The 72089-nt window shown below is 46.3% G+C and overlaps 1 protein-coding gene across 1 annotated transcript; it reads left to right on the forward strand.

The window, feature by feature from the left end:
* Positions 1 to 18603: 18603 nt before the first annotated feature.
* On the forward strand, positions 18604 to 53563 carry LOC139277021 (protein-glutamine gamma-glutamyltransferase 2-like). Its single transcript, XM_070895027.1, has 13 exons — positions 18604 to 18653; positions 25664 to 25846; positions 33771 to 34013; positions 40538 to 40656; positions 43175 to 43303; positions 43951 to 44128; positions 45003 to 45138; positions 47329 to 47432; positions 47841 to 48083; positions 48488 to 48757; positions 49207 to 49367; positions 51180 to 51313; positions 52119 to 53563. The coding sequence occupies exons 1-13, from the start codon at positions 18644 to 18646 to the stop codon at positions 52273 to 52275; spliced, it is 2067 nt and encodes a 688-aa protein (XP_070751128.1). The 5' UTR covers positions 18604 to 18643; the 3' UTR covers positions 52276 to 53563.
* Positions 53564 to 72089: the final 18526 nt, after the last annotated feature.

Genomic DNA, 72089 nt, shown 5'->3' on the forward strand with positions numbered 1-72089 from the left:
CTCTTCTCACTACCAATAGGCTTGCCGTCCAAACCCCACCCTGACAGTTTTGAGCGATGAGGTTCATTAAGCGGTGATGGTTGAATTCCCTCCTGCAAGTCGGGTCTTGTCAGTGGCCCCGAGCAGAAGCTGAGCAATGCTGCAGTGGAACCACTGCTGTCGCAACTGCAGTAACGGCAGCCACAATAAAAGGGCAGAATAGCTGCGAAGACTATGACAAATCTCCCACTGAAGGCCAACTGAGACCTAGGCCTCCATCAGAAGACCTTGGGGCAGCCGCATTGCTAACCCATGGACTGCTGCTAGGCTTTGGTTGGCAATCCCAAAGACCAGCAGGAACAGAGGTGGACAGGAGGGAAATGGGCCAGGAATCGGGATCTGTCTCCCCTCCCCCGTCGGTGTTTGCATACGTCAGTCGGGGAAGGAGCAGCCAGTGACAGTGTTTCCTGGTGTCAGGAGAGAAATCCAGATCAAGCAGAGAGGCTGTAATTGTGCTCCCACTTCCACTGCTATTGCACTTCATTCAGGCAGGGTCGTGGAGGAAAATCCAGCTCACAATCATTTACCCCTTCACCTTAACACCTCATCATAGCACTGTGATAAATACATTCGAGGAAAGTATTATGGGCTAGACTTTCCTATGAGCCCCTCAACACCCGATTGCCCACTCAGAAAAACCGCTAACGTTTGGTGAGAATTTCCACTTTTATGTTTAAACTAATTAAAACTAATTGCCCAGCGAGAAAATGGGCGTTCACCTTTTTGTCGGCGGTTAAGGGGAAACTAAGTAAAATGGGAAGTTCTTACCGGAATGGATGGTAAGTATTTAAAATTTAGTCCGACGCTGCGGTTGGGCCTAGAGAGGGGGAAAAAAATGTTTAAATTTCAATAAAAAGCATTCCCAAGACACTTTTACACCGAATCACTGTTTACATTTTTTTTAATAAATAACCTGTAACTTACCTTTCTTTGCAGAGTACTCACCTACCGCCCTGTTTAAGCAGCTTTCACAGGGCAGTTCCTTCGGCGATCTGGAAGGCTTCCTTCCGTTGAGACTAAACTTACGCCTTGGTGATTTTCTCGGCATTTCACACCGGCGGTCTGGTCCTGGCGGGTGTGTTCAGATGTGGGCGATACCACTAAAAAACTAAGAGGGAAACTCTCGCCGGGTGGAAAACATAAGAACAGAACATAAGAATTAGGAACAGGAGTAGGCCATCTAGCCCCTCGAGCCTGCTCCGCCATTCAACAAGATCATGGCTGATCTGGCCGTGGACTCAGCTCCACTTACCCGCCTGCTCCGCGTAACCCTTAATTCCCTTATTGGTTAAAAATCTATCTATCTGTGATTTGAATACATTCAATGAGCTAGCCTCAACTGCTTCCTTGGGCAGAGAATTCCACAGATTCACAACCCTCTGGAAGAAGAAATTCCTTCTCAACTCGGTTGTAAATTGGTTCCCCCGTATTTTGAGGCTGTGCCTCCTAGTTCTAGTCACCCCGACCAGTGGAAATAACCTCTCTGCCTCTATCTTGTTTATCCCTTTCATTATTTTAAATGTTTCCATAAGATCAGCCCTCATCCTTCTGAACTCCAATGAGTAAAGACCCAGTCTACTCAATCTATCATCATAAGGTAACCCCCTCATCTCCGGAATCAGCCTAGTGAATCGTCTCTGTACCCCCTCCAAAGCTAGTATATCCTTCCTTAAGTAAGGTGACCAAAACTGCACGCAGTACTCCAGGTGTGGCCTCACCAATACCCTGTACAGTTGCAGCAGGACCTCCCTGCTTTTGTACTCCATCCCTCTCGCAATGAAGGCCAACATTCCATTCGCCTTCCTGATTACCTGCTGCACCTGCAAACTAACTTTTTGTGTTTCATGCACAAGGACCCCCAGGTCCCTCTGCACCGCAGCATGTTGTAATTTCTCCCCATTCAAATAATATTCCCTTTTATTGTTTTTTTTTCCAAGGTGGATGACCTCACATTTTCCAACATTGTATTCCATCTGCCAAACCTTAGCCCATTCGCTTAACCTATCTAAATCTCTTTGCAGCCTCTCTGTGTCCTCTACACAACCCGCTTTCCCACTAATCTTTGTTCATCTGCAAATTTTGTTATATTACACTCTGCTCCTCTTCCAGGCCATCTATGTATATTGTAAACAGTTGTGGTCCCAGCAGCGATCCCTGTGGCACACCACTAACCACTGATTGCCAACCTGAAAAGGACCCATTTATCCCGACTCTCTGCTTTCTGTTAGTTAGCCAATTCTCTATCCATGCTAATACATTTCCTCTGACTCCGCGTACCTTTATCTTCTGCAGTAACCTTTTGTGTAGCACCTTATCGAATGCCTTTTGGAAATCTAAATACACCACAAACAGCTGCACCGCCAGGAAAATCGCCGAGAACCCGCCGAAAATGATAGCAAAGTTTAGCCCTTTTAAAAGCTTTAATTTGGCTGACATAAAGCATTTTACTACAACTGGTCCAAATCATATTAATATTTATAGCATCAATGCCCTATTAGAACACATGCAGGTGATTCAGTGAATCACTTAACGTCTTGCCAAAATCATGAAAGAGGAAGTCAGTTCATGAAATCAATTCTTTATTGATGCTTATGAAAATACAAGTAGCAGTATCTTAATATAAACAGTAAGAGAGCTCAAGGCACTCAAATAGATATTGTTAACATATGGAATGAATGTCTGAGGTTACAAATGCAGTTCAAGTGTATCAACTTGGCTATACTTCGAATCATAGAATGGTTACAGCACGGAAGAGGGCCATTCGGCCCATCGAGCCCATGCTGACTCTCACCTAGTCCTACTCCCCTGCCCTTTTCCCGTAACCTTGCAATTTTTTTGGTTCACGTACTTATCCAACTACCTTTTGAAAGATAAATATGAGTCAACCTCCACCACCCTTTCAGGCAGTGCATTCCAGATCTTAACCACTCGCTGCGTAAAAAAGATTTTCTTACGTCGCCTTTGGTTCTTTTGCCAATCACCTTAAATCTGTGTCCTCTGGTTCTCGACCCTTCTGCTAATGGGAACAGTTTCTCTCTATCTACTCTGTCCAGACCCCTCATGACTTTGAACACCTCGATCAAATCTCCTCTCAATCATCGCTGCTCCAAGGAGAACAACCCCAGCTTTTCCAGTCTGTCAATGTAACTGAAGTCCCTCATTCTTGGAATCATCTTCGTAAATCTTTTCTGTACTTTCTCCCTAATTGGAGGAAGAGCATCCGAGAAGGCGCTGAACACCTTGAGTCTCGTCGCCGAGAGCATGCAGAAAACAAGCGCAGGCAGCGGAAGGAGCGTGTGGCAAACCAGTCCCACCCACCATTTCCTTCAATGACTGTCTGTCTCACCTGTAACAGAGACTCTAATTCCCATAATGGATTGTTCAGTCAACTGAGAACTCACTTTTAGAGTGGAAGCAAGTCTTCCTTGATTTCGAGAGACTGCCTATGATGATGATGATGATAGTACTTAAATGAAAAATCAATTTGAATTAAATAGATGGTACAGGTGATGTTTTAAATGATGGGATTACATGAAACTACTATCTTTCAGTTGGGTTGGGAATCCCAATGCTTAGCCTGCCACTGATTGGATGAAGGGGCCCTTGACTATGATGTTAATGATCTTGTAGATGTGGCAAATCTCTGACCTCAACAGAGAGATTTTCACTTTGTCTCAGTTTGACAGATTGCACCAACACAAGAATGATCTCGATTAGAATGTCGTGCATTTTCTATTGCCATGTTTTGCAAGAAGGCAACTCTGATTTGGAGCATGTTAATGTGGGTTCTGTGGCCAATCCTCTGAAGAAAAGACGTAATCAGAAAGTTTCAGGTTTACTTGACGTGAACAAATTGGCGTTTCATTTTCCAAATAGCTGTAGATATTTTAAGGAAATTCTAAAAGGGCACTTACATTATACTTTAAAAAAAACTGTAAACTGGGTTACATGCAGACTCATGCTGCAGTGCACCACTGCCATTCTTGGTTACTAAAATCCTCCTTTTGTTCTAGTTGAAGTATTGCAGTTTCAACCCAGTCCTATCTGTTTTGCTTCATTCAAATCTGCACAACTATTTTGACAGTGGTGGTAACTATGGTTTAGTACCAGTGTTAAAATGATGCCGATCAGATCAGTAAAGCAAACAGAGATTTGTTAGATAACACAACCTACACTGGTGATCTGCAAACACCCTTTGTACCCCACAACTGCTAATATCTCATTCTAATTGTTTTCCTTTTTTCCCCTCTTTATTCTTTTGTTTGAGTGTCTTTCTCTCTGTATTGCTCCCACAGACTTTCTCTGGCTATTGTTTCTGTATCTATCTGTCTCTGACATTTTTCTTTCACTGTTCTATCTTTCTTTCTTTCCCTTGGTATGATATGAGGCTGTGGGATTGTTACAAATTAGGGTCTGCTGTACATACCTTCTCCGGTTCTATAGTGTCAGTCACTTCTATAAATGGTCTGTCCACCTTGGGCTGGATTTTCCAGTCTTCTGCGCTCCGTTTTTTGCCCCGGAGTGGTGGTAATGGCAGCGGTGATGTCTCCTGGGCCCCGTAGCCATCCTCGGATCTGGTTTTACGGCGGTGCGGCGCAGCATCGCCCGGAGGAGCTGCTCCGGGTGTGCAACGGCCCTGGTTGTGACACCGGCACGAATTTGAACTCCTGCCCGACCTGTCCGCCCGGAAGTGCGCCCTGTAATGACTGCCTGGGAAATCAGAATGGTCCAGTGATCCTGTTGGTGAAGAGGTGAGTAATGGACTCCTAAGGTAAGTGTGATTGTTTTTTCTTTTACTGAAAACTGGGCACGTAAATGGAAGTCCGCCCTCATACGCAGTCTCTTCTGATTTGACTACAACTCGTCTTTTTGTAAACGGGGCAAAGCGCACCCCTAATTCTTCATCCTCCGATCCTGTATCGTCAGAGGATTCAGAATCCGTATCTATTCCTCGGTCGTGTCCTCGGGTTTGCGCTTTTAATTTATCCAAACATGGGTACCCTGGGAATTGACCGATACATTTTCCTTTTCCTATTACTGTCTCTTGACCTAATGATTTTTTCCATTCTTTAATTTCACCTTTAAGATCTTTAACTTCCGCTTCTGACTTTTCAAGTTCAAGTTTTTTCTGTCGCAGCTGTGCACAAACAGCTTGCAATTGGTCCTTTGTACTGGTCAGGTCCCTATCATGTTGGGAATGCATTATAATTTCATTCCGCTGTCGGATCTGTCCCATAACGGTTAGGGACCATCGGATTCACTCTTTATTTTTCATACAGGTCGTTTTTCCCCAGACCCTTTTGATCTCGTCCAAGGACCATTGTCCTTTGAAGGTTCCGTACTTTTGTTCGATTTTAGTACAGGTTTTAGATAAGTCGAATTGTTGCTCTATGTACTCTTTCAACTGTTGGAGGAGTTCATCTATCGAAACCTTAGGTGATGCCTGCCCACCTTTTACAGTTGTAGGCAATTCTTTGCTCTTATCTCCTGCTGCCATAATACTGATTTCTTTACAGGGGTCTCAAGTCGTAGGCTTTCCAGCCGATCAGTGGGTCGGTGATTAATTAACTAACACACCGCCAAAGTTAGACGTCTATGGGACCTCGAGCCGACTACCAACCGGAGGGTTCGCAAACCGGAGGCTTTCAGAATCGCGTAGAAGGAGAGGCGAATTTAGACTTTTGACTGAGGATTTTTATAAAGAGGAGTTCTTACCTCAGTATGTAGGTCCGATGTCCATAATTCAGTTTCTTCCCTCAGTAATCGTGTTCGTGATGCCAAAATTGTTAGATCTCTTAATTTTCAATGAAATGCGAACTCCGGTTGTAGTTTTAATGTAATTTTATTCTGGCAGCAGCAACAAGCTTCTGGCTTTAAGCCAGGCCTTTGTCCTTCTGAGACCACATGGATAAATTGGATGTTCTTATACCTGGCTCAGTTTACAGAAAAGAACACGCCTTATTTGACCTTATTGGCTCAATTGATATACTGTTAACCTTTAATTGGCTCGCTACCAAAGGTCCTAAAATGTCAAGTTGATTGATGACTTAATGCAACAAGCTCCCACTCATGTAGCAACTCTGACTTGGAAGTCTGTGAATTCTCACAGCCTGTTTGACTTCTCTATCACCAACTAACAGCTCTGCCCCCAGTGGTCAGTTGGTAAAGGGAACATGCAACTGGGTTCGACAGACCTAAATCCCTGGGTTCATCTGACAGTCAACTGAACTCAGTTAACTGAAGTCAGCCAGATTGACAGTAGGTGCACTGTGATTGGTCATATCAGCCCTTGTCTTGGAAAGGGAAAAGAAAATAAAGGTTTCTGCCTCTGGTCGCCATGCAGTGACCTCGGCTGGAACATGGGATGAGTGCGGACAGAATTATACTTGCATTTGATGCCCTCGCCATTGATACCAATTCTCACTGGCTCAGCACAAAATAGAACCTTGGTTTTCCATTTGGGGAGTTACTGGAACATGATTTCACAATAATTTCGTGCCAACACGCGCACACCTCAAATGACTAATTGGCCACTGTCATTCTTGTAACTCATTTACCCCACTCAACTTCCTGACCAGGAAGGACCACCACTCCCTGACCTGACAGATCATATTGACAACATCCAAAGCATCCTTCTGTCAACACCCAAATACACTGGAAGTTGTCGCAATACAATCATACTTTAAAATTCAGCCCTCTTTGACAGGGAAGAAAGTCATGTCAACGGATAGCTTGTGGGTGACAAAGCTAATCCCCTGCTCCCGTGCACAATGACTTCACTAAGAATGGACATGGGCAGTAACAGAGGAGTGCTACAAGTCATGTGCCTATACAAGGAGGGTTAATGAAAGGATTTTCAGAGTCCTAAATCAAATAGAATCGCATATATACTTGAAAAGGAATATTTGTTTACTTTGAAACAGAGGAGGCTGAGGGGTATAAAATTATGATGGGCCTAGATAGAGTGGATAGGAAGCACCTATTTTCCTTAGCAGAGGGGTCATCAACCAGGACGCATAGATTTAAAGTAATTGGTAGGAGGTTTAGAGGGGATTTGAGGGGAAATTTCTTCACCCAGAGGGTGGTGCGGGTCTGGAACTCACTGCTTGAAAGGGTGGTCGAGGCAGAAACCCTCACCACATTTAAAAAGTACTTGGATGTGCACTTGAAGTGCTGTAACCTATAGGGCTATGGACCAAGAGCTGGAAAGTGGGATTAGGATGGATAGCTCTTTGTCAGTCGGCACGGAGACGATGGGCTGAAATGGCCTCCTTCCATGCTGTAAATTTCTATGGGCCCGAAATTGTTCACCTTACCGCCCACTGCCGCCGAAATTCCTCGAGAAACATAGAAACATAGAAAATAGGTGCAGGAGTAGGCCATTCGACCCTTCAAGCCTGCACCACCATTCAAGAAGATCATGGCTGATCATTCACCTCAGGATCCCTTCCCTGCTTTCCCTCAATCCCTATAGCCGTAAGGGCCATATCTAACTCCCTCTTCAATATATCCAATGAACCGGCATCAACAACTCTCTGCGGCAGGGAATTCCACAGGTTAACAACTCTCTGAGTGAAGAAGTTTCTCCACATCTCAGTCCTAAATCGCCTACCCCTTATCCTAAGATTGTGTCCCCTGGTTCTGGATTTCCCCAACATCGGGAACATTCTTCCCACATCTAACCTGTCCCGTCCCATCAGAATCTTATACGTTTCTATGAGATCCCCTCTCATCCTTCTAAACTCCAGTGTATAAAGGCCCAATTGATCCAGTCTCTTCTCATACATCAGTCCAGCCATCCCTGGAATCAGTCTGGTGAACCTTCACTGCACTCTCTCAATAGCAAGAACGTCTTTCCTCAGATTAGGAGACCAAAATTGAACACAATATTCCAGGTGAGGCCTCACCAAAGGCCCTGTACAATTGCAGTAAGATCTCCCTGCTCCTATACTCAAATCCCCTAGCTATGAAGGCCAACATGCAATTTGCCTTCTTCACCGCCTGCTGTACCTGCATGTCAACTTTCAATGACTGATGAACCATGACACTCAGGTCTCGTTCCAACTCCCCTTTTCCTAATCTGCCGCCATTCAGATAATATTCTGCCTTTGTGTTGTTGCCTCCAAAGTGGATAACCTCACATTTATCCACATTATACTGCATCTGTCATGCACTTGCCCACTCACCTAACATGTCCAAATCACCCTGCAGCCTCTTAGCATCCTCCTCACAGCTCACACCACCACCCAGTTTAGTGTCATCTACAAATTTGGAGATATTACATTCAATTCCTTCATCCAAATCATTAATGTATATTGTAAAGAGCTGGGGTCCCAGCACTGAGCTCTGCGGCACTCCACTAGTCACTGCCTCCCATTCCGTTTATCCCGACTCTCTGCTTCTTGTCTGCCAACCAATTCTCTATTCACGCCAGTACATTACCCCCAATAGCATGTGCTTTGATTTTGCACATCAATCTCTTATGTGGGACCTTGTCAAAGGCCTTTTGAAAGTCCAAATACACCACATCCACTGGTTCTCCCTTGTCCTCTCTACTAGTTACATCCTCAAAAAATTCCAGAAGATTTGTCAAGCATAATTTCCCCCTCATAAATCCATGCTGACTTGGACTGATCCTGTCACTGCTTTCCAAATGCATTGCTATTTCATCCTTAATAATTGACTCCAACATTTTCCCCACTTCTGATGTCAGGCTAACCGGTCTATAATTACCCATTTTCTCTCTCCCTCCTTTTTTAAAAAGTGGTGTTACATTAGCTACCCTCTAGTCCATAGGAACTGATCCCGAGTTGATAGACTGTTGGAAAATGATCACCAATGCATCCACTATTTCTAGGGCCACTTCCTTAAGTACTCTGGGATGCAGACAATCAGGCCCCGGGAATTTATCGGCCTTCAATCCCATCAATTTTCCCAACAGAATTTCCCGCCTAATAAGGATATCCTTCAGTTCCTCCTTCTCTCCAGACCCTCGGTCCCCTAGTACATCCAGAAGGTTATGTGTGTCTTCCTTCGTGAAGACAGAACCAAAGTATTTGTTGAATTGGTCTGCCATTTCTTTGTTCCCCATTATAAATTCACCTGAGTCCGACTGCAAGGGACTCATGTTTGTCGTCACTAATCTTTTTCTCTTCACATATCTATAGAAGCTTTTGCAGTCAGTTTTTATGTTCCCAGCAAGCTTCCTCTCGTACTCTATTTTCCCCCTCCTAATCAAACTCTTTGTCCTCCTCTGCTGAATTCTAAATTTCTCCCAGTCCTTAGGTTTGCTGCTTTTTTTGGCCAATTTATATGCCTCTTCCTTAGATCTAACACTATCCTTAATTTCCCTTGTTAGCCACGGTTGAGCCACCTTCCCTGTTTTATTTTTACTTCAGACAGGGATGTAAAATTGTTGAAGTTCATCCATGTGATCTATAAATGTTTGCCATTGCCTATCCACCGTCAACCCTTTAAGTATCATTTGCCAGTCTATTCTAGCCAATTCACGCCTCATGCCGTCGAAGTTAGTTTTCCTTAAGTTCAGGACCCTAGTTTCTGAATTAACTGTGTCACTCTCCAACTTAATAAAGAATTCTACCATATTATGGTCACTCTTCTCCAAGGGGCCTTGCACAACAAGATTGCTAATTAATCCCTTCTCATTACACATCACCCAGTCTAGGATGGCCAGCTCTCCAGTCGGTTCCTCGACATATTGGTCAAGAAAACCATTCCTAATACACTCCAGGAAATCCTCCCCCACCGCATTGCTACCAGTTTGGTTAGCCCAATCTATATGTAAATTAAAGTCGCCCATGAGAAGATCTGCCCAGTACCACTTTCAAGGTGGGCTGGAGCGGGCGGGAGGGGAGAGCCGCCAGGAAGCACCTGCTGACGTCAGCAGACGGCCGAGAGGTGCAACTGAGCTCCCGCCCATCGAGATGTCAGATTCATGCGGGCGGGAGTCAGTGGGAGTTGGCGCTAGAGTGGGGATGTACTGCTGGCTGGAGGCTGGTCTGTCCCTGGCGGTCGGTATGAAAATCCTGAAAAAAAGGTTTGTAAACTTTTTACAACATTTTTCCACAGCGACTTACCTCAATAATGTCCCCTGAAGGTCTTCCGATGGATTTTTTTTTCTTATGATTTTAATTTTCAGGATTTCGACTTTCCCTGGGTCCTACTCCATCCTTGGCGACACTTGGGCGGCAAGCGCTTTTGCCGCCGAGAATGAGAGGTCCCGCCGGCTGCCACTAGATTGGCGTCATAAGTCCCATATTTATCACCCGCCGCCCTTCAAGGGACCTTGTCCATGAAAATCATGCCCAAAGTGCCGTCAGGTACCTCGGCGGTCGTCGGTAGTCCTTTGGGTGGCACTTGGGCGGATGGGGATCTTCACCAATTTCGGGCCCTAAGATTCTATGATTTCGACACCAAATGAAATATGATCACTTTAATCATGCTGAACTTCAACATTTTTACAATCCCATGACTAAATCAGATCTGTCTTTTCTCTCCTCCAGGGCCATCATGCGAAGATCAGCTGCTGGAAGGAATCAGTTCCTCTAAGAAAATGTCACCCAGAACAACAGATTCCTTCTGAGAGTACATTGTCACAGAACACATGCTTATGAAGCACCAGCACGGATTCGAGTACTTCGGTGGGTCCAGTTATAGAGTTCAGTGGGACCTCACCTCGTGAATCACAGTTCTCAAGTGAGCACAAGCAGAGAGTTGTAGCAGGGATAGCTGTGGAGAGTTTGCGTCAGAGGGCGCAGCCCTCTCCCAAGTTCTGCTCAGCGGGACAGTGATGCTGAACCCCAGGGCCACCGATGAAAGGATTATCATTGAGGGTCAGCAGCAAACGTGCGAGGTACTGGCAGTTGTACCAGACACACTGTCCACAATAGTGCACAGAATGGAAGAGTCAGCTCACGTATCTGTCGAAGCTTTTGCAGTCAGTTTTTATGTTCCCTGCAAGCTTACTCTCATATTCTATTTTCCCCCTCCGAATTAAACCCTTTGTCCTCCTCTGCTGAATTCTAAATTTCTCCCACTCCTCAGATTTGCTGCTTATTTTGGCCAATTTATATGCCTCTTCCTTGGATTTAACACTATCCTTAAATTCCCTTGTAAGCCACGGTTGAGCCACCTTCCCCGTTTTATTTTTTCGCCAGACAGGGATGTACAATTGTTGAAGTTCCTCCATGTGATCTTTAAATGTCTGCCATTGCCTATCCACCGTCAACTCTTTAAGTATCATTTGCCAGTCTATTCTAGCCAATTCACGTCTCATACCATCACAGTTACCTTTCTTTAAGTTCAGGACTCTAGTCTCTGTATTTACTGCATCAAGATTCACGGCGTGGCCCTCGACAACGTACCTCGGGAGCCTCTTGTCAACATTGGAGATTCAACATTGCCTCCCGTGTGCCAGTGCAGCCTTCGGCCGCCTGAGGAAAAGAGTGCTCGAAGATCAAGCCGTTAAACCTACCACCAAACTCATGGTCTACAGGGCTGTAGTAATTCCCACCCTCCTGTATGGATCAGAGAACATAAGAACATTAGAATTAGGAACAGGAGTAGTCCATCTAGCCCCTCGAGCCTGCTCCACCATTCAATAAGATCACGGCTGATCTGGCCGTGGACTCAGCTCCACTTACCCGCCCGCTCCCCGTAACCGTTAATTCCCTTATTGGTTACAAATCTATCTATCTGAGACTTGAATACATTCAATGAGCTAGCCTCAACTACTTCCTTGGGCAGAGAATTCCACAGATTCACAACCCTCTGGGAGAAGAAATTCCTTCTCAACTCGGTTTTAAATTGGCTCCCCCGTATTTTGAGGCTGTGCCCCCTAGTTCTAGTCACCCCGACCAGTGGAAATAACCTCTCTGCCTCTATCTTGTCTATCCCTTTCATTAATTTAAATATTTCTATAAGATCACCCCTCATCCTTCTGAACTCCAACGAGTAAAGACCCAGTCAACTCAATCTATCATCATAAGGTAACCCCCTCATCTCCGGAATCAGCCGAGTGAATCGTCTCTGTACCCCCTCCAAAGCTAGTATATCCTTCCTTAAGTAAGGTGACCAAAACTGCATGCTGTACTCCAGGTGCGGCCTTACCAATACCCTGTACAGTTGCAGCAGGACCTCACTGCTTTTGTACTCCATCTCTGTACCCCATCCCGAACCCCTGGGAAACCCGTGCAGGAGGCGTTCATTTCAAATTACTGCCAAAATCTTATGTAAGGTAATATGTCCTTACTATACAGTACAAATGCACACGAAGCCCATACTTGAGAGAAGATCACTCTGTGATCAGTAACCTTTATTAGCCAGCACTGAAGTGAAGAAGGTGGGTGGAGCTTCCCCTTTTATACCTGAAGGTCCAGGTTAGGAGTGTCTCCCACAAATTCACAACCTAGTGGTCAGTGTTCTCACAGTGTACAACTTAGGTCAGTTTATACATGGGTTACAATGACAGTTGAATACATGACATCACCTCCCCCCCAAAGTCTTATTGGGATCAAAGGTTAAGTCTCTCTGGTGGTTTACGCTCCCTTGTAGAGCGCCTGACTTAAGGCTCCGGTTGTTGGGCGCTGGCCTGAGTGTCTGCTGTTTGCGTTGCCTCAGGCCTGTCTGGACTGCCCACAGTGACTGGGCACTCCTCCATTTGGTTCTGGTGTTCGGTCACCTGTGGTGAAGTGAACTCTACATCATGTTCTTCCTCTGCTTCTTCTATGGGGTTGCTGAACCTCCTTTTTGTTTGATCCACGTGTTTGTGGCAGGTGTGTCCATTGGTAAGTTTAACTACTAGAATCCTATTCCCCTCTTTAGCAATCACAGTGCCTGCGAGCCATTTGGGCCCTGCAGCGTAGTTGAGGACAAAGACAGGGTCATTGACATCAATACATCGCGCCCTCGCATTCCCGTCATGGTAGTCACATTGTGACCGGCGCCTGCTCTCAACAATTTATTTCATGGTGGGGTGTATAAGGGGTAACCTGGTTTTAAGTGTCCTTTTCATTAGCAGCTCTGCAGGTGGAACCCCTGTGAGCGAGTGTGGTTGGGATCTATTGGCCAACAGGAGGCGTGATAAGCGGCTTTGAAGGGAACCCCATTGGATTCTGAGCATCCCCCGTTTGATTATCTGCACTGCTGGTTCCACCTGGCCGTTTGAGGCCGGCTTGAACGGTGCCGTTCTGACATGGTTGATACCATTTCCTGCCATGAAGTTCTGGAATTCAATGCTTGTAAAGCACGGGCCATTGTCGCTGACCAAGACGTCTGGTAGACCATGGGCGGCGAACATTGCCCGTAGACTTTCTACCGTGGTAGAGGATGTGCTTGAATTGAGAATGTCACACTCGATCCATTTGGATTAGGCATCTACTACAACCAAAAACTTTTTTTCCATGAAAGGACCTGCATAGTCCACATGGATGCGTTACCATGGCTTGGCGGGCCAGGACCAGGGGCTAAGGGGGGCTTCCATGGTCGCATTGCCGAGCTGGGCACACGTGTTGCACCTGCGAACACAAAGTTCCAGATCTGCATCTATCCCTGGCCACCAAATGTGTGACCTGGCAATTGCCTTCATCATGACAATGCACGGGTGCTCATTGTGGAATTCTCGGATGAAAACCTCTCTGCCCATCTGGGGCATAACTACTCGGTTTCCCCCTTGTAGGCAATCGGCCTGAATCGAGAGTTCATCCTTGCGCCTGTGAAATGGTTTAAATTCCTCAGGGCATGCCCCGTACGTGGCTGCCCAGTCCCCATTCAGGACACATTTCTTGACTAAAGACAGTAGCGGGTCTCTATTTGTCCAGACTTTGATCTGATGGGCTGTCACGGGTGAGCCTTCGCTTTCGAAAGCTTCAACAGCCATGACCATCTCAGCAGCATGCTCGGTTGCCCCCTCGGTGGTAGTTAGTGGGAGCCTGCTGAGTGCATCGGTGCAATTTTCAGTGCCCGGTCTGTGCCGAATTGTATATTCATAGGCGGCTAACGTGAGTGCCCACCTCTGTATGCGGGCCGACGCATTTGCATTGATGGCCTTGTTGTCGGCCAAAAGGGACGTTAGGGGTTTGTGATCTGTCTCCAGCTCAAATTTCCTGCCAAACAGGTACTGGTGCATTTTTTTTACTGCATATACACATGCAAGCGTTTCGTTTTCTACCATCCCATAGTCCCTTTCTGCCTGGGACAGACTTCTGGAGGCATAAGCTACCGGCTGTAACTGACCCTTGGCATTAACATGCTGCAACACACACCCGACCTCATAGGACGATGCATTGCACGTTAAAACAAGTTTCTTACATGGGTCATATAGCGTTAACAGATTGTTGGAGCATAACAAATTGCGTGCACTATCAAAATCCCTTTCCTGGCTGTCCCCCCAGACCCAGTCGTGACCTTTGTGTAGGAGCACGTGTAGCGGCTCTAACAGCGTGCTCAATTTGGGAAGAAAGTTACCAAAATAGTTCAGGAGCCCCAAGAACAAATGTAGCTCCATCGTGTTACGGGGTCTGGGTGCTCTCTGGATCGCTTCCGTTTTGGACGCAGTAGGTCTGATCCCGTCTGCTGCTACCCTCCTCCCCAGGAATTATACCTCTGGAGCTAGGAAGACGCACTTCGCCTTTTTCCAGTCGCAGACCTACCCGGTCCAGTCTGCGTAGCACCTCCTCCAGGTTGTGGAAGTGTTCTTCAGTATCGCAACACGTGATGAGGATGTCGTCTTGAAAAACCACCGTCCTTGGAATCAACTTGAGGAGGCTTTCCATGTTTCGTTGAAAGATCGCGGCAGCCGAGCGAATCCCGAACTGACATCTGTTGTAATCAAACAACCGCTTGTGTGTCGTGATGGTAGTCAGCTTCTTCGACTCACTCGTCAGCTCCTGGGTCATGTAAGCTGAGGTCAGGTCCAATTTTGAAAAAAGTTTGCCACCAGATAGCGTCACAAAGAGGTCCTCCGTTCTCGGTAGCGGGTACTGGTCTTGGAGTGACACCCGATTGATGATGGTCTTGTAATCGCCACATATCCTGACCGACCCATCCGCCTTGAGCACCGGCACAATCAGGCTCGCCCAGTCACTGAATTCGACTGGTGAGATGATGCCTTCCCTCAGCAGGCAGTCCAATTGTCCTTCTATTTTTTCCCGCATCACATACGGCAGCTCTTTGGCCTTGTGGTGTACCGGCCTGGCGTCCGGGTTTATGTGAATCACTACCTAGGTCCCCATGAAAGTGCCAATACCGGGTTGAAATGGTGAGTCAAATTTGTCCAGGACCTGTAAGCATGATATTCGCTCCACAGAAGAAATTGCATTGACATCGCCCCATTTCCAGTTCATGACAGCAAGCCAACTTCTCCCCACCAGTGCAGGACCGTCCCCAGGGACAATCCAGAGTGGCAACCTGTTCTCCAAATCTTTGTGGGTCATGACTACCGTGGCGCTGCCTAGCACCGGAATGATCTCCTTTGTATATGTCCGTAGCTGTGCGTCAATCGGCAATAATTTTGGCCTCCTGGCCTTGGACGCCCACAACTTGTCGAACTGTTTGATACTCATCAGGGACTGGCTGGCCCCCATGTCTAGCTCCATTGATACTGGGATGCAATTGAGGAGCACTTTCATCATTATTGGTGGCATCCTGGTGTATGAACTGTATATGTGCTCCACATAAACTCGCTGAACTTCAGCTGCCAGCAATTTCCCCCAGTGTCCATTTGGCCTCGTAGGGCTTACATCGGGCCTGTCCTCTCATAAATCAACCTGGCTGCAGGCTTCCTACATATACGCGCCAAGTTTCTGCAGTTATATTGCTGATACCTGCAAGCTCTGGCTGTGTGTTTGCCTCCACACCTCCAACATAAGCCATTGTTGGAAACAAAAGGTCCATTACCAGTCGATCGTCTCTGACTGTCTCTGTAACTGTCCTTAAGCGCACCATTGACAGGTGTTGATAGCCCCATTACTGGCCGCATTGTCCCGAGCAAAGGTATGAATCGCCATTCAGCTTGCCATTTTCTCTGTTGAATTCCCCCTTTGGGTTCGACTACATGCTCGGATATGTCCAATTATCCCTGTCTGACTGGAGAATTGTGTGCCGCGTTAACAATGTTGACTCCCTGTCCATTTGCTGCATTGAAACCAAGATTTTTGTCAAACGTCATTCTGGTCTCTTCCTTCCATGAGATAAATGTCTGGGCCATCAAAGCCACCGTTTCCAGGGTCAAATCTTTGGTCTCAATCAGTTTCCTGAAAACCCCAGCGTGCCCGATGCCCTTAATAAAAAAGTCTCGCAGCATCTCCGCTCTGCATGCATCTGGGAACTTACATAGGCTCGCCAGTCGCCGGAGGTCTGCCACAAAGTCTGGAATGCTTTGCCCTTCTCGCCGCCGATGCGTGTAAAACCAGTGTCTCGCCAGCTGCATGCTGCTCGCCGGTTTAAAGTATTCCCCGATCAACTTACTGAGCTCTTCAAAAGTCTTGTCCGCCGGCTTCTCTGGCGCTAGAAGGTCCTTCATCAGGGAGTACGTCCTGGATCCACAAACCATCAGGAGATGAGCCCTGCGCTTGTCGGACGAATCCTGTCCCAGCCATTCCTTAGTGACGAAACTTTGCTGTAGTCTCTCAATAAAATCGTCCCAATCATCACCGACACAGTACCTCTCGTCTGTACTGCTAGTGGCCATGCTCGCGTGGTTTAAATCCCAGTTTCTCATTGCCAATAATATGTCCTTACTCTACAGTATAAATGCACACGAGGCCCATACTTGAGAGAAGGTCACTCTGTGACCAGTAACCTTTATTAGCCAGCACTGAAGTGAAGAAGGTGGGTGGAGCTTCCCCTTTTTTACCTGAAAGTCCAGGTTAGGAGTGTCTCCCACAAGTTCACCACCGAGTGGTCAGTGTTCTCACGATGTACAACTTAGGTCAGTTTATACATGGGTTACAATAACAGTTGAATACATGACAAAAGGAGCCTCATTTAAATATTACAACCACAGACCCGTCTCTCCAGAGCAGTTTACTCGGATGCCTCAGAAACCGTCTGAATTAAAATGGAAACAGGCGAGTTCACAGCAGGTTAGCGGCAGGTTTCCCTGCATTTGACAATTTAACCCTCGACCCTCTCCTGCCCATCGGTGGGGGGGAGGGGGGAGCGGGGGGGGTAAAATTCCCCAACCCATCTGTCCAAATAGCAAAGGCCGCAGCAGATTGGAGTACAAATTTTCCAAAGCTACCAATCAAAGCATTCGTTATGGAAAGCGTGCTTGAGTTTAGAACCCCAATCAAGGGGCTTTGGTGACGATGGCTGTGGTGCTGCCATGCCCTCTCTCTCTCTCTCTCTCTCTCTCTCTCGAGCAGTCTGCATCTCGGTCAGGCGGGCATGCAGCTTGGCATAGATTCAGGTCGAGTGAGTCCCCAAAACTGTTCATACTGCTTGACACAATCCAATTCCCTGAGGTCCAAATCCTTTGGAGCAGCTGCGAAAGAGCCCCTGAGATGTTTTGTCTATACGTTTCCACATGACTAACTTTAGTCAACTGCTGCTCCAGAGCAACAGCGATTGGGTAAAAGCCCTCAACTCATTCATATCCTTTGTTTTGAAATAAAGCTCCTTAAGTATTAGTGTATGAATGCTTAACGTGTTTGTTTGATATTCCTTTGTCTGCAATTTCAATGGAGGTATTAACCCTTTTAAAACGGTTAAATGTTTGTTCCGTAATATTCAAAGAGTACAATTTCATAACAGACGATTTTAATTTGGGCGGCTAACTAGCAGAGTTCATCACCTGGATAAATGACTAAAGGCTTGAGTTTTATCCCGTACCCCAGTTTCAGAGGCAAACAATTACAGGGGTTTATCATTCTTTCGATTATTCCTATCTTGTTGGGTAAATGGTCAGATTAGTAACTGTTTTGAATCAAACTGACATGCAAATTTGAAACCTTGGGTTAACAAGCTACTGATGTCAATTCAGAGCCCTCGGACAGTAACTCGCTGTCATAGAAATTCATGTTTCACCATTTGTCTTTAAACAATGTAAATTCCGAAAGAAATTCACCATGCAAGAACTATTTTGGAAGAAAAAATGACTTCCTAATCTATTTACGATTGTCTATACAGGAACTGCTGCCATCTTTTAGTACAGTATTTGCAGACATGGGGGTGTATCTCTTGAAGTGAAAGCAGATCACATATCAGGAAGAAGTATTTTCATACTTAAAGGGGCATTGCTTTATTGAAAAAGTGTTGTGATAAATCTGTTTTTTTTTGGTCGGAAAGAAAGGAATACTTTACATTTTCATTATTATGACAATGTGTGCCAGAAACACAATGATGCATTGCCACAATTTAAATAATTTTGTTGTATGTTTGTGAATAAAAGTTTCTCAGTTATTTACAAAGACAGCGCTCCTTTAATGATGTAAAAATATCCACCTGTGGTGAACGGTACAATTTAAATAAAGTGTAATTGTATGCAAACCGTTACTGCGCGTCAGCTATTACATTGTGGAAACAAAAGTCATTTTCGCTGAGGAGTGGGAGTGAAAGAGAGAGCAAGCATTCATCTTGACACAACATGGCAAGCAGTGAGTGAAAATGCAGGATTATTTGCTTTGATTCTCTTTCTGTGCTTTCCTTTTGCTTTAATGACTGAGTTTTCTATGATCAATCTTCCTGATTGACTCCGATTTGAATACTTGGAGGAGCTGGACCTGACACAAGCCAGGTTCCTTTGTTTGGCGGGTGGTTGTTTTGGTGCCTTAAACTTAGCATCTCATAGAAATCAATAGGGAGGCAAAAGAAACAAAAGGAATGCATGGAACAGCAAGAAAAGCTTTCCGAGATTAATTTTTCCGATGATTCTAATGTGAGAAAGGGTGGTGTATATACAGTACTTAAATTAAAGATTTGGCTGTTTTTTGTGGTTAGTTTGTTTTCCCTCTCCAGGCACATCAGGACCTGGCTTCAAGTGGTTTATGCATATTGCAGAAGTGATTCGAATTTTAGGCCTAAGCGTGCCAAAGCTGCAGTTATTTTGCTATTGTTCTGGCTTTGGTGGAACTTATGTACTGGAAGCATTTCGGTTGGGCTGCTGGTATTTTGAATTTGCTTCATTTGTATAACCAAATGGATCCAACAGCAGCACACACAAGATTTCCAAGAACACAGCTGTTCACAAATCATGAACACAAGACTAAAGGAACCACAAGTCCACAATTTTGTGCAAACGGAGTTACTCAAAAGTCGTGATTGTGATATTTTGACCTCAATATTAATCCCCCCCCCCCCCCCCACCCCGCCCCCACAAGATGGGCAGGAGAGTCTAGAGGGAGGGTGGATAAAACATTTTAAATGGAGACCGTGCCCCTGACCCACCATGGAGAGGCGGGACACCATCATTTAATGTCATTAAATAAGGCTCGCACAATGCAATTTAATAGTTGCTGGCCAGGTGTCCCAGGGCTCGGGAAATCCAGCAGTAAATGGGAGGAGGGAGCTACCAACTCAAGAAGGTAAATGCCTTTTGCAGCATTTCTTGTGGGCCAAAATGAAGGATGCCCCTCTCCCCCCAACCACACCTTGGTCTTAAGGACGCTTTCAGCATCGCTCTACAGTCATGGTCTTTCTCGCTCACTCCTGCCGCAATCAGCAACCTCTCCCCCACCAAGCCCCAAACTTTCGCTCCCTCTCTTCCAATTTCCAGGGACTTTCTCTGAGGGTCCCGGGCTACAGTCTCCTGCTGTTGGTTTTCCCACCTGGAAGCCGGTCAGCCTGTCAATTCTGCCAGTTGTAGGTCAGAATACAGAACAAAAATATTATGATGAGTCCTGCCATTAAATTTGGCAGGAGCTCTGTGTCCCTAGCCTTGCCGGGTATTCCTCACTTCCCATGCTTGCAAACATCATCAATCTGCCTCTCATGCCCGTTACTCTTTCTACTTCCTTCAAAACTGGTATTATCTCTTCACTTTCTAAGAAATCCACTCAAATCTCCTTCACTCTCTCCAACTACTGCCAAATCTCAATCTTTTCCCAACCAAGGGTGGTTACCAATGATAACTGGTACACTCTATTTTTACCAATTAAGTTGGAAAGAATCAAATCCTTTAAGCATCTCCTGGCAAATTTCTAACCTTTCTCCGAGTATATTTGGAGGTTTAATCTGGTCCAAATGATCTGTATTATTTTGAATACTTATGTTAATGTAAGGTTTGTGCTCTGGATTTCAACTTGATACGAGGTTTGAGAACATAACAATGAATTTCATTTTGTCGAGACAAGGGACATTGGGGACAATTTTAACCGAACCCGTCCATCGGGAAACAGACTGGATCGGGTGGAACGTTGATTTTACAACCTTCCCGATGCTCCTCTCCATTGAAGTCAGTGGAGAGTAATATTGGGCCCAAATTTCGGCCTCAGTTGCTCCTGATTTTTTGGAGCAACTGGTGTAGAACGGAGTATCTTAGAAATTCAAATTCTCGGCATTTAGTTTGCTCCAGTTCTAATCAGTTAGAACAGTTTCACTTTGGAACAGAATTTTTTTTTCAAAAGGGGGCGTGTCCGGCCACTTACACCTGTTTTCAAAGTTTCGGCAGTGAAAACTTACTCCAAACTAAGTTAGAATGGAGTAAGTGAAGATTTTTGTACGCTCGAAAAAACCTTGTCTGCACTTTAGAAAATCAGGCGTAGGTTACAAATCAGGCGTAGGGAATGGGGGGGGGGGGGTTTAAAGGGAAGTTTACAAACATTAAACACTTCAGTTTTACAAATAAGGAGCCATCATCAATAATAAATGATAAAAACATCAATAAATCAACCAATAAATCAATCACAAAAAATTAATAAGAATTTTTTTTTTAAAATCAATAAATAAAACATTTTCTACTTACCGACTGCAGCACCAGGAGCCCTCCAACAGCATGCTGGGACACCCCCACCCACCTCCCCAGTGTGTCTTTGTCAGTGTCTCTATCTCTCTGTCTGTCTGTCTGTCTTTGTGTGTCTCTCACTCTCTGACTGTCAGTGTCTGTGTTTCTGACAGCGAGGGGAGGGGGAGGAGGGGGGTTAGAGGGAGAGAGGGGGGGCAGGGGGAGGGGAGGGAGGGAGGCAGATGGGGAGGGAGGGGGAGAAGGGGGAGGGAAGGAGGAGAAGGGGAGGGGGAGAGAAGGAAGAGGGAGGTATAAGGGGAAGGGGAGGAGGAGACGAGGAAGGGGGGAGGAGAAGGGGAAGGGGGGAGCAAGAGGAGAAGGGGGGAGGAGGAGCAGAAGGGGGAGGAGGAGGGGAAGGGGGGAGGAGAAGGGGAAGGGGTGGAGGAGAAGAGGAAGGGGTGGGGAGGAGAAGGGGAAGGGGGGGAGGAGAAGGGGAAGGGCGGAGGAGAAGGGGAAGGGGGGAGGAGAAGGGGAAGGGGAGAGGAGAAGGGGAAGGGGGGAGGAGCAGGGGAAGGGGAGGAGAAGGGGAAGGGGGAGGAGGAGAAGGGGGGAGGAGGAGGGGAAGGGGGGAGGAGAAGGGGAAGGGGGGAGGAGAAGGGGAAGGGGTGGGGAGGAGAAGGGGAAGGGGGGGAGGAGAAGGGGAAGGGGGGAGGAGAAGGGGAAGGGGGGAGGAGAAGGGGAAGGGGGGAGGAGAAGGGGAAGGGGAGAGGAGAAGGGGAAGGGGGGAGGAGAAGGGGAAGGGGAGGAGAAGGGGAAGGGGGAGGAGAAGGGGAAGGGGGAGAAGGGGAAGGGGAAAGGGGGGGAAAGGAGAAGGAGGGGAAAAGGAGAAGGGGGGTGGGAAAGGAGGGGTGGGAAGGAGAGGGGGGGAAAGGAGAAGGGGGAAAGGAGGAGGGGTGGAAAGTAGAAGGGGGGAAAGGAGAAGGGGGGAAGGAGAAGGGGTGGAAAGGAGAAGGGGGGAAACGAGAATGGGCGGAAAGGAGATGGGGGAAAGGAGAAGGGGGGAAAGGAGATGGGGGGAGGAGAAGTGGGGTGGAGGCTGAACGGGCCGGGCACGGCCCGTCCCCAGCACCAGATTCACAGGTAGGTGGCGTTGGGTCGGGTCAGGTCCGAGGTCCGGGGTCGGGAGCACGGGTCGGGTGGGGGAAGCGGGAGTCGGGTTGGTGTCGAGGTCGGGTCGGGTCCAGGGGCGGGGAGGGGGGAAGTGGGAGTCGAGTCGGGTCGGGAGGAAGCAGGAGCTGGGCGTGGGAGTCAGCCTTATGCATGCAGCCCCAGTGAGGCCATTCGGCCAGGGCTAGGGGCTGCGTGCTTCGGGCCCCTCCCACACAGTTTTGGGCGCTTGGAGCAACTGCGCATGCGTGCGCACTGTAGCGCACATATGCAGAGGTCCCGGCACTGTTTTCAGCACAGGGATCTAGCACCACCCCCCCACAGCTCGTGCTGCGCCGCGCCCGACTCAAGAGGACCAGCAGGGAGCCGGAGAATCTGTAAGTTTTTATTAGGTACATTTTGTGGCGCGAAAAATGGGCGTCCAGGTCGGGGCTGCGCCGTTCTCGGCACGGCCCAAAACTTGGGCCCATAGGGTGGGGTGTAAAACTGGCGTACCACCTAATCACTTCAGTTTCCCAACCAGGTTGACCTACATTGGCTCCTTATCCAGCAACGCCTCAATTTTAAAATTCTCATCCTTGTTTTCAAATTCCACAAAGGCCTTGCCCCTTTCTGTATCTGCAATCTCCTCCAGCCCTACAACCCTCCAAGATCTGTGCACTCATCCAATTCTGACCTTGCGAATCCCCAATTTTCTTCGCTCAACCATTAGTGGCCCTGCCTTCAGTTGCCTCGATCCTAAGCTCTGGAATTGACTCCCTAAACCTCTCTGCCTCTCCACCTTCCTCTCCTCCTTTAAGATGCTCCTTAAAACCAACCTCATTTACCTGTGTCCTATTATCTCTTTATGTGCTTAGCGTCAAATTTTATTTGATAATCATGCCTGTGAAGTTCTTTGGGCCGTTTTATTGCATTAAAGGTGCTTTATAAATGCAAGTTGTTGTTGTGAATGAACCAGAGACTATATCAACACTTAAAAAAAGATTACATAGGTGGGTGAAGGAAAGGAATAAGGGATAGGCGAGCAGAGAGAGCACATACCTGTGTGGATTAAATACAAGGCTTGGTTAGTCTGAACGGCCAGTTTCCATGTAATAATATGTATGTCATTTTATATAATCCCCTCCACTATCACTCCTTTGTAATCCACCTCTGGGGCAGTGTCCTGCCTAGTTCTGCTTTTGCCTGACACAGTGCAGGCATTACATTGCTGCCAATGGCTCTTTGCACAGTCACCTCTTGTGTACCCGAGAAATCCATTCTTGAGCCCCTCCCCTTCATTATTATCCGTTACTCTTGGCAACATTATCCAGAAGCAGGTGGCCGCCTTCCAAATGTATATTACCAGCATCCAAATGTGACTTGTTGCCTCCTCCATTGACCAAAGATTGTTGTCACGGGCTCAAACTTCCTGCCTGTATCAGGACATGGCTGATCTAAAACTTCTTCCAGCTAAGTGTTGACAAAACTGAGTCCATCCTCTTCTCCTCTCAGCACCTTCCAGCTTCCAGTCTCGAGTCCGCTGCCTTCCATTCTGCTAACTCAAGCTGAGAGAGAAAGTGCTTCTTGTTTAACCTTGAGCTCAAGCTTTCTCCTCCACATCTACTTTGTTACCAAAAACGCCTTCTTCCCTCTCTGCAACATTGCCCGTCTCTGCCCAATCTTTCGGCTCTGCTGCTAAACCCTAGTCCATAACTTCAGTACCCCAACACTTGACTTCTCCAATTCATTCTTAGCTGGCCTTCCTACATCAGCCATCCACAAGCTTCAATGCATCCAAAACGCTGTAGTCCATGTCCTCATCCACACTACATCCCGTTCTCGTCACTCTATCCTCACTGCACTAAGTCCTCCCCGTATCCCATCAACCCAGTCCTAAGTCGTGATCTCCCATCACTCTGTCCTCTGCAAAATCCTTCAGCCTCCTGTGCCCGAGCATGGTGATTTCAAAATTCCCACCTTATTCTTAAAACTCTCCATGGGCCCATCCTAGCCCCATCTTAGTGATCCGCTCTGGTATTACATCACTGACTGCAATGGCGGCTTCTCTAATATCAAATCTCTGCTCACGTCTCATACAATCACAGAATCATAGAATGGTTACAGCACAGAAGGAGGCCATTTGGCCCGATGAGACCGTGCCAGCTCTCTGCAAAATTCCATGTTTGCCAGGACTGTGAATTTGACTCAGCTAGTCCCACTCTCCCGCCCTTTCCCCATAGCACTGCATTTTTTTTTCAGGTTCTTATCCAATTCCCTTTTAAAAGCCATGATTGAATCTGCCTCCACCACACTTTCAGTCGATGCATTCCAGATCATAATCATTCGCTGAGCATAAACTTTTTTTCTCATATCGCCTTTGGTTCTTCTGCCAATCACCTTAAATCTGTGTCCTCAGGTTCTTGACCCTTCCAGCAATGGGAACAGTTTCTCTCTGTCTACTCTGCCCAGACCCCTCATGATTTTGAACACCTCTATCAAATCTCCTCTCAATCTTCTTTGCTCTAAGGAGAACAACCCCCAGCTTCTCCAGCCCATCGACGTAACTGAAGTCCCTCATTCCTGGAATCATTTTTGTAAATCTTTTCTGCACCTTCTCTAAGGCCTTCACATCCTTCCTAAAGTGCGGTGCCCAGAATTGGACACAATACTCCGGTTGAGGCTGAACCAGTGTTTTATGAAGGTTCATCATAACTTCCTTGCTTTTTGTACTCTATGCCTCTATTTATGAAGCCCAGTATCCTATATGCATTTTTAACCACTTTCTCAACCTGCCCTGCCACTTTCAACGATTTGTGTACATTTACCCCTGGGTCTCTCTGTTCATTCCCTTCTCTTTATCACTGGTAGCTGCTTATTTAGCTCCTGCCTTCTGGAATTCTCTATCCTGTTCACTTTACCTTGCCACATCTCTCCTTGCTTTCAAAAACCTCCTTTAAATCCTCCTCTTTCACTGAGTCTTTGATTCCCGATCCTGGCTTCTCCATTATCCTTTCCTCCCCTATGCTCCTTATCTACTGTATTCTTATCCCTCATTGCAAAATATTCATACGACAGCATCCTACACATGAGTAGCACTATATCCATTCAAGATGATGTATCTTTACCCTTCAATAGTTAAGGGATAGCATGGGGTGTAATAATATAAAATAATATAAAGCACGCATTTCATCTATAATTAAAATGAGGTTAAAAACCCTTTGGGGTGAAATTACACAAAATGATATTGGTGTATAAATATATAATATTTGAAGCTCCTATTTATGCTATTTTAACAGAGGTGGAAATTGGTTACTGTCTCATTAAAGGTTTACATGCTAAAATCGTGCAGCACAATTTGCCACTGACACTTTTAATTTTATTTAGTTAATTGTCCCCACAGACAAATAACGGAACAGCTCCAAACTATAATAAGTACAATTGGTGATGCTATTCAGAGCCATATGGACCACCACTAGCGATGAGGTGCTCAACAGCTCTTAAACTTGGCCGTCTGCTCCTCCTCTCCTCAAAGCTTCAAGAGCTCAAAACCTAACACATATTTTTCCTTTATTTAAGCTGCGGATTGTGTGAGTTACACTGACTTTCACTGTGAGAAGAACAACCAAGAGCACCGGACCTCTGAGATCAGCACCAAGCGACTGATCGTCAGGCGGGGACAGACCTTCCACATCACGGTGCAATTCAACAGAAATCAATACAATCCAGACAATGACAGATTTAAACTGGTTGCCCAGACAGGTAAACAATTTGGAATGAGTTGGGGAATTTCACGATGACTATTAGTTATAACATAAAAAGGGAAGTCTTTTTTCATTGTTGTTCTTATTCTATTTTTGTTCCTGATTTAATACCACTGATTTTATTGTGTTTAGTTGTGTTTTATGTGGATTGATTTATGTGGGTTGAAGAGCCAGACGAGTCAATGGCTGGCACACAGATTGTGGGGGATTCATATTAAAATGTTGAGTGGCTGATTATTTTTTTCTGAAGTTTAAATATTCACTAATGTATCAGACAGGAAGTACCAGACAGGAAGTATCAGCAGGATGTACCAAGCAGGATGTGGAAAGTGCGATGTCAATTTCAGACAACACACAGTAATTTTATGTTGTTATGAATTTTGCGGCCTAAGATTTGTGCAATCACTACAAGGAGTGTTAGAATAAAGAAGTTTATGAAAGGATTGTTTTTGGGCACTGTGTTTAGTCTCCTGCTTGTTATTCTTTCCATGGGAGGTGATCATTCTGATTTGAAGGTGTTCTGAACATATGAAAAGCGTGGGAAAAGACATTCAGGCCCATCTAGACTGCCCCATTCAGACATGGTAGACAACCATACACATCCCGACGCAGTCACTAACCACACAATCTCTTAGCAGAGACCACAAAAGGGGAAAAGATCCAACTGCCAATTGAAAAATGTCCTGGGAAATTTCTCTCTGACCGACTATGCAAAACCCATAACTTGTCATAATTGCAATAAACTAGTAGCTCACCATCTACAATTGTCCCCTGCAATCACAAACCTATGAATTGCTTTTTTAATATCATTTAGACAGTTTTAATTGTAATGAATTATTTACTTAGACCCAAGTAGGAATGCTTCAATTTCCAAAAAACAAAATCTGAATTCGCAACCATTGGTAGTTTAAGACCTACAGGGGTGGAACTCTCTCTTCCCATACCAATAGGCTTGCCATCCAAACCCCACCCTGACAGTTTTGTGCGATGAGGTTCATTAAGCGGTGATGGTTGAATTCCCTCCTGCAAGTCGGGTCTTGTCAGTGGCCCCGAGCAGAAGCTGAGCAATGCTGCAGTGGAACCACTGCTGTCGCAACTGCAGTAACGGCAGCCACAATAAAAGGGCAGAATGGCTGCGAAGACTATGACAAATCTCCCACTGAAGGCCAACTGAGACCTAGGCCTTCATCAGGAGACCTTGGGGCCGCTAACCCATGGGCTGCTGCCAGGCTTTGGTTGGCAATCTCAGAGAGCAGCAGGAACAGAGGTGGACAGGAGTGAAATGGGCCAGGAATCGGGATCTGTCTCCCCTCCCCCGTCGGTGTTTGCATACGTCAGTCGGGGAAGGAGCAGCCAGTGACAGTGTTTCCTGGTGTCAGGAGAGAAATCCAGATCAAGCAGAGAGGCTGTAATTGTGCTCCCACTTCCACTGCTATTGCACTTCATTCAGGCAGGGTCGTGGAGGAAAATCCAGCTCACAATCATTTACCCCTTCACCTTAACACCTCATCATAGCACTGTGATAAATACATTCGAGGAAAGTATTATGGGCTAGACGTTCCTATGAGCCCCTCAACACCCGATTGCCCATTCAGAAAAACCGCTAACGTTTGGTGAGAATTTCCACTTTTATGTTTAAACTAATTAAAACTAATTGCCCAGCGATAAAATGGGCGTTCACCTTTATTGTTGGCGGTTTTCTCGGCGGTTAAGGGGAAACTAAGTAAAATGGGCGGTTCTTACCGGAATGGACGATAAGTATTTAAAATTTAGTCCGACGCTGCGGTTGGGCCTAGAGAGGGGGAAAACTTTTTTTTAAATTTCAATAAAAAAAATAAAAACGTAAAAAGCATTCCCAAGACACTTTTACACCGAATCACTGTTTATATATTTTTTTAAATAAATAAAGAGCCTGTAACTTACCTTTCTTTGCAGAGTACTCATCTACCGCCCTGTTTAAGCAGCTTTCACAGGGCAGTTCCTTCGGCGATCTGGAGGGCTCCCTTCCATTGAGACTAAACTTACGCCTTGGCGATTTTTTCGGCATTGCACACCGGCGGTCTGGTCCTGGTGTGTTCAGATGTGGGCGATACCACTAAAAAACTAAGAGGGAAACTTTCACCGGGTGGAAAACATAAGAACAGAACATAAGAACATAAGAATTAGAAACAGGAGTAGGTCATCTAGCCCCTCGAGCCTGCTCCGCCATTCAACAAGATCATGGCTGATCTGGCCGTGGACTCAGCTCCACTTACCCGCCCGCTCCCCATAACCCTTAATTCCCTTATTGGTTAAAAATCTATCTATCTGTGATTTGAATACATTCAATGAGCTAGCCTCAACTGCTTCCTTGGGCAGAGAATTCCACAGATTCACAACCCTCTGGGAGAAGAAATTCCTTCTCAACTCGGTTTTAAATTGGCTCCCCCATATTTTGTGGGCTGTGCCCCCTAGTTCTAGTCACCACGACCAGTAGAAACAACCTCTCTGCCTCTATCTTGTCTATCCCTTTCATTAATTTAAATATTTCTATAAGATCACCCCTCATCCTTCTGAACTCCAACGAGTAAAGACCCAGTCTACTCAATCTATCATCATAAGGTAACCCCCTCATCTCCGGAATCAGCCTAGTGAATCATCTCTGTACCCACTCCAAAGCTGGTATATCCTTCCTTAAGTAAGGTGACCAAAACTGCACGCAGTACTCCAGGTGTGGCCTCACCAATATCCTGTACAGTTGCAGCAGGACCTCCCTGCTTTTGTACTCCATCCCTCTCGCAATGAAGGCCAACATTCTATTCGCCTTCCTGATTACCTGCTGCACCTGTAAACTAACTTTTTGTATTTCATGCACAAGGACCCCCAGGTCCCTCTGCACCGCAGCATGTTGTAATTTATCCCCATTCAAATAATATTCTCTTTTACTGTTTTTTTTTCCAAGATGGATGACCTCACATTTTCCGACATTGTATTCCATCTGCCAAACCTTAGCCCATTCGCTTAACCTATCTAAATCTCTTTGCAGCCTCCCTGTGTCCTCTACACAACCCACTTTCCCACTAATCTTTGTTCATCTGCAAATTTTGTTACACTACACTCTGTTCCCTCTTCCAGGTCATCTATGTATATTGTAAACAGTTGTGGTCCCAGCAGCGATCCCTGTGGCACATCACTAACCACCGATTGCCAACCTGAAAAGGACCCATTTATCCCGACTCTCTGCTTTCTGGTAGTTAGCCAATTCTCTATCCATGCTAATACATTTTCTCTGACTCCGCGTACCTTTATCTTCTGCAGTAACCTTTTGTGTGGCACCTTATCGAATGCCTTTTGGAAATCCAAATATACCACAAACAGCTGCACCGCCAGGAAAATCGCCGAGAACCCGCCGAAAATGATAGCAAAGTTTAGCCCTTTTGAAAGCTTTAATTTGGCTGGCATAAACACTACAACCGGTCCAAATCATATTAATATTTATAGCATCAATGCCCTATTAGAACACATGCAGGTGATTCAGTGAATCACTTAACGTCTTGCCAAAATCATGAAAGAGGAAGTCAGTTCATGAAATCAATTCTTTATTGATGCTTATGAAAATACAATTAGCAGTATCTTAATATAAACAGTAAGAGAACTCAAGGCACTCAAATAGATATTATTAACATATGGAATGAATGTCTGAGGTTACAAATGCAGTTCAAGTGTATCAACTTGGCTATACTTCGAATCATAGAATGGTTACAGCACGGAAGAGGGCCAATCGGCCCATCGAGCCCATGCTGACTCTCACCTAGTCCTACTCCCCTGCTCTTTTCCCGTAACCTTGCAATTTTTTTGGTTCGCGTACTTATCCAACTACCTTTTGAAAGATAAATATGAGTCAACCTCCACCACCCTTTCAGGCAGTGCATTCCAGATCTTAACCACTCGCTGCGTAAAAAAGATTTTCCTACGTCGCCTTTGGTTCTTTTGCCAATCACCTTAAATCTGTGTCCTCTGGTTCTCGACCCTTCTGCCAATGGGAACATTTTCTCTCTATCTACTCTGTCCAGACCCCTCATGATTTTGAACACCTCGATCAAATCTCCTCTCAATCATCGCTGCTCCAAGGAGAACAACCCCAGCTTCTCCAATCTGTCAATGTAACTGAAGTCCCTCATTCTTGGAATCATCTTCGTACATCTTTTCTGTACTTTCTCCAAGGCCTTCACATCTTTCCTAACGTACTGTGCCCAGAACTGGACACAATACTCCAGTTCGGGCTGAACCAGTGTTTTATACAGGTTCATCATAATTTCCACACTTTTGCACTCTATACCTCTATTTATGAAGCCCAGGATCCCATAAGTCTTTTTAACCACTTTCTCAACCTGCTCTGCCACCTTCAACAATTTATGCACACATAACCCCAAATCTTTCTGTTCGTGCACCCACTTTAGGAGTGTATGATTTAGTTTATATGTCCTCTCCTCATTCTTTCCACCAAAATGCATCTCTTCATATTTTTCTGCATTAAATTTCATCTGCCACGTGTCCGCTCATTTCATCAGCCTGTCTATGTCTTCCTGAAGTCGATCACTCTCCTCCTCACTGTTCACTATACTTCCAAGTTTTGTTTGATCTGCAAATTTTGAAATTGTGCCCTGTACACTCATGTCCAAGTTATTAATATATATCAAGAAAAGCAGTGGTCCTAGAACCGACCCCTGGGGAACACCACTGTATACCTTCCTTCAATCCAAAAAACAACCGTTCACCACTACTCTCTGTTTCCTGTCACTTAGCCATTTTCATATCCAGGCTGCCACTGTCCCTTTTATTCCATGGGCTTCAATTTTGCTGGCAAGCCTATAATGTGGCACTTTGTCAAATGCCTTTTGGAAATCTATGTACACTACATCAAACGCATTACCCTCATCAACCTTCTGTGTTACCTCATCAAAAACCTCGATTAAGTTGGTTAAACACAATTTGCCTTTATCAAATCCATGCAGCCTTTCCTTAATTAATCCACACTTGTCCAAGTGACTCTTAATTTTGTCCCTGATTACTGTTTCTAAAAGCTTCCCTAGTATCAAGGTTAATCTGACTGGCCTGTAGTTGTAGGGTTTATCTTGGAATCAATTATGTTTATGTCGGAATTAAAGATGAAATAGCAGCACATTTGGAAAGCAGTGACCGGATCAGTCCAAGTCAGCATGGATTTGTGAAAGGGAAATCCTGCTTGACAAATCTTCTAGAATTTTTTGAGGATGTAACTGGTAGAGTGGACAGGGGAGAACCAGTGGACGTGGTGTATTTGGACTTTCAAAAGGCTTTTGACAAGGTCCCACACAAGAGATTTGTGTGCAAAATTAAAGCACATGGTATTGGGGGTAATGTACTGACGTGGATAGAGAACTGGTTGGCAGACAGGAAGCAGAGAGTCGAGATAAATGGATCCTTTTCAGAATGGCAGGCAGTGACTAGTGGAGTACTGCAAGGTTCAGTGCTGGGACCGCAGCTATTTACAATATACATTAATGATTTAGATGAAGGAATTGAGTGTAATATCTCCAAGTTTGCAGATGACACTAAGCTGGGTGGCGGTGTGAGCTGTGAGGAGGATGCTAAGAGGCTGCATGGTGACTTGGACAGGTTAGGTGAGTGAGCAAACGCATGGCAGATGCAGTATAATGTGGATAAATGTGAGGTTATCCACTTTGGTGGCAAAAACATGAAGGCAGAATATTATCTGAATGGTGGCAGATTACGAAAAGGGGAGGTGCAACAAGACCTGGGTGTCATGGTACATCAGTCATTGAAAGTTGGCATGCAGGTACAGCAGGCGGTGAAGAAGGCAAATGGTATGTTGGCCTTCATAGCTAGGGGATTTGAGTGTAGGAGCAGGGAGGTCTTACTGCAGCTGTACAGGGCCTTCATGAGGCCTCACCTGGAATATTGTGTTCAGTTTTGGTCTCCTAATCTGAGGAAGGACATTCTTGCTATTGAGGGAGTGCAACGAAGGTTCACCAGACTGATTCCCGGGAAGGCAGGACTGACATATGAGGAGAGACTGGATCGACTGGGCCTGTATTCACTGGAGTTTAGAAGGATGAGAGGGGATCTCATAGAAACATATAAAATTCTGACACAATTGGACACGTTAGATGCAGGAAGAATGTTCCCGATGTTGGGATAGTCCAGAACCAGAGGACATAGTCTAAGGATAAGGGGTAAACCATTTAGGACTGAGATGAGGAGGAACTTCTTCACTCAGAGAGTTGTTATCCTGTGGAATTCCCTACCGCAGAGAGTTGTTGATGCCAGTTCATTGGATATATTCAAGAGGGAGTTAGATATGGCCCTTATGGCTAAAGGGATCAAGGGATATGGAGAGAAAGCAGGAAAGGGGTACTAAGGTGAATGATCAGCCTTGATCTTACTGAATGGTGGTGCAGGCTCGAAGGGCCGAATGGCCTACTCCTGCACCTATTTTCTATGTTCCTATGTTTCTATGTTACACCCTTTTTTAAACAATGGTGTAACATTTGCAATTCTCTAGACCTCTGACACCACCCCCCCCCCCGTATCTATGGAGGTTTGGAATATTATGGCTAGTACCTCTGCGATTTCCACCCTCAATTCTCTCGGCATCCTAGAATGCATCCCATCCGCTCCTGGTCATTTATCTACTTTAAGTACAGCCAGCCTTTCTAATACCCCTTCTTTATCAATTTTTATTCTATCAAGTATCTCAACTACCTCCTCCTTCACTATGTGTTTGGCAGTATCCTCTTCCTTGAAGACAGATGCAAATTACTCATTTAGTATCTCAGCCATACCCTCTGCCTCCATGCCTAGGTCTTTTTGGTCCCTAATTGCCCCACCATTCCTCTTACTACCCTTTTACTATTTATATGTCTTATTACAAGTGGATATTATGCTCAATGTCCAAGACTGACATAATGTTACTCGGTTGTATCAAACTCCTATGCATAATGGTTCAAAGAAGATCACTGCCACCTTCTCAGGGGAACAAGGGATGATAAATAAATGCCAGCCTTGCCAGCAATGCCCACACCCCAAGAACAAATAGATTAAAAAAATTGAATGCAGTACTCAAAATGGGGTCTGACCGAGGCTCTGTACAAATGAAGCATAATTTCCTCACTTTTGTATTTCAACCCCTTTGAAATAAAAGGCAACGTTCCAATCGTCATTTAGATTACTTTCTGTACCTGCACACTAGCTTTTCGAGATTTTTGTACATAGACGGCTAAATCTCTTTGCTCCTTCCCAGCTTTTAAATATTCCGATTTATCCTGCTTAGATTCAAAGTGGATGACCTCACACTTCCCCACATTGAACTCCGCCTGCCATTGTTTTGTCCACTCATTTATCCTGACTCTGTCCTTTTGTACCTTCTTGCTCCTATTCACACAACTCAGCAATATCCGCAAACTTGGATGTACAACTCTCTATTCACTCATCCAAGTCATTAAAATATATGATGAAAATGTGAGACCCCAGAACCGGTCACAGGAGGACTCTACTCGAAGTTGTGAAGGGCGCAGCAGGCAACAACCATGTGTGGCAGACCTGTCCAGGCAGTGACCATATGCCTTGAAGACTGCAATACTTCTCATGATGACCATTCTTTCGAGACCAGTGTCTCACTGTAGCATTGCTCTGTTGCTGTTTGGGCCACTCTTTATTGGGGTCATTATTCATGGGAGCAGGATAAGCGCCTGGACCTTACAGCTCATTTCTGATTGGCTGGCTGCTGCTTATCCACGTGAGCAAAATAATCTGACATGATGTGCCTGTTGAAAGACTGTGTGAATCTGGCATTTTGACGGCAAGTCACTATTTTTGATTACTGACTAAAAGTAAGTTTCATCTGCTGTCGAATTCATTTATTTCTGTTCATCTCTCTTTAGGGCCAAACCCTTCAGAGACATCTGGGACTAAATTCCTGTTTTCACTGTCGGATTCAATAAATAAAAGGAGATGGAGTGCAGTTGCTGTTTCCTCCTCCAGAAGCAGATTGTCCCTGAATATATCCTCATCGCCAAATGCTAAGATTGGTCGTCACAGCTTAGTTCTGCAGAAAATAACTCCGGGCCAGACGGTGAGCCAGGTGCTCGGGGAGATTGTTCTACTTTTCAACCCATGGTGCTCAGGTACTGCTCCGTTTAATACTAGATTAGAAATGATTCCTGCATTAGTGAGCTAGAACCAGATTGTAAATGAAACAAAAGGATATTACTTTATCGTAGAGTTACCTTTTCATATACTCTCAACAACAATAACTTGCATTAAAATATGCTTTTGATGTAGTAAAATATCCCAAGGAGCTTCACAGGCTCTATCCAGAGAGTGGGTCTCATAACAAAAGCTGTCCTTACTTGTACAGAAAAGGTAAACATAATGCGCCAGATCTTGCTGTAGCACGGCATCTCATGGCGGGCCCTGATAGTTAGATATTTTCTGCATCCTTCAGCCCAAAATTTGTTTGCTCTGTAAATTACTGGAAGTGCGAGCTGATAACAGCGTGGTGAGGGCACCAGGGCATGTGGGACCTCAGTGAATGGTGGGACCAACAGTGTATCTCCTTAACCAATGGGATTTAAGGTTTACGAAAGAAACAGGAATGACTGTGAAGGAGGGTAAATTAGAGTCAAATCAGGAACAGAACGAGAAATAAAGAAAGGGAAAGAAAGACTGGATTAAGAGAGGGAGAGAAAATGGATAGAAAGAAAATGTAAGAACAAATAAAAAAAATTACATTTTTAAAATCTCTAAGAGCAATTTACCACCTGAAGGAATGAGACTTCACAGTTTAAATTGTTCAATTTCTGGGCCAGAAAGGATGATTGGCATTGCATAAACAATTATCACGTTGTTAATAAGGTACTTATGCACTTAATTACCAGATATAGATTTCTGTGGTGAGTTTAATGAGCAATTCATGTGAAAATCCAGCATGTTCCTAAAAGGCTAAGGGCGATGCCGATTGTACAAAGCAAATAGCAGAGTGGAATAAATCGACCAGCAAGTTCTAGAGATTCGCAGCTCACAGTGTAGCTCTTAATTCCCTGAACTTGTTGCCTGATTTGCATATTAATAACACCGTGCATCATTAACACCCTATTATTTTTACAGCAAGATCACTGCTGTTGTGTGAATGATGTCCCAAATTCTAAAATCTCCACAGATAAGTATTGTGTTCCTAACACAGATGAGACTGCACACAGGGGGGTTAAAGTAACAGTCCTCAGTCTTTATTAAGACACTCCAGAGTGAGTAACAGGCCTTAGGGGCCGGCTTATATACAGTGCTTCCAAGGGATGCTGGGATCCCTTGGGACTTCAGGGGATGCGCTCCCTGGTGGCGGAATATGGGAGTGCATGCTTTACAGATATACATCATTCCCCCCCAAAGTCAAAGTGAAAACTGTTTACAAGGTGAGGCGGTTGGGAACCTTTCTTTCCCTGGTGGACCACCTTGGTACAAATGTCTGTTCTAGTGTGTTGGCTGTGCCCTCGCTGGGCTAGCATGTTGTTGGCTCTGCAGAGCTGCTGGGTGAGCCTGGCCTTGATGGGCTGTTGGGCATGATGGGTTCAATTTCCTGGTCCGGGGTGGTGTCGTTGATCCTTTGGGTGTGTGTTGTGGACTCGAAAAAGGTGGTGTCTGCTGTGGGTTGTTCAGGGCAGTCTGTGAACCGCAGCCTCGTTTGGTCCAGGTGCTTTCTGAAAATTTGTCCATTGTCTAGTTTGACTACAAACACCCCACTCCCTTCTTTAGCTATCACTGTGCCCGCAATCCACTTGGGGCCATGTCCATAGTTTAGCACATACACAGGGTCATTCAGATCAATTTCCCGTGACACAGTGGCACGACCATCATTTACAATTTGTTGCTGCCGCCTGCTCGCCACCTGATCATGCAGGTTGGGGTGGACCAGCGAGAGTCTGGTTTTAAGTGTCCTTTTCATGAGTAGCTCAGCCAGGGGCACCCCTGTGAGCGAGTGGGGTCTCGTGCGGTAGCTGAGCAGTACTCGGGACAGGCGGGTTTGGAGTGAGCCTTCTGTGACTCGTTTAAGGCTCTGTTTGATTGTTTGTACTGCCCGCTCTGCCTGCCCATTGGAGTCTGGTTTAAACATGCCGAGGTGACATGTTTGATCCCACTGCAGGTCAGGAATTCTTTAAATTCGGCACTGGTGAAACATGGCCCGTTGTCACTGACCAGTATGTCAGGCAGGCCGTGGGTGGCAAACATGGCCCTCAGACTTTCAATGGTGCCAATGGCTGTGCTTCCCGACATTATTTCACATTCAATCCATTTTGAAAAAGCATCCACCACCACCAGGAACACTTTACCGAGAAACGGGCCCGCATAGTCGACATGGATCCTCGACCATGGTCTGGAGGGCCAGGATCACAAACTTAGTGGTGTCTCTCTGGGCGCGTTGCTCAATTCAGCACACACACGGCATTGCCGTACACAGGACGCTAAGTCAGAGTCGATACCAGACCACCACACATGGGATCAGGCTATCGCTTTCATCATTACTATACCCGGGTGTGTGCTGTGGAGATCCGAGATGAACGTCTCCCTGCTCTTTTTGGGTAGCACGACGCGGTTACCCCACAACAGGCAGTCTGCCTGAATGGACAGCTCGTCCTTTGGATCTTGGCTGGTCCAAGTCCTAATCTGGCAGGCCGTGACAGGTGATTTATCATTTTCAAGCTCTTCCATGACTATCAACAAGTCTGCGGGCTGCACCACCATCGACAAGTTTGCAGGCTGCGCCATTTCCATCCCCATGGTGGGCAATGGTAGCCGACTGAGAGCATCCACACAGTCATAAGAACATAAGAACATAAGAATTAGGAACAGGGGTAGGCCATCTAGCCCTTTGAGCCTGCTCCGGCATTCAACAAGATCATGGCTGATCTGGCCATGGACTCAGCTCCACTTACCCGCCCGCTCCCCATAACCCTTAATTCTTGGTGCCTGGCCTGTGGTGGATAGTATAGTTATACGCTGATAGCGCGAGTGCCCACCTTTTTATGCGGGCTGAGACATTAGTATTTATCCCCTTGTTTTCAGCGAACAGGTATATGAGGGGCTTGTGATCAGTTTCCAGCTCAAATTTGAGGCCAAACGGGTACTGATGCATTTTTTTTTACCCCGAACACACATGCTAATGCCTCTTTCTCAATCATGCTGTAGGCCCTCTCAGCCTTAGACAAGCTCCTGGAGGCATAGGCGACAGGTTGCAACTTCCCCGCAATGTTAGCTTATTGTAATACACACCTGACTCCGTATGATGACGCATCACATGCTAACACGGGTTTTGCACGGGTTATACAATACAAGCAGCTAGTTAGAGCATAAAATGTTTCTGGCTTTCTCAAAAGCAATTACTTGGTTTCCCCATACCCAGTTCTCACCTTTACGCAATAACACATGCAGGGGCTCTAAGAGGGTGCTTAACCCCGGTAGGAAGTTACCAAAATAGTTGAGGAGTCCCAGGAACCACGGCAGCTCCGTGACGTTCTGTGGCCTGGGCACGTTCCTGATAGCCTCTGTCTTGGCGTCTGTGGGCCGAATGCCGTCCGTCGCGATCTTTCTCCCCAAAAACTCCACTTCTGTTGCCATGAAGGCGCATTTCAACCTCTTCAGCCGCAGCCCTACGCGATCCAGTCGCTGGAAGACCTACTCCAGATTTTGTAGGTGCTCGATGGTGTCCCGACCGGTGACCAATATGTCATCCTGAAAGACCACTGTGCATGGTACCGACTTGAGTAGGCTCTCCATGTTTCTCTGGAAGATCGCTGCAGCCGACCGAATTCCAAACGGGCATCTGTTGTAGATGAACAGTCCCTTGTGCGTGTTGATGCAGGTGAGGCCCTTCGAAGATTCCTCCAGCTCCTGTGTCATGTAGGCCGAAGTCAGGTCGAGCTTGGTGAATGTCTTGCCTCCTGCCAGGCAAATAGGTCATCTGCCTTAGGTAGCAGGTATTGCTCTTGTAGCGAGAAACAATTAATAGTTACTTTATAATCGCAGCAAATCCTGACCGTGCCATCACTTTTGAGTACTGGAACAATCGGGCTGGCCCACTCGCTGAATTCCACTGGGGAGATGATGCCCTCGCGTTGCAGCCTGTCCAGCTCGATTTCCACTCTCTCCCTCATCATGGGAGGTACCGCTCGCGAATTGTAGTGAATGGATCATGCCTCTGGGACCAAGTGGATCCGCACCTTCGCCCCGGAAAAATTTCCAATGTCTGGCTCAAAAAGGGAAGGAAATTTGTTAAGAACCTGGGTACATGAGGCCTCATCGACATGTGATAGTGCTCGGATGTCATCCCAGTTCCAGCGGATTTTGCCCAGCCAGCTCTTTCCAAGCAGTGTGGGGCCATTGCCCGGGACAATCCAGAGTGGCAGTTCGTGCACCGTGCCCTCGTAGGTGACCTTGACCATGGCGCTGCCCAGGACAATGATGAGCTCTTTGGTGTACGTTTTCAGTTTCGTGTGGATGGGGCTCAGGGCTGGTCTGAGTGCCTTGTTGCACCACAGTCTCTCAAACATCTTTTTACTCATGATGGATTGGCTAGCGCCAGTGTCCAGTTCCATGGCTACGGGTAAGCCATTCAATTTTACATTTAGCATTATAGATGGACATTTCGTCTCAAATGTGTGCACCCCGTGTACTTCAGCATCTGCCTCCTCTCTCTGAAGCTCGAAATTGCTTTGACCTACCATGGACCGATCTTCCTCTGCCACATGGTGGTTAGCAGGTTTTGCAGAGCTTGCAGCTCGTCTGCAAGCTCGTTCGAGGCGCTCCATTGTTCCACAGCTCTTGCAAACATATCCTTTGAAGCTGCATGAATAGGCTGAATGGAAGTCTCCACATCGCCAACAAGGTGTGAATTGCCTTGCATTCAACCTTTGTTGGGGACTCTGAGTCACCTGGGTCACCTGAGGCCTGCTGGCAGTTGCAGACTCGTGGTTTCTGCCCTGTACATTTCTGCTCGCAAACACAGTTCCAGTTAATTTATGAACATTGCTAGCACTTGTGTGCTGAGAGATTTGTTTGGTGTTATCACTGGTGGACATAAATGCCTGTGCTATCGCAATGGCCCTACTGAGGGTCCGTGTCTCTACAATCAAAAGTTTTTGTAGGATGGTCTCGTGGCTAATGCCCAGTACAAAATAGACTCTGAGCATCTGCTCCAAGTAGCCATCAAACTCACATTGTCCTGCAAGTCGCCTTATCTCGGGTTTCACCGGAACCAGAAGATTCTTCATGAGGCTATAGGTCGGTGCCCCACAGACCGTGAGGAGGACCGCTCTCCTTTTTTGCAGCACTTCCTTCTCCGTCCAGCACGTTGGCTGCAAATTACTGGTCTAGCTGTTCAACATTGGCTTCCCAGTCCTCACCCTCCGAGAACTTCTCCAGGATGCCCACAGTTTGCTGCATCTTTGCGTTGGATTCGTATACTCGTTGCCAGTTATTGTGTTCCTAACACAGATGAGACTGCACACAGGGAGGTTAAAGTAACAGTCCTCAGTCTTTATTAAGACACTCCAGAGTGATGAACAGGCCTTAGGGGCCGGCTTATATACAGTGCTCCCAAGGGATGCTGGGATCCGTTGGGACTTCAGGGGATGCGCTCCTTGGTGGTGGAATATAGGAGTGCATGCTTTACAGATACACAACAATAAGCTCATGATCAATTGCAGTAGAGCAACTCCAGCCTTTTAAATTTTAAATGCTCCCAATGCGCTAGCAATTCTGGATGCCAGGGGTGCACAGATAGCTCTTGCTGTTCGATGTTATCCCATCATTTGCATATACCTGCCTAGAAATGGGATGGAGATTTTAACAAGTGGCAAAAATGGACAAGGAACTGTGTATTCAGGTCCCACCCCGATTTTCACCCTCACCAAGCCTGGATGTGGCATTATTACATTGTAAATGATAACGAAATTCGACACGTTCAGTGCTGAAGGAGCACTACACTGTCGGAGGTGCCATCTTTCAAATAAGACATAAAGCAGAGGCCCTGTCTGCTCACTCAGCTGAACGTAAAAGATCCCATGGCACTATTCTGAAGAAGAGCAGTGGAGTTATCCCAATGTCTAGCCAATATTTATCCCTCAATCCACATAACAAAAACAGATTATCAGAACATTATCAGATTGCTGTTTGTGCGAGCTTGCTGTATGCAATTGGCTGCCGCATTTCGTACATTACAACAGTGAAAGCACTTCAAGTAGTTCATTAGCTGTAAAGCACTTTGGGACATCCCGAAGTTGTGAAAGGCACTATGTAAATGCAGGTCTTTCTTCTTTCTTTCTTTAGGTTCCTTGAGATTTCAGATCCTGAACTTAAGCCTCACCCCAGAACAGTGTGTCTTTTAGTTTTTCTACAAACTATACACAAAGTAAATTACCAAATACTCTCTTAATGGAAGTAGTGCATCATTAAAATGATATAATATCTGAACATTGAAAATGGCTGGCAATGTCCTTCTACTCTTGCAACATGGCAACTATAATTTTATGGTGTGACGAATGGAGTGACTTAACCAGCTTTGGTAACTGATATCCCTGCTGCGAAAGAGATGATGCCCGACCTTTCTACAGTTCACGAATCACTGCTGATCCATCAATTGTATTTTCTTTTTTTTTAGAGGATGAAGTCTTTCTGAGCGATGATGGACAGCTAAACGAGTATGTGCTGAATGAGCAAGGAGTTATCTTCACTGGCTGCACTGAATACATTCAAAGTCTGCCATGGAATTTTGGACAGGTGTTTGTAAAACTGGGGATATTATCTGTTGAACTGTCTTTACCAACTAAGTTCCAACTGTTGTTATTCCCTTGTCCCCCAAGTTGTTTGCTCATCCTGCTCTTTTTCTGGGGACTACCAGAAAAGTAACTGCAACAAAAGACGCAAGGATCAGCACCAAAACACTGCTGGTAACATTAGCAGGACCAGTTTGGAAGTACTCATTCCACTAAATGTTAACTTGTAGAATCTCTCCTTTTTAAACTGCCAAAAGCAAACCACTTGCTCAGATATAATGCGATCTCTCTTTGAGATAAAATAAAACACATAAGGACCCTTGCTGTCTGTCAGAAAGCTAACTAGAAAATAAAGAGCAACTTTAGTGTCAGCTGTGGCTCAGTTGGTATCACCCTTGCTTCTGAGTCAGAAGGTTGTGGTTTCAAGTCCTATTCCAGAGACGTGAGCACAAAAATCTAGGCTGACACTCCAGTGCAGTGCAGTGCTGAGGGAGCGGTGCACTGTCAGAGGTACCGTCTTTTGGATGAGATGAATGTAAAAAATCCCATGGCACTATTTCAAAGAAGAGCAGGGGAGTTATCCCCAGTGTCCTGACCAATATTTATCCCTCAATCAACATTACAGAAAAAATAGATTATTTGGTCATTATCACATTGCTGTTTGTGGGAGCTTGCCGCATTTCCTACATTACAACAGTAACTAATTTCAAAAGGGAAAGTTCTTTGGGATGTCTGGTGGTCATGAAACGTCCTACATAAATGCAAGTCTTTCTTTGTATTTATATTTTTTTCATTCTTGGGATTTATTGTCCATCCCTAGTTGCCCTGTGGAAGGTGGTAGTGCACAAGAATTTTGTGCCTTTCTTGCATTCATAGGATGACACAATATAGGAGGCCATTCGGCCCATTAAGCATGCGCTGGCTCTTTGGGCCCAAATTTGCCCAGGAGTTGCTCCAATGTAAGTGAGTTAGTTAGGATTTTTTTTAGTTTCGTTTTTTTTTACCAGCCACCTACGCCCGTTTTGGCCATTTAGGCCACTTTGGACAGCTAATAGTTGCTCAAAACTAACTTAGGCCAGTGTATGTGGTCACTTGTGGCCGCACAGAAAACCCTTGCGGAGAATTAAGAAATCAGCGCAGGTAGGTACTTAATGACTTGACTAAAGATTGTGAATAGGATCAAACAGCTATACAGGACATAGGACAAACTTTGCAAAGTTAATTTACTATACAACAGAAGCATTCATGGAAGTTTAAATTACAAAAAATAAAAGAAGTAAAGAGACAAAACATATTTACATAATTTTTTCAAAATATCCAAATAAAAAGTTATCCCACCCATCAAAACTCCCCCCCATCAAAACTCTCTCCCTCCATCAAAACTCTCTCTCCCCCCCTCAAAACTCCCCCCATATCAAAATTTGCCCCCGCTCATATCAAAACTCCGCCCCCCCCCACCATCAAAACTCCCCCTGCCCCGATCAAAACACTCTCCCACCCGGATCAAAACTCTTCCCCCACCCTCCTATCAAAGCTCTCCTCCTCCCTCCACATCAAAACTCCCCTCACTAAACAAAGCACAACTATCGATAAATAAAAAATAAAACTCAAGTCCTTCCTTGGCCTGGGAAATCAGCGGGCCGGCCAGCCGGTGCGGGAGGCCATTTAGCCGGAGATAGGTGCGGGATTGACTCTATGCCGTGCAGCAGCCCAGCGCGCGTCGTGGGGACACTCGGCCTGAGATAGGGGCGGGACATCGGGTCCCATGTTGCAGAGGAGCTACTGCGCATGCGCGAAACCTCCAGTACGCATGCGTTGAGCTGCCGGCACTCTTTTGAGTGCAGAGCCCTAGCTTCGCCCCCTAATTGAATTGCCACGCTACGCCAAGCCATGGGAGTGGCCACAGAGCGGTCAGAATGCGGGGACAACTTTTTGGCGCCGTTTTTTCCTAGAAAGTCGGCGCACCTCGGAAGAGTGTGCCAAAAATTGGCAGGGGCCAATTTTGAGCCAAAAAATAGAGCTATCCAATTATTCCCACTTCCCTGCTCTTTCCCCATAGCCCTGTAACTTTATTTTCCATTCAAGTATTTATCCAGTTCCATTTTGAATGTTACTATTGAATCTGCTCCCACCGCCTTTTCAGGCAGTGCATTCCAGATCACAACAACTCATTACTGTATCCTCAGTGTGATCAACAGCTGACTTTTATATTCACCAATGTGAAACTCTGATCCCCAGTATGTGACCCAGAGCCTCATATGTAGACATACATTCACACAACTTGACAAAATAGGAACACAGTGCATCCCACAAAAGGGATCCAACTGTTATCATGGTGCAAAAGAAATTCCTAATTTCTCATAAAATTGAGCAGATACAAAATGCTACACTTAATAATTCATCTACAACACTGCATGTCAAGGAAATCAGATAAAAGTTTGTCCATGAATATTTCATAACTTAAAATGAATCGTTTACAGTCATGTTCATGGAACAAATCAAATCTTCAATCTGTGTTCTAGTTTGAAGAAGATATTTTGGACATCTGTCTTAAGTTACTAGACAACAATCCCAAACACCTGAAAAACCCAGCAAAGGACTGTACCCACAGAAATTCTCCTGTTTACATCAGCAGAATCGTGTCTGCTATGGTAAGAATATAAATGTTGAAGCTAATATAGTTAGTAGGATTAGTGAATAAGTATGACCTGACAATGTATTCCAGCTGACCAAGGCTGATACTGCTGTCTTCTCGTGTCTTTTTGAGTCTTTCTTTTAGCCCAGAATATTTTTAGCCCTCCTGTTGAGCTAGGCTTTCTGGCTTTCTAGTTGATTCTCTTTGGGTATCAGGGTGCATTTATGCAAAATCTTTTGTTTGGATATTAACTGGGTGGGGTTGAGTCAACATTAGGTTAGACTATACAGGCACAAGGTGACTTGATGAGTTGAATGCTCTTACATCCTTCCATACTTTCTTACTTTTTGGTTACTTGTGAGTTTCTGGTCAGTCGCAACTGTGGAGTTATTTTTCATGCAAAACGGTTGATGATATCACAGCTTCAATGAATTAAAACACATTGATGGCCACCTCAAGCCTTGATGTCCAGCTGAAGCTATGGTTAGGACAATGGGGGCCTTGTAAGTCACTGCAAAAGACTAAAAATAAAACTAAAGATTGCTGGTATCAGAAAAAGGGAGATAGTTTCAATAGTTTGATCCCATTGATGTGTTTGTTTTCTTCTTTGCTGTCATGACTTTACAACAATGTCAGTCCAAATTTACTGTGTTGCCCTTTCAGGTGAATTGTAACGATGATAATGGAATACTTTTTGGCAAATGGGATGATCCGTACACTGATGGAGTATATCCAGGGAAATGGAATGGAAGTGTTGCCATCCTTCGTCAGTGGAATAGCGGTGGCTGCCAGCCAGTTTGCTATGGGCAGTGCTGGGTGTTTGCAGCGGTGGCCTGCACAGGTAGAGAGGCAATCAGGATTCCACATACACGTGAAGTTGAAACCTATAAAAATGTATTTTCCTTTGAGTATTTTCCTCAATATTTGAAGTATATGTACAACTATATATAGAATATATTTAAACATAGACTGAAACGATGTTATGGTATTCAGGCATTTATGTATTCTAGGGAACAAATAAATATAATTTTGCCATTCGGAATATTGAAGAAGAAATTTGTCTCGGGTGCTGGTGCAAAACAGCTGGTATCGGATCAGCTGTTCCATTGACTACAATGGAATTAAAATGATACATATAACCCTAACCCATTGCAGTCAATGAAAATAATAATCAGGCTCTGCGTAGAACGGGCGGGTGATCAAATACAGTTCACTTTGCGCCACTGCCCAAGACGTATTTCTACCCCAATGAATATTTCAATTATGTGGCTTTCCCTCCCTGCTCCATCCCTGAAAATGACTTATCTTACATACATACATAGAGCCTACAGCAGTGTTTATACCTCATACGAGCCTCCTCCCACGCTAATTACCACTTCCAACCCTGTCCTTGTATCCCTCCTCCCTCACATATGTCTCAAACCTCTCCTTAAATGTGTCGGTTCTATCTGCTGCAACCGCCCCATGTGTCAGCAAATTCCACATTCACACCACTCTCTATGTAAAGAGTGTCAGCTGCCCAACAGTAAAAATCGACCCCACAGTTTCTGCAAAGAAAAATATACCCCTGAATCAAGAGAATGCTTCTGCAAGTTTTATCTGAAAGCGTGATTCCACATTATAGACTGAATTGGCTTTCACAGGCTTCTTTTTCTGCCATAGTTGCAAAAATGGAATAATATTAGAAATAAGTTGATAATTTTCCCTTTCTTTAGTTTTGAGGTGCTTAGGAATTCCTACCCGAGTTGTTACAAACTTTGAATCTGCTCATGACACCAATGGGAATTTAATAATTGAAAGTGAGTATGATGACGAAGGAATGGAAGTGGGAACATCAGATGATAGTATATGGTGAGTTTAAACTGAATACAATGTATCAACAGTATTGTGCCCTTCAAATTGCATTGTGAGATACTGTACTAACATACCAAGTCATAAGAATATAAGAATTAAGAGCAGGAGTAGGCCATTCGAGCCCTCGAGCCTGCTCTGCCATTCAATGAAATCATGGCTGATTTTCCTGCATGGTCCCCATATCCCCTTAATATCGAAACACCTACGATATCTGTCTTGAATATACTCAAAGACTGAGTGCCCGAGTTTGGTCGATTTACCGCCGGCTGCCGCTGAGAAGGTCTCCATGTTTTCTGGGCGCTCTCCCCTCTGAGTGAGTTTGGTCAGGTCCTCATTTCAGCGGGGAGAGAAGACTGCTGGGGAGCGTCCACCCGCTGACTCCCAAGATTGGTCTGGATTGCCCTCTGCCCCAGCAGCAGAAGAGACTGCCGCGTGGAGGCAGGTCTTACCTGAACGGTAAGTATGAAGACCTGCAAGAAAATGTTAGTGCACTTGTTTTCTTCATTTCTTTTGCAGTGATTTTGATGGATGGGGTCCTCTGAAGGATGTGTAGTAGTTTTTTTTTAATGTTTTGAAAAAAAATTATTTTTCCTGTTTCCCCCCTCCCTGGCCCCGACTCTATTCTCGGCGTTACTTTGCTGAGGATCGTATTTGCCACCCAGAATGCGACCTACTGCTTGCTGCTGTCCAGAATCAGCGTGTAAGGCCCATTTTTTCCGCTGGCCGGTTTTTCCCACATTTTTCCACCAAACTTCCACTCAAGGTACCGTCAGGATCTTAGCGGTCCTTTCGAAGGTACATGGGCGGAACTTAGATTTGACCAAACTCGGGCCCTGAGCCTCCACAGCCCTCTGGGGTAGAGAAGTCCAAAGATTCACCACCCTCTGAGTGAAGAAGTTTCTCCTCATCTCAATCCTAAATGACCGACCCCTTATTCTGAGACTGTGACCCCTGGTTCTAGACTCCTCAGCCAAGGGAAACATCTCCCTCGCATCTATCCTGTCAAGTTTTGTAAGAATTTTGCATGTTTCAATGAGATCACCTTGCATTCTTCTAAACTCTAGAGAATATAGGTCTAGTCTACTCAATCTCTCCTCATAGGACAATCCCCACATCCCAGGAATCAGTCTGGTGAACCTTTGTTGCACTCCCTCAATGGCAAGTATATCCTTCCTTAAGTAAGGGGACCAAAACTGTACACAATACTCCAGAGCCTCATGAAGGTCTTATATAATTGCAGAAAGACATCTTTACTCATATTCAAATTCTCTTGTAATAAAGGCCAACATACCATTTGCTTTCTTAATTGCTTGCTATACCTGCATGTTAACTTTCAGTGATTCGTGTACAAGGACACCCTGGTCCCTCTGAACACCAGCATTTCCCAATCTCTCTCCATTTAAAAAAAACTCTATTTTTCCTATCAACGTGGATAACTTCACATTTCTCCACATTATATTCCATTTGCCATGTTCTTGCCCACTCACTTAGCCTGTCCATATCCCCTTGAATTCTCTTTGCATCCTCTTCACAACTTATATTCCCAGCGAGCTTTGTATTATTAGGAAAGTTGGATATATTACATTTGGTCCCCTCATCCAAATCATTGATAGAGTGTGATTAGCTGGGGCCCAAGCACCGATCCTTGCGACACCCCACTAGTTACAGCTTGCCAGCCAGAAAATGACCAGTTTATTCCTACTCTCTGTTTTTTATCCATTAACCAATCGTCAATCCATGTTAGTATATGACCTTCAATCCCGTGATACCTAATTTTGTTCAATAACCTCTTGCGTTGCACCTTATCGAATGCCTTCCGAAAATCCATCCACTGGTTCCCCCCCTTATCTATTTTGCTAGTTACAACCTCAAAAAACTCTAACAGATTTGTCAAACATGATTTCCCTTTCATAAATCCATGTTGACTCTGCCCAATCCTATTATTATTTTCTCAGTGCCCTGTTACCACATCATTAATCATAGATTTTATTATGGTGCTGTTAAGGTATATTTTGTAAGTTGAAATAATCATCCACACTGAAGTTGTAACTGGCAAGTCGGGAAATATATTATCCAGAATTCTAATTAATTACACCTAGATAATATGCAATTTAATTTGCTTAATGGGGTGCTATTTCTGTGAGAATTTGACTATTCTGGAGGTGTTTCTCTGTTGCTGTACATTAGGAATTTCCATGTCTGGGTGGAATCTTGGATGGCAAGATATGATTTGAGGCCTGGCAATGATGGATGGCAGGCACTCGACCCAACACCACAGGAGAAAAGTGAAGGTACGGATGTAATAAATAATAGATGATTACGGTCTTATTTATGTGTTTAAAAAATGTAAAATAATTGTGGGTAGTGAGATAACAGACAATAATTGAATCAATGGGGATCATTTTAACTTTTGGTGGGAGTAGGAACCAGGTGGTTGGGAATTGTTGTCGATTATCATGTAGACTTCAAACACTCTAAGAATGATTTATTTTGCATTTCCATGAAGTAACCTATCAAGTTATATTCACACCTTTTAATTTCTGTGTGGGTCAGAATAAGAAAGTTTTGCAAAAAAAATACCAAATTAATGTTATTGAAATAAAACAGCACCACCGTTGGTGAACAGTGAGCATGCCTGGTAAGTTCAGATCACATAAATTCACTCAGGCAGGTTCTTGATCATTTTTTGGTTTTATTAGGAATCTACTGCTGTGGACCAGCCCCGGTCAAGGCAATCAAAGAGGGGGAGACAGATATATGCTACGATGTTCCCTTCATATTTGCTGAAGTCAATGCGGATTGTGTGACTTGGGTCTGTTCTGAACAGGGGAAAAAGATGAAAGTCGACACTGACACCAAACACGTTGGCCAGAAGATCAGCACCAAGTGTGTCGGCAGCGATGAACGTGATGATATCACAAACAATTACAAATATCCCGAGGGTACGGAAAAAATACAAGCCTGTAGTTAACATAACTGAAAGAAATTCACATTTGTTTTATATCTATATATATATTATCATCAATGGTTACATCTTGGCAAATGGTAAGATCCTCTTGAGAATTGAATAAAGTGTTCACTTACATAACTTATTGTGTGGGGTACTTTGATGTGTTGGAAAATCCTAAGGTGTCAATGAGATTTAAAAGTGTTTGGTGGAATTCTTATTACAGTATAATTAATATACTAAAGCTCTTAGATCAGAATTATCACAGTGATAAATATAGACGGGGGAAGGGAAAGCAAGCTTTAATTCCGCTCTCCTCTGGTAGCTCCTGAAATGTGTCACCTCAGCCAGGAAAATTAATGTATCTACTGTAACAGCACTAACTCATTTGTTTTTAAGGCTCTGATAGAGAAAGACAAATTTTTGAGCTGGCTGACAGAAGAAGAGCTCCTTTGAAGCCAGAGAAACAACTTCACTTGTATTTGAAGACCAATGATCCAATTTACAATGGAGCCAATGTTAAAATATCCGTAGTCATTTCCAGCAAGAATTCCATGAAGAGAGTCTACACACTCAAGATTAGTGCTATGAAAAAGAAATATAATAGGACCTCCAGAGGGACATGTATAAAGAAGTATCAACAGGAGATCACTGTAAATCCCAGTGAAGGTAAGAAACCAGTCATTGATTTTCTACCTAACCGGTCACTACTTACCATTGTGACAGACCATTTGTTAAGGTTTGGTTATATTTGCATGAATATTCAGTGTATCACCATGATCTGCTTCTATTGCCGGGTATACCGTGTGGTGTAATGAAGCAAACTATTGAAATACAATTGTACAGCAACTATGGATAGAGCATTTCATGTTAGTTGTAAAAACATTGAAACCATGCTCTCACTCCTTTTCATCAGCATGTGGGTGATCTACAATATTAAAAGACTGTGCAACATTGAAATAGTTTCCATCAGTTGAACAGAATTTTTTTATTGAAGCTTTAAAAGATACCCATGAATCCCTTGCTTCCCAGATGCTTTGTATTATAGCTGAAGGCTATTCTGCTTAAACATAAGTCAGTTTGATAACCTGTTCTTTATACCTGAATTGATATTCCAGATAAAACCGTGGAGGTGGAACTGTCTTACACAGAATATGGGGAGTTCCTTGACAAGTATAATCTAATCAGGCTGACAGCTCTTCTAACTGATGTAGAAACAAATGAAAGTGCATTCACACTAAAAGACATCTCTTTGATCAATCCTAACATCACAATTCAGGTAATGTCAAGAAGTGTGCACCTCCAAGATGGGAATTACCAATAAGTTCTACATTTTTTCTGACTGCGCTTTAAGTTTCTCTCATTTTTCTTTTAAGTCTAACCTTAGACAATTAGAGCAACAAGCTAAGCCAGTCTCAGGTTTCTCCTTGAATGAAGTGTATTTGCACTTATTGGTGGATGTGCCATTGTGGAACCTGACTGAAAACATTGGCCTGGAAATTCCGGTCGGAGGCTTCCCGCAGACAATTGCCTTCAACCAGAGAATTTTAACAAATCTACCTGGTAGTCTAGGAGGCGCCCTGGATTCCGTTGGGGAGGCCTTCTCTTCCCTCGCTGCGAAGTGCGCTCCCGTCCGGAGGGTTCCCACGCAGAAGATGCAGTCACATGTGACTGCTCAGCTAATCAGGTACATATTCCACAGCTTTCTCATTAATATCATTGAGAACTCCGTATCTACAAGTTCTTATTGCTATTAATGGGAAAAAAAACAAACACACACTAATAAAAAATAAAAAACAGAACTCACATAATTAAAATTAATTGGAATTAAAGTTAATAAATGCCCTAGAAAAAAACAATATTTTTCTGATTTTTTTAAAAAGTTTTGTAATTCAGGTTAAAAATAAACTTACCTTAGTGGGCAGAGTTTTTAAACAATAACATGTGTTTATTCAATTTAGTGTTTATGTGTGTTTTAAAACACTTGCACCTGTAAAAGTAGGCTATGCGCTTGCTTTTTCAGGTGCAAGAATTTTGAGGATATTTGCTGGGCAAGATATGGGTAAATCCCATAATCTTGCCCAAGCAAATGTCCTCGCTCCCGATCTGTGGATTGACAGACCGGAAAAGCCGGTTTTCAGCGCATGCGCATTGTGCGCTGAAAACCAGCTTTCCCGATGCCTTCCCGGGTCCGTAGAAACTTATTAATGAATTCAATTGTGACCTCACTGTCAGGCCTCAACTAGATGACAACACTGGTATTCACAGAAATGAGTGAATTGGTCAACACAACGGCAGTTTCCTGATGCATTCACTGCTGTGCTCCCTGGACGTACTGAATTGAAGGGAAAGGAAATTAAATTTGGCTATAGAATAATTGAGATGGAAGTGAAGAGACATGGGGAGCGCAATTGGTCATGGGCATGGTGGATGCAATCAAGTGCTTTTGCATCGATCGCTTGTTAGACACCCTGCTCAATATTCAGTTTCATTACCTGCAATAGAATAATGAGCAGTAAATGCAAAAATCTGCCACTTCCCGTTCCTGCCCATGACCAATTATATACCATGAAGTGCTAGTGGAAAACAGGAGAATGCATGAAGGACAAATAAAAACTGTAGCAGGAAGTGAAGAAAATATGAATAAAAATCACATCAGTGAAACGAGAGAAAGAAATAAAATGATAGAAAGGCAAAAAAAAACAATCAGAAGAACTGGACTAAATAGAATAAAAAGGTACAGAAGAAAAGACAAAATCAGCAGAGAAAATGTGTGACATAAAAAAATTGTGTTGGAAATAGCAAAAATTATGCCGAGTGTATGCACTATACATATTCTGCCTGATCAGTAGCAAGGAGATTGAGGCCAAAAACAGGAAGGTAATTTTTTCCTACAGTTGAGATGGATGATATTCAGGGTGGAGGCGTTCTAACAGCACTGATGGTCATTACTGGTGCAGCTCTAATTTGCTTTCCTTGCTGCTTTCAGACTCAAGGACTTGCCATGGGGCAGTCCTGTGCCAGGGGAATGTAGGGTTTAGCCAATGACCTGATATTTTGGATGTTCTGAAGAATTGTCTTGTTTCCTCAGGTCCCAGGTGTGTCTGTGCTGTTCAAAGAGGTGATGGCAGAAATCAGTTTTGAGAACTTTCTGCCTGTGGCACTGACTAACTGTGTCTTCACACTTGAGGGAGCAGGCCTGATTGATGGTCAGAAGGAAATAAAGTAAGTCAGAGCACTCTGAAAATATACAGTACAGGTCAACAAGTATACATATCCTTTATGATCAACATGTGTACAGTAGGTACATTATCATCATAGGCAGTCCCTCGGAGTCGAGGATGACTTGCTTCCACTCTAAAAGTGAGTTCTCAGGTGACTGAGGAGTCCAATGAGGGATCTACAGTCTCTGTCACAGGTGGGGCAGGCAGTGGTTGAAGGAAAGAGTGGGTGGGGAGCCTGGTTTGCCGCACGCTCCTTCCACTGTCCATGCTTGGTTTCTGCTTGATCTCGCCGATGGGACTCGAGGTGCTCAGCGCCTTCCCGGATGCTCTTCCTCCACTTTAGGCAGTCGTGGGCCAGGGGTTCCCAGGAGTCGGTGGGGATGTTGCACATCGTCAAGGAGGCTTTGAGGGTTTCCTCTGCCCAGCTGGGACTCGCTTGCCGTGTTGAAGCTTCACGTAGAGCGCTTGCTTTGGGAGTCTCATGTCGGGCATGCAGACATTGTAGGGATACCATAAACATGGAACAAATTGGGAAAAATACTACATTAGATTTAATATTTACCAGCCTGGAGTCCAGAAAGATATAGTTATCGTGATCATTGTGCAATTAGGTAATGTAATTAAGGACACAATGAACAGACTAAAGCTAATAAACCAGATGTCAAGAGTTGAGTAATGCTAACAATTGGCCTGGGAAAAAGGTATCAGGGAGAATTAATTGGAAAATTGTATTAGAAAGAAAGATGGAAATTTTAAGATTATTTTAAGGCTCTTTAATTACTTTGTTCTTATTTGACCTATTCTAGGGTTGGGAAGATAAATCCTGGAGAAGTGATTACTAAGGAGGCTTCACTTATTCCCAAGAAAATGGGGCTGAAGAAACTAACTGTGGATTTTGACAGTGATAAACTGAAGGATGTGAAAGGATACATCAATATTGACATTCAAGAAGAGGGAATATGATCCAAAAAGTTGTTGAAAACCCCATTTATAAGATGAATCTTTTAGGATATACGCTTACAATTTTAGATATTCAGAGTACTGCAGTTAGCTGGTACATTAAGTTTTCCATTAATTACAAGTAACTTCTCAAATGTATTATTTTTGTGAAATTTGCTCTTCGTCCCTGTTTACATGCAGAGTTACTGACTCCAGATTTCCTCAATTCTTACGCTAAGTTGTGCTCAATCAAGGGAACAGTAGTAAGAAAGAGACACTATGATGATTTAAATGGCATATAAAATTATCTGGAATTGCTTAACAATTAGAAAATCTATAGTTTTTAACATTTCAGTGAAAATTCAGTTCGTTGGACACTTGGCACTAAAGTTGAGTGAAGATAATGGCCTTGAGTTCCTTTGCTTTTAGATGTGACACATTTGTTTTCAGATATTAAGGGATGTTAATACATTGAAGTGATGTCACTGAGCTGATACCCATTCAAGGGTCAGGATGACATTCCAGGGACTAAACTTTGACTTCTGCAATTTGCAAAGGCCAAGAGGGAATCTAAGTGCAGAGAGAGGTGGTCAAATATTGAGTTGCTTTGGTACCAGTGATGGGTTGTCTGCTGCCTGTCTTCTCTGATTGGCTGTATGTAGACAAACAGTTATGTGGAAGGTGGGAGGAAAGGAAGGAATTCTAATGGAGGGAGGCTAGCTGATGGGCTAGCTGGTGTCTTTTGTGCTCTTGATTTTTCAACGGAATCACTTTCTGTTAATCCTGGTGCAGAGTGAGGTTACTTGATCATCTGGTAGCTCAACTGTCTTCTTATTTTGAGATTATAAAAGTCTCTTCAGTCTTAATAAATCAGGACTTCGATCTCAATGTAACTGTTCCTGCCCCTAAGATCTTTACCGGCAGCTAGGTCTCAGGTTTTAATGATGTGCCAGCAGTTAATTGGTCTCCTGTGTTACCGACTTCCTTTCCTGATATTGGCACAACATTAACCATGGGATTGGGTAGCATCCTATCCAGCTTGACTCACAAACCAACTCCACTTCATGAAAACAATCTTTTTATAGCATTGCAGAATATTGTGACATTGTAATTACATAAATTTAAACAATTGTGATCTTTATATTTCTTTCGCTAGGTCAACAATACAACACATGGCGATATTAACTGTAGCACTGCTTTCATTCTTACAGTATCTTTCAAGAAATGATTAAATTGACCACTGCAGGACTTTTAGGGGTATAAGTGAAATGTACCAGGGCTTTTGATTACTGCGCTGATGAATTCTGGCGATTCTGGCTGACTCTGTTTTTGGTAACTGTTTAAAATAAACAAGGCACTGAAAGAATTCTGTGTAACCGGATTTCTCAGGCTTCAGTCATTACGCTAACTATGGTTTACAATAGGAACACATTGTGAGTGAACGTGGGATGCATTCTCCCTCTGAAGATCTCACCTATTGCAGCTTGCACTTCGTGGAAATTTTCCTCTGTGCGCTAAGCTGAACAAACTGGTAGACACTTTTATGAAGAAAGGGGGTTAGAAATTACGCGGGGGGTTTCCTGCTTTCCTGGTGTAACTTCGGTGGTAGCTTGGGAGAACCCTTGCGGAAATTATTCTTGAGGGTTTATAATTTCATATAATTTCTTTCAGACGTTGGACGTGGAGAGAATCTTATGCCTAAATGAGAGCAACAGAGCTTCTGCATCACTAAATTAGAATATTTTAGGAGGATCCCAATGTTCAGCTTGCTACTGATTGATTCATAACTCTTTCCTTTAACATTAAAGCCCTGTGCACTTGGCAAATCTCCCTTCTCAAGAGGTAGACTTTCACATTCAGTTTTAATCTCCTATTTTCCCATTTGGTCATGAAAATATAGGCAGCGATTTTTTCTGCCGCACATCAGGGCAAGTAACATTTAGGGGTAGGTAAATGGAGCAGAAGGTGTTCCTGTTGGTTATCTACCATAAAATCATGTTACCCGCATTCTCTTGCATTTTTAGGTCCTTTAGTTAATTTACCAAGTCCTATGTGCTCTCATTTAAATATATTATAATTAGGGCCAGTGGCACTGCAGCTCCTGGATAGGCAATGCACTGTGGGTAATCTAGAGTGACAATTAGAAGGCGCAGCTGCTGCCAGGATCAGCTGTGACGGGCGAGACCGAGAACTCTCTGAGCTGAGGGTGTGCTGATCTTCAGCAGCCATTTCTGTAGCTGGAAAATACTCATTGCAGCAATTTTTTGCCATACTGCTTGCACACACCTAGGGCTAGAAATCTGTGTAGAGCCCTGTTTGGGCGAGAACTTTTGAAAGCACTACACAAATCCAACGGACTCGAACTTCCAGTTTAGCGCTTCAGGAGGGAAGTGGAGTGCTAAATCAAGTGCTACCACGTCCCTAGGAGCGCTAACTGAAGCAAGAGGGGTGGTAGCGGTGCAGCGCTGCACAATGCCCAGTGCAGAACTGCCGGAATCACAGGCTCCTTCCCTCCCTTAAAGGGAAGGGTGAACGCTGACGTGATTTGAAGATAAGCCTTGGAACGGTGGGTGACGGGCCCTGTGATCCATGAAGACCAGCCCCACGCACACTAAGAGAGTGCAGGGCTGCTCAATTGCGCCAAGGGAAAAATTGAAAAAGCAGCACAGAAGGGTCAGAATAAAACTTTGGCCTACCTCGCCACCACTGCTTTTAATTACCGCTCCCCAAACGGCTGTCCGAGGTCAAAACGCCTCCTGCAGCTGCCGTTAACAACTCCCGGCAGTGCCGCAGAGGGCAGAAGCGAATTTAAGATCTGTTGCAATAACAGGGCGTTGTGCACCAGATGACGTCACGATCTCCGGGGCGCATGAGATCAAGGTGGTAAGGTATTGCGCCAACGCTAACCCAACATTCAAGTTTGTGGGCGTTGGTAATTTGGCCATGCCTGATCGGTTAGCCATTAGCGCCCTGTTATCGCCCCCTGGAGGCGCTAACAGGAGGTGCAAAGTATGCCAATTCCTCCACCCTAGACTTGCTTCTTATTGTTTCTGGTAGGGTCAGACAACCAGCATATTTTCACCCCCACCCCTTACCCACAGCGAGTGTGTCTCAAGAGCAGGTCTGACATTCCATGTGACCATACACTTGCATGACATTCTCATGAGCAGAAGGAACAGTACACAATGGAGCAAAGGAGAGTCAGGCAACATTTAAGGAGGATGCAGCCCACCAGATCTTATAAACCACCTCCCCGCCCGGTCTCACCATATACAGGAAGCACAGGTCATATGAAGTTCTTACTGATGAGAAGTGTACAGAAACATTGCCTTTACCAAAGAGACAATAGGATAGCTCTGTCACCTACTGAATGATGACCTATAGCCATTGTCAGCTGCCTGTACTGCTCTCTCTCGGGCTTTGAAGGTGACCACCACACGCAACATTTATGGAACATGAAAATAATCATCACTTGAGTGAATAAGCCAACATCAAGTAAGTGCACCCTCTCCTGCATGACGTTAACCTCCATGAATAGCAAACCACAATGCACATTGTATTTAACCACACTAAAGTCCAAAGTGAATTAGGAATCAACCTACAAAGTGCCTCCAGTGAATAGCTCTTATTTCACCTATTCTAGCTCTTTGCATAGGTGCAATCTAAGAGCCAGCATCGCAAGACCCGGTTGGCTGCTCATGCTCTACAAAAGGCTCATGGAACTGAGATGCCCTCTGGTCATGGAAGCTTGCTCCTGCAGGTAGCTGTTCCAAGCTGCATCTCTGGAGCTTATTCCTGGGCAGTCTAATGCCGCCTTCCATCTTCCACTGACATGATGCTCTGAGGAGAAAGGCCAGAGGCCTGACATGTGCTGCTTTTGCAGAGAGCAAAATTCACCAGAACCCCCCCTATGTTTGGGCTCATTCGAAAGGAAATTTAAATTGGGACTATCTACCGAAAAGTTTGGAACTATAAAGTGCTTATGGAAGAAACTATGAACTTTAATAGAATTATGAACTTTTACAAGACAAATTCAAGCCTGTGGGTGGACCTAGGGAACAAAAGAAGCCCACTTGATTATTGGAATTGTCTGGGTGTGAGGACTGAGTTAAACTGTCTGGAAGAATGAGTATTTGAAAATCTTCCTCCACAAGAGACATTACCATCACAAAATCGCCCAGAGGTGACTCCCCATCAACATGGGTCCAGACACCCCATTTCAGCATATGCATCACAAAGAGGCCCAATCCAGCCTGTATGCAAAAGACTAAGCACAAAAGGACATTGCAATTACCAAACTAATATTTCCATCAGGAAACAGTTTTCGAACATCAACCCACCCAAGACAGGTCAACTTTAACGAGCTCGACAAAATATTACAAAGAAGAACCAAGCCCGCCAAAATTATACAAAGGATTGTGAACAGTTTGGGCAGCAAGATTAGAACATTGAAATCATATAACTGGCCATTGTTTTCAACAGAGGTTAGAGAAAGGAGAGAGAGAGGAGAGAGAGGGGAGAGAGAGGGGAGAGACTCTCCAGCCTCGAAGTCTTCAAGTCCTGAAGGAAGGAAGGAAGAACATCACCATCTATCATTAACTATCAAAAGAATTGGTAAACATAAGTCCCTGCCTGTTCTGGAGTCTAACCTAGCTAGAATTAGGTATTGGGAGGTGGAAGATATAATTTTACTGCAACCCTCTTTGAATGTGTAGTGTATGGTACTTTATTAGAGTGATTATAAGTTTGACTTTGTACCTTTCCTTGTATTGTTCTTTATTAGAGTGATTGCAAGTTTGGCCGTGTATTTTCTTACTGGAGTAATAAGCCTGTAATAAAACCAAAGTTCTTTGCATCAAACCAGTGTCCTCTGCACTTTTGTCACCCCCCCCCCACCACAAATAAATCCAGAGTACAGAACCCAAGGGAGGGTGTGCGATTTGAAACCACTCAAGTTGGTCAGAAGGGAACCTGACCCCCTCATAGAGACCACACATCACACACCCCTCCCTTACAAAATGGCGACTGTGGCACGACTCTGGTACACGGGGTGTGATATAGAGAGTACTGGTTTGGGACAAAGAACCAAAATGGAAGAGAGGATTTCCTCCTATGTGTATAAGAAGGTCAATGTCACTAAAGAATGGGTACTTAGTCTATTGCACGCTGAGCGTCCGGCTGATGCTGCAGCCCAGTGGACAGCAAGTAAAGATCACAAAGAAGCAGTAGAGAAAGCAATTTGGTTGGTCAGTCGACAGCGACAGGTCCAACTGCTCGACAGAATGAATGAAACATTGCAGGCAGAGTTATGGGAATGCATAGAGAACTATCAGGAAAGGGTTATGTCCGAAGAAAGATTATCAGGAGAACTCCGTAAGCTAAAACAGGAAAGGACCCAAATAATGGAAAGGTTTAAAAACAGCCAGGACTATTTTCAATGTCAGGTTACCGAGGCCAAAAGTAATGAAAAATCACTGAGGGAGGAAAGCAATCGCCTCACCCTACAAGTAAAAGAGCTCCAGGAAAGATTAAAAGATGTGCAAGCAGTGTATAAAGTAGTTAGCACTAATGGGTTTGAATCGGGAGACCACGGTCCCTGACAGCAACAAATTAAAAGTTTAAACCTTGCTCTGTCCAAGGCAAAAGTCATGGTGTGCCTAATAAGCCCAGGTACGTCCCAGGTAAACCTGGAGGAGAAGGAAGAAACTACCCAGCCACTACCTGTGGCACCGGTGACTGCACCGGCGCAGCAGCAGGAGGGGCAAATCAGTTACGGGGCGGACAGGGATAGTGAACCACCACAACCTGTAGCACCGAGTTTCAGCTCGGCTTGGCCACAGGGAAAAGAGGGAGGCGAGCCAGAACAGGGAGAGCCAGAACCAGGGCCAATGTGCCCGGTCCGGCAACAGAAGTTTGGCCTGTCCACCCTTAACGGGAGTCCAGGGCCTCTGCAAAGTCAGTTTGTGGTCCCCCACACTCCCCACCAGCTTAGAGCTATGATAAAGGCACCTGGGAAAGCTAACTCCAAAGGGAGACCCCTCGGTTCACTTTGTGGAAGTAGAACAGGCAGGGGATATTAATGTGTGCGATGATGCAGAAATTTTAGAAGCTATGGGCTGCAAAGATGGGATTCCCTTCTCTAGAGTAGAGAAAACGGTGCAGCTCACAGGCTTTCGCAGACCGACTGTGGCTGGTGTACAAAAGCGCCTGTAGTGGGGATATAGACAAGGATCACTTAAACCCGGAGGAATTAGCACACTGGCTCCAAAGCCAAGTAGCTAACAGTTTACCCAGAATAAGAACCAAGGCTGAGGCCTGGTTCGACCCCAGAGATCCCCAAGCCACAGAACAGGGAGTGCTTAGGCAGCTGACCCTAGCTTACAGAAACAGCAGAAGGACAGAAGAGCACCCACAAAAAGGAAGGGTTCATGAAATCTGACCTAATCAAGACAAGAGGGAATGGTGCCACGAGGGAGGTAACCCCTCCGATACAAAACGTACCTCCTTCGGGTGCGGAAAGAGTGGGCACTGGAGAAGCGATTGTAAAAATCCTTGGAAGAATAGCGCAGGAAAGAATTCTGCAGCCCCTGCCCAAAAGACCGAGACAGATAAGCCAGTCCCTCCCCACTCGTTTGATACCTTTTTAACTGCACTCCGAGCCACGTTAGATGGCCCTGGAAAGGTAGCCACCGCCACCGGTACCTAAATCCCATCTGCCCCCTCCCAACCAAAACCATGACTAGGACAGGCAGAGCCTGTCCACCTGTGTGCCCTCGAATATGATGCGTGGGGGAGACCGACCGTACAGATGGAAGTGGAAACGCTGAAAGGGACTTACCTGCTGGACACCGGTGCCTCAAGCACCCTTGTCTATGCAGCTAACCCCGCCGCCTCACCTCTGTCTAACAGGGTCCCCTACAGCTTGGTTGATTTCACAGGCACTGAACAGACTGGCTCGTTCTCCGTTCCGCTCTCCATTCATTTAGGTACACTCCACACTAAGTGGACTTGTGTCCTGATGAAGTGGAAGCAGGAAGGGTGAGGGATCCTGGGGGCCAACTTCATCCTAGACCACGGGATCCTAATGGATTTAAGAAACCACTGTCTTTGGGGGTCAGTCTGTATGGGACAGGAGAGTGAGGTGATTGTAGTGTCCCTGCACCTTGCTACTGAATCACACAAGGCATATACTGCAGACACGGTCACTGCATGACCTTTCTTTATTCCCAGGACCAAGAAGTGAAGACCCTGCGTGGGACCTCCCTTTAATACCTGAGTGCCCAGATGAGGAGTGTCTCCCACAAGTTCACCCCCTGTGGTCAAGGTTTGCATTTCCAGGACATATATACAGTGTACACAGTGTGGTTGCATGAAGGTAACAGTTACATGAAGGTTGTATACATGACATCACCTCCCCCCTCACGTCTTTTTGTGTCAAAGGTTAAGTCTTTCAGGTGGTCGACGCTCTCTCGTGGAGCGCCGCAGTTAGGGCTCTGGTGGCTGAGCCTTGGTATGCATCTCTGTCACCTGAGGTGATTCTGGCCTGTCCGGGCTGGCCGTAGGGACTGTGTATGTTGGTGAATGTCCTTGTTGCTCGTCCACTGGCAGTGGTGTGGGTAACATCTCATGCTCTTCTTCAGGTTCCTCAGTGTCCATGCTGAACCTTTTCTTTACTTGGTCCAAGTGTTTGCGGCATATCTGCCCGTTGTTGAGTCTGACCACTATGACCCTATTCCCCTCTTTGCCAATTACGGTGCCCTCAAGCCACTTGGGTCCGAAGGCATGGTTAAGAACAAATACCGGGTCATCAATTTCTATACACCTCCCCCTTGCGTTCGATCATGGCACTCGGTTTGGGACTGGTGCTTGCCCTCAACAATGTTTGCCAGGGCTGGATGAATGAGGGACAGCCGCATTTTCAGCGTGCGTTTCATGAGTAGTTCTGCTGGCGGGACTCCCGTGAGCGAATGCGGGCGGGACCTGTAAGCCAGCAGGAGGCACGATAGGCAGTGCTGAAGGGAGGGTCCTTGGATACGGAGCATGCCCTGTTTTATCACTTTGACCACAAGTTCCACCTGGCCATTGGAAACCGGCTTGAACGGCGGTGTCCAGATGTGTTTGATGCCATTACTCGACATAAACCCCTGGAATTCATGGCTGGTGAAGCACGGACCATTGTCACTGACCAGAATGTCCGGCAAGCCGTGGGTCGCAAAAACCATGCGCAGACTCTCCACTGTGGTGGATGTCGTGCACGAGTTTAATATGATGCACTCGATCCATTTCGAGTATGCATCGACAATGATCGGGAACATTTTTCCCATGAACGGGCCCGCGTAGTCTACGTGAACGCGTGACCATGGCCTGGTGGGCCAGGGCCACGGACTGAGGGGGGCCTCCCTGGGGGCATTGCCCAGCTGGGCACACGCCATGCACCTGCGAACCCAGTGTTCCAGGTCTGAGTCAATTCCCGGCCACTATACATGTGATTGGGCAATGGCTTTCATTAACACGATGCCAGGGTGCTCGTACAAGGTCAACAGCTTGTTAGAACAAAGGAGATTCTGCGCTCTATTGAAAGCCTGTTCTTGACCGTCCCCCCAAAACCATTCACAACCTTTACACAAGAGCACGTGTAACGGCTCCAAGAATGTGCTTAAGTTCGGCAGAAAGTTCCCGAAATAGTTAAAAAATCCCAGGAATGATCGCAACTCCGATGTGTTGCCGGGCCTGGGTGCCCGGCAGATCGCCTCCGTTTTAGCTTCGGTGGGCCGGTGCTCGTCTGCGGCAACTCTCCTGCCCAAAAACCCGACCTCTGGGGCCAAAAACACACACTTGGGCTTTTTCAACCGTAAGCCTACCCAGTCCAGTCAGCGTAGCACCTCCCCCAGGTTTTGGAGGTGTTCCACAGTGTCTCGTCCCATTATTAGGATGTCGTCTTGGAATACGATCGTTCCAGGAATGGATTTAAGCAAGCTTTCCATGTTCCTCTGAAAGATAGCAGCTGCCGAACGAATGCCAAACGGTCTCCTGTTGTAGATAAATAGCCCCTTGTGCGTCGTGATGGTGGTCAGAAGCTGGGTTCTTCAGCCAGTTCCTGAGTCATGTAGGCCGAAGTGAGGTCCAACTTGGTGAACAGCTTGCCACCTGCCAGCATGGCAAAAAGGTCCTCCGCTCTCGGAAGCGGGTATTGGTCCTGCAGTGTCACTCGGTTGATGGTGGCCTTGTTGTCGCCACAAATCCTGACTGAGCCATCCGCTTTGAGAACAGGAACGATGGGGCTTGCCCAGTCACTGAATTCAACTGCCGAGATTATGCCCTCTTTAAACAGCCTGTCCAATTCACTTTCAATTTTCTCACGCATCACATACGGCACCGCTCTAGTGGTGCACTGGTCTGGCATCCGGGGTGATGCGTATCACTACCTTGGTGCCCTTGAAAGTCCCTGGTTAAAACAGTGCCCTGAATTTCTGTAGGACCTGTGAGCATGAGCTTCGCTCCACAGAAGAAATGGCGTGCACATCCCCCCATTTCCAGTTCATCTCGGCTAGCCAGCTCCTCCCCAAAAGTGCGGGGCCATTTCCCGGGACAATCCAGAGTGGCAGCCGGTTCTCTGACCCATTATGTGTTACCACCAAGTTTGCACTGCCGAGCATTGGGATAATCTCTTTAGTGTGCGTCCGTAGCTGCGTGTCAATGCATTCCAGTTTTCGCCTGCTAGCTCTGTGTGGCCATAGTCTCTCAAATTGTTCGGCACTCATAAGGGACTGGCTGGCTCCTGTGTCCAGCTCCATGCGCACCGGGATGCCATTCAATAAAACTTTCATCATCATGGGTGGCGTTTTGGTATATGAGCTGTGGATGTCAGCCACATGAACCCGCTGAACTTCAGCATCCATGGCTTTACACCAAGCATCATCCTGCATTGCAGACCCCTCGTCTGGTTGCTCTGTCTCATAGATTAGCCTCGCTGCAGCCTTCCTGCACATTCTGGCCAAGTGTCCACTGATGTTGCAATTCTCACTGATAAATTGCTGGAACCTGCAGCTTTTCACAGTATGTCTACCCCCACACCTCCAGCATGAGCTGAGGTTGTTGTTAACAAAAGGACTGTTACCAGGCATTCCTCTCTGATTGTCCCTTTGGTTGTTTCTAAGCACTCTGATGGTGGGTGTCAATGGTCCCATCACGGGACGCATTGTTCCTCGAGATGGCGTGATTTGCCGATCCCCTTTCCATTGTCCCTGTTGCGGGCCCACCCTTGCATCTGTTGCTGCCTGGCCAGTTTCAAAATGCCCTTGCCTGCCTGCGGGGTCCTGAGCCACGTTCACAATGTTAACTCCCTGGTCCATTGCCATGTTGGAACCAGAGCTGCGTGCGTAAATTTGCTTGCTTTCCTCTTCCCCTGCCATGAAGGCCTGAGCTATCAATGCCGCCCCTTCTAAAGTCAAGTCCTTGGTCTCTATGAGCTTCCTGAAAATCCTGGCATGACTAATGCCCTCAATGAAGAAATCCCTTAACATCTCCCCGTTGCAGGTGTCTGTGAACTTACAGAGACTGGCCAAGCGTCGCAGGTCCACAATGAAGTCCGAGATGTTTTGTCCCTCCCGACGCCGGTGTGTGTAGAACTGGTGCCGGGCCATGTGTACGCTACTCGCTGGTTTGAGATGCTCACTGAGAAGCTGGCTGAACTCTTCAAAGCACTTGTCCACCGGCTTCTCGGGTGCAAGCAGGTCTTTCATCAACGCATACGTCTTTGGTCCGCAGCTGGTCAGTAGATGCGCCCTCCGCTTGTCAGCCGCTGCCGCTCCCAGCCAGTCCTTCATGACGAAACTCTGCTGGAGTCTCTCAACGAAATCGTCCCAGTCCTCACCCACACAGTAACGTTCCTCTGTGCTACTGGTGGCCATCCTCGTGGTTCGGTGATTCCCATTTCTCGTCGCCAAATGTAGTGTCCCTGCACCTTGCTACTGAATCACACGAGGCATGTACTGCAGATTCGGTCACTGCATGACCTTTCTTTATTCCCAGGACCAAGAAGTGAAGACCCTGCGTGGGACCTCCCTTTAAATACCTGAGTGCCCAGGTGAGGAGTGTCTCCCACAAGTTCACCCCCTGTGGTCAAGGTGTGCATTTCCAGGACATATATACAGTGTACAGTGTGGTTGCATGAAGGTTACAGTTGTATGAAGGTTGCATACATGACAGTGATGGTTATCCCGAGAAAACAGGGATAAGGGATGGTGTGCACCATGAAACCAAAGGAGGGTTACAATCTTGAATCACTGGTCAGTAACACCCCTGTAAAATATCAAGAGTATGTGAGGAAAAACCTTGCAGCTTTTGCCACTCACAAACACGACTGTGGGAGAATAAACGGGGTCGAGGTTAGCATAGATGGGGACCCCATGACCCGTCCGCAGAAACAGTACAACTTCCCCAGGGAGGCGGAGGCAGACATGGAAACAGACTTGGGTTCGCTGGTTAAACAGGGGGTATTGAGACCGACAGCTACCCATGTGAACTCCCCATTGTGGCCGGTTAAGAAACCGGACAACTCATGGAGAGCCACGGTGGATTATCGAGTACTCAACCGTAACATCCCCGCCTGTGCACCCACTGTTGCTGCTGTCGCCGACCTCATTGGAAGTATCCCAGCCTTCGCGACCACCTTCACATAGAAACATAGAAACATAGAAAATAGGTGCAGGAGTAGGCCATTCGGCCCTTCTAGCCTGCACCGCCATTCAATGAGTTCATGGCTGAACATGCAACTTCAGTACCCCATTCCTGCTTTCTCGCCATACCCCTTGATTCTCTTAGTAGTAAGGACTTCATCTAACTCCTTTTTGAATATATTTAGTGAATTGGCCGCAACAACTTTTTGTGGTAGAGAATTCCACAGGTTCACCACTCTCTGGGTGAAGAAGTGCACACGGTGCTGGATATTTCCAACAGGTTCTGGTCCATACCTTTAAGAAGGGAAGATCAGTACAAGTTTGCTTTTACCTTTAAAGGACAGCAATACACTTGAAACTGTCTCCCTCGGGACTTCCACAACAGCCCCAGTATTTTCCATCAGTGTATGGCCAACTGTTTAAAGAGTTTCAGCAGACCCCAACAATGTGGATGACCTGCTCCTGTTCACCAATGAGGGGGAGGAGCATGGCCCACTGCTGGCTGAACTGCTGGAGTTGCTGAAAGAAGAAGGATTTAAAGTAAACCCCAAGAAGACACAGATCAGCCTGAAGGAAGTAAAATTTCTGGGACTGGCTGTGCGCGCTGGGGAGAGAGCCATTGACCATGCTAGAAGGGAAGCAGTGCAGAAGTTACCCGCCCCCAACACAGTAACAGGAGTAAGATCTTTTCTAGGGCTAACTGGGTACTGCAGAGACTTCATTGAGGATTATGCAGCCACAGCAGCCCCTCTGTTCCGACTCCTACACAAGGGAGTGGAATGGGAATGGGACAAAGGTTGCGAGGCAGCATTTATCTTGCAGACCGCGCCAGCTCTAGGGGCCATAGATGGGGTTAAAGAGTTTTTCCTGGAGGTAGCAGCCAGTGGGGACAGCCTAAGCGCAGTACTGCTCCAAGAGCAGCACGGCTAGCTGAGACCAGTGGTCTACTCCTCCAGGATACTCACGGATGTGGAGAAGGGATACTCCAACTGTGAGCGACACTTCCTAGCCACTCACTGGGCTGTGAAAAGATCACTGATCTTCACAGGGGGGTCACCTATCACACTCCTTACCCACCATATGCCCACCCAAATGCTCCTGGACGGGAAAATCAAGGACGGGACAGTGAGCAGTGCCCGCATCACTCGCTGGACCCTGCTCCTCTCCCAAATGGACCTAAGGGTAAAGAGTCTCTGCGAGCCAAGACTCGCAGCCAACATGATTTATCCAGGGACAGCCCACCAGTGTTCCATAGAAGGGTATGGAAAATTGACATAAACTTTTGGGCTGGGTTACACCCCACAGGCCGAGAGATCTATGTGGACGGTTCAAGCACGGTATCTGCAGGTGAACGACTCACAGGCTCCAGAGTTTATGACCCCGAGGCAGGCATTGCCCTGGCGATTAAACTCCCCAGTACTATGAGCGCCCAGCATGCTGAACTGTCTGCGGTGGTGTATGTAGTCACACACCCCGAAGAATTCCCTACCCCATACACGATTTGTTCGGACAGAATGTTCACATGCAATTCGTGTACGGAGTACCTGGCTATCTGGTCCCGCCGCGGATACACATCCGTAGACGGGAGACCCCTGGCAATTAAGCCCCTACTGGAAAAGATCATGAAAGTCGTAGGGAAGGAAGAGAATATTTACATACATAAGGTGAAGGCACATTCCACCACAGAACCCCGTAGCGAGGGAAACCAGCAGGCTGACATGTTAGTCAAGCAAGGTGCCCGCACAAGCTCTGGGATTCGTACAACCCAGGACCCATTGCAGCAGTCAGGGGCAGGATAGGGATGGCAGGGAAGGCAGGGATAGCTTTGCCCCTGGACCTAAAAATGGTCCAGACCCAAGACCCCGCCCTCAAAACTGTCCTGAACACGCTAGCTAAAGGAGAAACGATAGACGGCCCGTACGGCATCGCAGCAATTGCCATTAAAGAAGGCATGCTGTTCAGCGGGGAGCAATGGGTAGTACTGCAACACCACCAGAGAGAATTCCTCCAGCTGGCCCACGGGGGTCCAGGAGCAGGACACCCCGGACCTGAGACCACTTGGCAACGAGTGGGACAGGCAGGGTGGTGGCCAGGACTCGGGGAAGACGTCCGCGAGTTCTGTGCTAGCTGTCTGGTGTGCGCGGCCAACAACCCTGACCCCCAGAAAAGAAAGGTGTCTATGGGACATATCAGGAGGGTAGAGGGACCCTGGCAATTGATCCAAATCGATTACATCGGGCCCCTACCCACTGCCCAGGGAGGCTACAAGTACTGCCTAGTATTAGTGGATGTATTCACCAAATGGGTGGAAGCCTTCCCATGCCGAACAACCACTACCCTGGGAACAGCTAGGATCCTGGTCAGAGAATTGTTCTCACGATAGGGACTACGACAATATGTGGAGTCCGACCAGGGGAGCCACTTCACCGGGCAGGTGATGCAGGAGACCCTTAAGGTACTCGGCATCAAAGAAAAATGGCATGTCGCCCACAAGCCGCAGTCATCCGAGCCTGTGGAGCGTTTAAACCGTACCATCAAAGAAAGACTGCGCAAAGAGACAGGGGACTCACCCAAGGGGTGGATAGAGGTCCTACCACTAGTCCTCATGGGGATCCGGGCCAGCCAGTCAAAGAGCACGGGGTACTCCCCGTACGAGCTCATGACCAGCAGAGCCAAGCGAACCCCCGCCCATGTGTTAGCCCCAGTACTCACGGAAGGTCAGCTTAGGGAAGCGAACCGGGACAGCTTTTTCAGGAATCTGTTTGAACACCTTAAACAGATTCACCGGCAGGCTGCTAACAACATGGGAAAACAGCATCGGAGCAACCGACTGCTGCTAGAGCCCCACAAACACCACGAGTGGGAGATAGGGGACCAGATTATGGTAAGAAACCATGTTAGAGTAGGGGCCTTTGAGGCACTGTACATGGGACCGTACCACATTGTCGACAAGGCAAGCCCCATGGTCTATGCCATAAAATTGCCCCGCCGAACAAAGTGGTTCCACATAAACCAGTGCAAACTTTTCAACCCAGGGGCAGCAGCCAAACGCAAGGGACAGCCAAAAACTGTAAACTAAAGACAGGGACCCCCAGCCAATGGCCCCTGACTGTGGAAATCCCACAGGGGACGTGGCAGACCCACAGACTGTACCTAGAGGGGCGATGGACTGTGTTACTGGAGGAGCTGTCCCCCCAAGCATTTGGGACTTGGACGCACCCCCAGCAGCCGGAGCCTTAAGACGGACTCCCCGCACACCACGGCCAAAGACACCGTGGTCACCAGCGCCCAAATTTAAATGGTTCAGCCCCGGGAGAGGGACCAGCCGCAAAAGGGCACCTAAGGTCAGAGACCAGCCCGCGAGCAGGGACACCCAGCCGGTAGCCTCGGGCAACAAGGAACCCCCAGAAGAGATAGCGGTGGAACAGCCACCAAGTGAGAGACCCCAGCTCATAGCCCTTGACCAGGCACAACCCCCAGGGGAAGAAACGAACCAGGCAACCACCCCCAAAGGAGTGGTGTGTTGCAGCACCGGAGGGGACGTTCCCTTGATAGTGTGGGACTCAAACCCATGTCCGATCAGGATACTTAGGGTTAGACGGTGCAGACCGACCTATCACCTACCTCGCTGGACACCCAGCGGGAGAAGAAGAAAGGGAGAAGGCAGGAATTAACCTGGCCACCGGGAGACGGGTGGCAGATGTACATATATAGCGATGTGAATTTAAGGATGTTTAGCAATATGATAAGTATGTTTAGTGAATAAATTTGGAATAGTGTAAGATTTATCTGTGTAATGATAAGTATATATGTATTAGTTAACTGGGATAAGGAAAAGAATCTACCTGTGCAGCTGTTAAAAGAAGCACAGGCCGGGTAACACCCGGGAGTAAGAAGAATCCACAGGTATAGCTATTAAGGAAGCACCGGTAAGATAACAAGCAGAACGACTGTGAGATAAAGTTAAAAGCAATCAGTCCACAAGGAACTGAATAAGACAGCCAGTCTGTGGTGTCCCTGCACATACTACAAACTCACACGCGGCAGGTACTGCAGACACAGTCACTACGTGACCCGAACCTTTATTCCCAGGACCAAGGAGTGCTGACCCTGGGTGGGACCTCCCCTTTTATACCTGGAAACCCAGGTGAGGAGCGTCTCCCACAGGTTCACCCCCTGTGGTCAGGGTGTGCATTTCTAGGGTATAAGTACAGTGTATAGGAGTTGCATGAAGGTTGCAGTTACATGAAGATTACCGTTGCATGATGGTTACATACATGACATCACCTCCCCCCTTACGTCTTTTTGTGTCAAAGGTTAAGTCTTTCAGGTGGTCGACGCTCTCTCGTGGAGCGCCGCAGTTATGGCTCTGGTGGCTGAGGCTTGGCATGCGTCTCTGTCACCTGAGGTGATTCTGGTCTGTCCGGGCTGGCCGCAGGGACTGTGCATGCTGTGGATTGTCCTCGTTGCTCGTCCACTGGCAGTGGTGTGGGTGACATCTCATGCTCTTCTTCAGGTTCCTCCGTGTCTATGCTGAACCTTTTCTTTACCTGGTCCAAGTATTTTTGGCATATCTGCCCATTGTTTAGTCTGACCACTATGACCCTATTCCCTTCTTTGCCAATTACTGTGCCCTCAAGCCACTTGGGTCCCAAAGCATGGTAAAGAACAAATACAGGGTCATCCATTTCTATACACTTCCCTCTTGAGTTTCGATCATGGAACTCGGTTTGGGACTGGCGCTTGCCCTCAACAATGTCTGCCAAGGCTGGGTGAATGAGGGACAGCCGCGTTTTAAGCGTGCGTTTCATGAGGAGTTCCGCTGGCGGGACTCCTGTGAGCGAGTGCGGGCGGGACCTGTAGGCCAGCAGGAGGCGTGATAGGCGGTACTGTAGGGAGGGTCCTTGGATGCATAGTATGCCCTGTTTTATGACTTGGACTGCACGTTCCGCCTGGCCATTGGAAGCCGGCTTGAATGGCGCTGTCCGGACGTGTTTGATACCATTGCCCGACATAAACTCCTAGAATTCATGGCTGGTGAAACACGGGCCATTGTCGCTGACCAGGATGTCCGGCAAGCCGTGGATCGCGAAAACCGTACGCAGACTCTCCACGGTGATGGATGTTGTGCACGAGTTTAATATGCTGCACTCGATCCATTTCGAGTATGCATCGACAACGATCAGAAACATTTTCCCCATGAACGAGCCCGCATAGTCTACGTGAATACGTGACCATGGCCTGGTGGGCCAGGGCCACGGACTGAGGAGGGCCTCCCTGGGGGCATTGCTCAGTTGGGCACACATCGTGCACCTGCGAACCCAGTGTTCCAGGTCTGAGTCAATCCCCGGCCACCATACATGTGACTGGGCAATGGCTTTCATTAACACGATGCCAGAGTGCTCGCTGTGGAGTTCCCTGATGAATACTTCCCTGCCTTTCTGGGGCATGACTACCTGGCTGCCCCATAGCAGGTAGTCAGCTTAGATGGAGAGCTCATCCATCCGTCTCTGAAATGGTCTGACCTCCTCGGGGTACACCCTGTATGCGGGCTTTCAATCCCCAGTCAGGACACATTTCTTTATCATGGATAGGAGGGGGTCTCTGTTGATCCAGAGTTTGATCTGGCGGGCTGTGATGGGGGAGCCTGCGGTGTCAAAAGCCTCAACGGCCATGACCATCTCAGCGCTTTGCTCCGCTGCCCCTTCGGTGGTGGCCAGTGGAAACCTGCTGAGCGCGTCAGTGCAATTTTCGGTGCCTGGCCGATGCCGTATGGTGTAGTCATACACAGCCAGCGTGAGAGCCCATCGCTGTATGCGAGCTAACACATTGGCATTGACAGCCTTGCTGTCGGACAACAGGGATGTTAATGGCTTGTGGCCCATCTCTAGCTCGAACCGTCTACTGAAAAGGTACTGGTGCATATTTTTCACCCCATAAACACAAGCGAGTGCTTCCTTTTCGACCATGCCGTATCCAAGCTCTGCCTGGGAGAGTGACCTGGAGACATAAGCCACCAGTTGGAGTCGGCCGTCGTCATTACCCTGCTGCAACACACACCCAACCCCGTAGGACGATGCATCGCACGTTAAAACCAGTTTTTTTACAGGGGTCATACAAAATCAACAGTTTGTTGGAACACAGCAGGTTCCTCGCCTCATTGAAAGCCCGTTCTTGACAGTCCCCCCAAAGCCATTCACAACCTTTACGCAGGAGCACGTGTAACGGTTCCAACAATGTGCTTAAGTTCGGCAGAAAGTTCCCGAAATAGTTCAAAAGTCCCAGGAATGATCGCAACTCCGACATGTTGCCGGGCCTCGGCGCCCGGCGGATCGTCTCCGTTTTTGATTCAGTGGGCCGGATCCCATCTGCGGCAACTCTCCTGCCCAAAATCTCAACCTCTGGGGCCAAAAATACACATTTGGCTTTTTTCAGCCGCAAGCCAACCCGGTCCAGTTGACGTAGCACCTCCTCCAGGTTGTGGAGGTGTTCCTCGGTGTCTCGACCCGTTATAAGGATGTCGTCTTGGAATACGATTGTTCCAGGAATGGATTTGAGCAAGCTTTCCATGTTGCCACCAAACGAATGCCAAACGGACACCTGTTGTAGATAAATAATCCCTTGTGCTTCGTGATGGTGGTCAGAAGCTTGGATTCTTCAGCCAGTTCCTGAGTCATGTAGGCCGAAGTGAGGTCCAGCTTCATGAACAGCTTGCCACCTGCCAGCATGGCAAAAAGGTCCTCCGCTCTCGGGAGCGGGTATTGGTCTTGCAACGACACTCGATTGATGGTGGCTTTGTAGTCGCCACAAATCCTGACCAAGCCATCTGCTTTAAGGACAGGAACAATGGGACTTGCCCAGTCGCTGAATTCAACGGCCGAAATTATGCCTTCTCTGAGCAACCTGTCCAATTCACTTTCAATTTTCTCACGCATCACATACAGCACCGCTCTGGCTTTGTGGTGCACTGGTCTGGCGTCCGGAGTGATGCGTATCACTATTTTAGTGCCCTTGAACGTTGAAAGAGTGACCCGAATTTTTGTAGGACCTGTGAGCATGAACTTCGCTCCACAGATGAAATGGCGTGCACATACCCCCACTTGCAATTCATCTCGGCTATCCAACTCCTCCCCAAGAGTGCGGGGCCATTTCCCGGGACGATCCAGAGTGGCAGCCGGTTCTGTGATCCATTATGTGTTACCACCAAGTTTGCACTGCCTAGCACTGGGATGATCTCTTTGGTGTACGTCCGTAGCTGCGTGTCAACGCGTTCAAGTTTGAGCCTACTAGCTCTGTGTAGCCATAGTTTCTCACATTGTTGGGCGCTCATAAGTGACTGGCTAGCTCCCATATCCAGCTCCATGCGCACCAGGATGCCATTCAATAAAACTTTTATCATCATGGGTGGCACTTTAGTGTATGAGCTGTGGACATCAGCCACATGAACCCTCTGAACTTCAGCATCCATGGCTTTTCCCCTGGCATCATCCTGCATTGCAGAGCCCTCGTCTGGTTCCTCTGTCTCGCAGATTAGCCTCGCCACAGCCTTTTTGCACATCCTGGCCAAGTGTCCACTGATGTTGCAAATCCTACAGGTATATTGCTGGAACCTGCAGCTTTTCACAGTATGTCTACCCCCGCATCTCCAGCATGAGCTGAGATTGTTGTTAACAAAGGGACTGTTACCAGGCATACCTCGCTGATTGCCCATTTGGTTGTTTCTAAGGACTCTGATGGTGGGTGTTAATGGTCCCATCGCGGGAAGTATTGTTCCTCCTGATGGCGTGAATTGCCGCTTCCCTTTCCATTGTCCCTGTTGCGGGCCCACCCTAGAGCCTGTTGCTTCCTGGGTGGTTTTGAAATGCCCTTGCCTGCCTGCGGGGTCCCTAGCCACGTTCACAATGTTAACTCCCTGGTCCATCATCACGTTGGGACCATGGCTGCACGTGTAAATTAGCTTGGTCTCCTCTTCCCCTGCCATAAAGGTCTGAGCTATCAACGCCGCCCCTTCTAAAGTCAAGTCCTTGGCCTCTATGAGCTTCCTGAAAATCCAGGCATGATTAATGCCCTCTATGAAAAAGTCCCTTAACATCTCCCCCCCTGCAGGCGTCTGTGAACTTACAGAGACTGGCCAAGCGCTGCAGGTCCGCAACGAAGTCC

This window comes from Pristiophorus japonicus, chromosome 12 (genome assembly GCF_044704955.1).
Source record: "Pristiophorus japonicus isolate sPriJap1 chromosome 12, sPriJap1.hap1, whole genome shotgun sequence".
Lineage (NCBI taxonomy): Eukaryota > Metazoa > Chordata > Chondrichthyes > Pristiophoridae > Pristiophorus > Pristiophorus japonicus.

Bases quoted from the DNA above. Each gene is read 5' to 3' on its own strand.
- LOC139277021 (XM_070895027.1), top strand. The intron at 43,304-43,950 runs GTAAGAATATAA...TTGCCCTTTCAG, and splicing joins GCAGAATCGTGTCTGCTATG to GTGAATTGTAACGATGATAA. The intron at 49,368-51,179 runs GTAATGTCAAGA...TTGTTTCCTCAG, and splicing joins ATCCTAACATCACAATTCAG to GTCCCAGGTGTGTCTGTGCT.